Source organism: Hypanus sabinus, unplaced genomic scaffold (assembly GCF_030144855.1).
Source record: "Hypanus sabinus isolate sHypSab1 unplaced genomic scaffold, sHypSab1.hap1 scaffold_1992, whole genome shotgun sequence".
NCBI lineage: Eukaryota > Metazoa > Chordata > Chondrichthyes > Myliobatiformes > Dasyatidae > Hypanus > Hypanus sabinus.
Genome location: NW_026780092.1, coordinates 1 through 55379, shown reverse-complemented (window position 1 = coordinate 55379; position 55379 = coordinate 1). Strand labels below are relative to the sequence as shown.

Sequence of the window (55379 nt, the reverse complement as noted above, 5' to 3'; positions counted from 1 at the left end):
GGTGGGTGGTGGGTCAGAGAGAATGTGGGGTGGGTGGTTGGTTACAGAGAGATTCTGGGATAGTTGGAGGGTCAGAGATTGTGGGATGGGTGGTGGGTCAGAGAGATTGTGGGATGGGTGGTGGGTCAGAGAGAGATTGTGGGATGGGTGGTGGGTCAGAGAGAGATTGTGGGATGGGTGGTAGGTCAGAGAGATTGTGGGATGGGTGATGGGTCAGAGAGATTGTGGGATGGGTGGTGGGTTACAGAGAGATTGTGGGATGGGTGGTAGGTCAGAGAGATTGTGGGATGGGTGGTGGGTCAGAGAGATTGTGGGATGGGTGATGGGTCAGAGATTGTGGGGTGGGGGGTGGGTCAGAGAGAGATTGTGGGATGGGTGGTGGGTTACAGAGAGATTGTGGGATGGGTGGTGGGTCAGAGAGATTGTGGGATGGGTGGTGGGTTACAGAGAGATTGTGGGATGGGTGGTAGGTCAGAGAGATTGTGGGATGGGTGGTGGGTCACAGAGAGATTGTGGGATGGGTGGTGAGTCAGAGAGATTGTGGGGTGGGGGGTGGGTCAGAGAGAGATTGTGGGATGGGTGGTGGGTTACAGAGAGATTCTGGGATGGGTGGTGGGTCAGAGAGAGATTGTGGGATGGGTGGTGGGTCAGAGAGATTGTGGGGTGGGGGGTGGGTCAGAGAGAGATTGTGGGATGGGTGGTGGGTCAGAGAGATTGTGGGATGGGTGGTGGGTCAGAGAGAGATTGTGGGATGGGTGGTGGGTTACAGAGAGATTGTGGGATGGGTGGTGGGTCAGAGAGATTGTGGGATGGGTGGTGGGTCAGAGAGATTGTGGGGTGGGTGGTGGGTCAGAGAGAGATTGTGGGATGGGTGGTGGGTCAGAGAGATTGTGGGATGGGTGGTGGGTCAGAGAGAGATTGTGGGATGGGTGGTGGGTTACAGAGAGATTGTGGGATGGGTGGTGGGTCAGAGAGATTGTGGGATGGGTGGTGGGTCAGAGAGATTGCGCGATGGGTGGTGGGTCATAGAGAATGTGGGGTGGGTGGTTGGTTACAGAGAGATTCTGGGATGGGTGGAGGGTCAGAGAGATTGTGGGGTGGGGGGTGGGTCAGAGAGATTGTGGGGTGGATGGTGGGTCAGAGAGATTGTGGGATGGTTGGTGGGTCAGAGATTGTGGGATGGGTGGTGGGTCAGAGATATTGTGGGATGGGTAGTGGGTCAGAGAGAGATTGTGGGATGGATGGTGGGTCAGTGAGAATGTTGGGTGGGTGGTTGGTTACAGAGAGATTCTGGGATAGTTGGAGGGTCAGAGATTGTGGGATGTGTCGTGGGTCATAGAGATTGTGGGATGGGTCGTGGGTCATAGAGATTGTGGGATGGGTGGTGGGTCAGAGAGATTGTGGGATGGGTGGTGGGTTACAGAGAGATTGTGGGATGGGAGGTGGGTCAGAGAGATTGTGGGATGGGTGGTGGGTTACAGAGAGATTGTGGGATGGGTGGTAGGTCAGAGAGATTGTGGGGTGGGTGGTGGGTTACAGAGAGATTGTGGGATGGGTGGTGGGTCAGAGAGAATGTGGGGTGGGTGGTTGGTTACAGAGAGATTCTGGGATGGCTGGAGGGTCAGAGAGATTGTGGGATGGGTGGTGATTCAGAGAGAGATTGTGGGATGGGTGGTGGGTAAAAGAGAGATTGTGGGGTGGATGGTGGGTCAGAGAGATTATGGGATGGGTGGTGGGTCAGAGAGAATGTGGGGTGGCTGGTTGGTTACAGAGAGATTCTGGGGTGGCTGGAGGGTCAGATTGTGGGATGGGTGGAGGGTCAGAGATTGTGGGATGGGTGGAGGGTCAGAGAGATTGTGGGATGGGTGGTGGGTTACAGAGAGATTGTGGGATGGGTGGAGGGTCAGAGATTGTGGGATGGGTGGAGGGTCAGAGAGATTGTGGGATGGGTGGTGGGTTACAGAGAGATTGTGGGATGGGTGGTGGGTCAGAGATTGTGGGATGGGTGGTGGGTCAGAGAGATTGTGGGATGGGTAGTGGGTCAGAGAGAGATTGTGGGGTGGGTGGTGGGTCAGAGAGAATGTGGGGTGGGTGGTTGGTTACAGAGAGATTCTGGGATAGTTGGAGGGTCAGAGATTGTGGGATGGGTGGTGGGTCAGAGAGATTGTGGGATGGGTGGTGGGTCAGAGAGAGATTGTGGGATGGGTGGTGGGTCAGAGAGAGATTGTGGGATGGGTGGTAGGTCAGAGAGATTGTGGGATGGGTGATGGGTCAGAGAGATTGTGGGATGGGTGGTGGGTTACAGAGAGATTGTGGGATGGGTGGTAGGTCAGAGAGATTGTGGGATGGGTGATGGGTCAGAGATTGTGGGGTGGGGGGTGGGTCAGAGAGAGATTGTGGGAGGGGTGGTGGGTTACAGAGAGATTGTGGGATGGGTGGTGGGTCAGAGAGATTGTGGGATGGGTGGTGGGTTACAGAGAGATTGTGGGATGGGTGGTAGGTCAGAGAGATTGTGGGATGGGTGGTGGGTCACAGAGAGATTGTGGGATGGGTGGTGAGTCAGAGAGATTGTGGGGTGGGGGGTGGGTCAGAGAGAGATTGTGGGATGGGTGGTGGGTTACAGAGAGATTCTGGGATGGGTGGTGGGTCAGAGAGAGATTGTGGGATGGGTGGTGGGTCAGAGAGATTGTGGGCTGGGGGGTGGGTCAGAGAGAGATTGTGGGATGGGTGGTGGGTCAGAGAGATTGCGGGATGGGTGGTGGGTCAGAGAGAATGTGGGGTGGGTGGTTGGTTACAGAGAGATTCTGGGATGGGTGGAGGGTCAGAGAGATTGTGGGGTGGGGGGTGGGTCAGAGAGAGATTGTGGGATGGGTGGTGGGTTACAGAGAGATTGTGGGATGGGTGGTGGGTTACAGAGAGATTGTGGGGTGGGTGGTGGGTCAGAGCGAGATTGTGGGATGGGTGGTGGGTTACAGAGAGATTGTGGGATGGGTGGTGGGTTAAAGAGAGATTGTGGGATGGGTGGTGGGTCAGAGAGAGATTGTGGGATGGGTGGTAGGTAAGAGTGATTGTGGGCTGGGTGATGGGTCAGAGAGAGATTGTGGGATGGGTGGTAGGTCAGAGAGATTGTGGGATGGGTGATGGGTCAGAGAGATTGTGGGATGGGTGGTGGGTTACTGAGAGTTTGTGGAATGGGTGGTAGGTCAGAGAGATTGTGGGATGGGTGGTGGGTCAGAGAGATTGTGGGATGGGTGGAGGGTCAGATATTGTGGGATGGGTAGTGGGTCAGAGAGAGATTGTCGGATGGGTGGTGGGTCAGTGAGAATGTGGGGTGGGTGGTTGGTTACAGCGAGATTCTGGGATAGTTGGAGGGTCAGAGATTGTGGGATGGGTCGTGGGTCATAGAGATTGTGGGATGGGTGGTGGGTCAGAGAGATTGTAGGATGGGTGGTGGGTTACAGAGAGATTGTGGGATGGGTGGTGGGTTACAGAGAGATTGTGGGATGGGAGGTGGGTCAGAGAGATTGTGGGATGGGTGGTGGGTTACAGAGAGATTGTGGGATGGGTGGTGGGAAACAGAGAGATTGTGGGATGGGTGGTGGGTCAGAGAGAGATTGTGGGATGGGTGGTGGGTCAGAGAGAGATTGTGGGATGGGTGGTGGGTAAGAGAGATTGCGGGATGGGTGGTGAGTCAGAGAGATTCTGGGATAGTTGGAGGGTCAGAGATTGTGGGATGGGTCGTGGGTCATAGAGATTGTGGGATGGGTGATGGGTCAGAGAGATTGTGGGATGGGTGGTGGGTCAGAGAGGTTGTGGGATGGGTGGTGGGTCAGAGAGATTGTGGGATGGGTGGTGGGTCATAGAGATTGTGGGATGGGTGGTGGGTCAGAGAGAATGTGGGGTGGGTGGTTGGTTACAGAGAGATTCTGGGATGGGTGGAGGGTCAGAGAGATTGTTGGGTGGGGGGTGGGTCAGAGAGAGATTGTGGATGGGTGGTGGGTTACAGAGAGATTGTGGGGTGGGTGGTGGGTCAGAGAGAGATTGTGGGATGGGTGGTGGGTCAGAGCGAGATTGTGGGATGGGTGATGGGTCAGAGCGAGATTGTGGGATGGGTGATGGGTCAAAGAGATTGTGGGATGGGTGATGGGTCAGAGAGAGATTGTGGGATGGGTGGTGGGTTAGACAGATTGTGGGATGGGTGGTGGGTTACAGAGAGATTGTGGGATTGGTGGTGAGTCAGAGAGACATTGTGGGATGGGTGGTGGGTCAGAGAGATTGTGGGGTGGGTGGTGGGTCAGAGAGAGATTGTGGGATGGGTGGTGGGTCAGAGAGATTGTGGGATGGGTGGTGGGTCAGAGAGAGATTGTGGGATGGGTGGTGGGTTACAGAGAGATTGTGGGATGGGTGGTGGGTCAGAGAGATTGTGGGATGGGTGGTGGGTCAGAGAGATTGCGCGATGGGTGGTGGGTCATAGAGAATGTGGGGTGGGTGGTTGGTTACAGAGAGATTCTGGGATGGGTGGAGGGTCAGAGAGATTGTGGGGTCGGGGGTGGGTCAGAGAGATTGTGGGGTGGATGGTGGGTCAGAGAGATTGTGGGATGGTTGGTGGGTCAGAGATTGTGGGATGGGTGGTGGGTCAGAGATATTGTGGGATGGGTAGTGGGTCAGAGAGAGATTGTGGGATGGATGGTGGGTCAGTGAGAATGTTGGGTGGGTGGTTGGTTACAGAGAGATTCTGGGATAGTTGGAGGGTCAGAGATTGTGGGATGTGTCGTGGGTCATAGAGATTGTGGGATGGGTCGTGGGTCATAGAGATTGTGGGATGGGTGGTGGGTCAGAGAGATTGTGGGATGGGTGGTGGGTTACAGAGAGATTGTGGGATGGGAGGTGGGTCAGAGAGATTGTGGGATGGGTGGTGGGTTACAGAGAGATTGTGGGATGGGTGGTAGGTCAGAGAGATTGTGGGGTGGGTGGTGGGTTACAGAGAGATTGTGGGATGGGTGGTGGGTCAGAGAGAATGTGGGGTGGGTGGTTGGTTACAGAGAGATTCTGGGATGGCTGGAGGGTCAGAGAGATTGTGGGATGGGTGGTGATTCAGAGAGAGATTGTGGGATGGGTGGTGGGTAAAAGAGAGATTGTGGGGTGGATGGTGGGTCAGAGAGATTATGGGATGGGTGGTGGGTCAGAGAGAATGTGGGGTGGGTGGTTGGTTACAGAGAGATTCTGGGGTGGCTGGAGGGTCAGATTGTGGGATGGGTGGAGGGTCAGAGATTGTGGGATGGGTGGAGGGTCAGAGAGATTGTGGGATGGGTGGTGGGTTACAGAGAGATTGTGGGATGGGTGGAGGGTCAGAGATTGTGGGATGGGTGGAGGGTCAGAGAGATTGTGGGATGGGTGGTGGGTTACAGAGAGATTGTGGGATGGGTGGTGGGTCAGAGATTGTGGGATGGGTGGTGGGTCAGAGAGATTGTGGGATGGGTAGTGGGTCAGAGAGAGATTGTGGGGTGGGTGGTGGGTCAGAGAGAATGTGGGGTGGGTGGTTGGTTACAGAGAGATTCTGGGATAGTTGGAGGGTCAGAGATTGTGGGATGGGTGGTGGGTCAGAGAGATTGTGGGATGGGTGGTGGGTCAGAGAGAGATTGTGGGATGGGTGGTGGGTCAGAGAGAGATTGTGGGATGGGTGGTAGGTCAGAGAGATTGTGGGATGGGTGATGGGTCAGAGAGATTGTGGGATGGGTGGTGGGTTACAGAGAGATTGTGGGATGGGTGGTAGGTCAGAGAGATTGTGGGATGGGTGGTGGGTCAGAGAGATTGTGGGATGGGTGATGGGTCAGAGATTGTGGGGTGGGGGGTGGGTCAGAGAGAGATTGTGGGATGGGTGGTGGGTTACAGAGAGATTGTGGGATGGGTGGTGGGTCAGAGAGATTGTGGGATGGGTGGTGGGTTACAGAGAGATTGTGGGATGGGTGGTAGGTCAGAGAGATTGTGGGATGGGTGGTGGGTCACAGAGAGATTGTGGGATGGGTGGTGAGTCAGAGAGATTGTGGGGTGGGGGGTGGGTCAGAGAGAGATTGTGGGATGGGTGGTGGGTTACAGAGAGATTGTGGGATGGGTGGTGGGTCAGAGAGAGATTGTGGGATGGGTGGTGGGTCAGAGAGATTGTGGGGTGGGGGGTGGGTCAGAGAGAGATTGTGGGATGGGTGGTGGGTCAGAGAGATTGTGGGATGGGTGGTGGGTCAGAGAGAGATTGTGGGATGGGTGGTGGGTTACAGAGAGATTGTGGGATGGGTGGTGGGTCAGAGAGATTGTGGGATGGGTGGTGGGTCAGAGAGATTGTGGGGTGGGTGGTGGGTCAGAGAGAGATTGTGGGATGGGTGGTGGGTCAGAGAGATTGTGGGATGGGTGGTGGGTCAGAGAGAGATTGTGGGATGGGTGGTGGGTTACAGAGAGATTGTGGGATGGGTGGTGGGTCAGAGAGATTGTGGGATGGGTGGTGGGTCAGAGAGATTGCGCGATGGGTGGTGGGTCATAGAGAATGTGGGGTGGGTGGTTGGTTACAGAGAGATTCTGGGATGGGTGGAGGGTCAGAGAGATTGTGGGGTGGGGGGTGGGTCAGAGAGATTGTGGGGTGGATGGTGGGTCAGAGAGATTGTGGGATGGTTGGTGGGTCAGAGATTGTGGGATGGGTGGTGGGTCAGAGATATTGTGGGATGGGTAGTGGGTCAGAGAGAGATTGTGGGATGGATGGTGGGTCAGTGAGAATGTTGGGTGGGTGGTTGGTTACAGAGAGATTCTGGGATAGTTGGAGGGTCAGAGATTGTGGGATGTGTCGTGGGTCATAGAGATTGTGGGATGGGTCGTGGGTCATAGAGATTGTGGGATGGGTGGTGGGTCAGAGAGATTGTGGGATGGGTGGTGGGTTACAGAGAGATTGTGGGATGGGAGGTGGGTCAGAGAGATTGTGGGATGGGTGGTGGGTTACAGAGAGATTGTGGGATGGGTGGTAGGTCAGAGAGATTGTGGGGTGGGTGGTGGGTTACAGAGAGATTGTGGGATGGGTGGTGGGTCAGAGAGAATGTGGGGTGGGTGGTTGGTTACAGAGAGATTCTGGGATGGCTGGAGGGTCAGAGAGATTGTGGGATGGGTGGTGATTCAGAGAGAGATTGTGGGATGGGTGGTGGGTAAAAGAGAGATTGTGGGGTGGATGGTGGGTCAGAGAGATTATGGGATGGGTGGTGGGTCAGAGAGAATGTGGGGTGGGTGGTTGGTTACAGAGAGATTCTGGGGTGGCTGGAGGGTCAGATTGTGAGATGGGTGGAGGGTCAGAGATTGTGGGATGGGTGGAGGGTCAGAGAGATTGTGGGATGGGTGGTGGGTTACAGAGAGATTGTGGGATGGGTGGAGGGTCAGAGATTGTGGGATGGGTGGAGGGTCAGAGAGATTGTGGGATGGGTGGTGGGTTACAGAGAGATTGTGGGATGGGTGGTGGGTCAGAGATTGTGGGATGGGTGGTGGGTCAGAGAGATTGTGGGATGGGTAGTGGGTCAGAGAGAGATTGTGGGGTGGGTGGTGGGTCAGAGAGAATGTGGGGTGGGTGGTTGGTTACAGAGAGATTCTGGGATAGTTGGAGGGTCAGAGATTGTGGGATGGGTGGTGGGTCAGAGAGATTGTGGGATGGGTGGTGGGTCAGAGAGAGATTGTGGGATGGGTGGTGGGTCAGAGAGAGATTGTGGGATGGGTGGTAGGTCAGAGAGATTGTGGGATGGGTGATGGGTCAGAGAGATTGTGGGATGGGTGGTGGGTTACAGAGAGATTGTGGGATGGGTGGTAGGTCAGAGAGATTGTGGGATGGGTGGTGGGTCAGAGAGATTGTGGGATGGGTGATGGGTCAGAGATTGTGGGGTGGGGGGTGGGTCAGAGAGAGATTGTGGGATGGGTGGTGGGTTACAGAGAGATTGTGGGATGGGTGGTGGGTCAGAGAGATTGTGGGATGGGTGGTGGGTTACAGAGAGATTGTGGGATGGGTGGTAGGTCAGAGAGATTGTGGGATGGGTGGTGGGTCACAGAGAGATTGTGGGATGGGTGGTGAGTCAGAGAGATTGTGGGGTGGGGGGTGGGTCAGAGAGAGATTGTGGGATGGGTGGTGGGTTACAGAGAGATTCTGGGATGGGTGGTGGGTCAGAGAGAGATTGTGGGATGGGTGGTGGGTCAGAGAGATTGTGAGCTGGGGGGTGGGTCAGAGAGAGATTGTGGGATGGGTGGTGGGTCAGAGAGATTGCGGGATGGGTGGTGGGTCAGAGAGAATGTGGGGTGGGTGGTTGGTTACAGAGAGATTCTGGGATGGGTGGAGGGTCAGAGAGATTGTGGGGTGGGGGGTGGGTCAGAGAGAGATTGTGGGATGGGTGGTGGGTTACAGAGAGATTGTGGGATGGGTGGTGGGTTACAGAGAGATTGTGGGGTGGGTGGTGGGTCAGAGCGAGATTGTGGGATGGGTGGTGGGTTACAGAGAGATTGTGGGATGGGTGGTGGGTTAAAGAGAGATTGTGGGATGGGTGGTGGGTCAGAGAGAGATTGTGGGATGGGTGGTAGGTAAGAGTGATTGTGGGCTGGGTGATGGGTCAGAGAGAGATTGTGGGATGGGTGGTAGGTCAGAGAGATTGTGGGATGGGTGATGGGTCAGAGAGATTGTGGGATGGGTGGTGGGTTACTGAGAGTTTGTGGAATGGGTGGTAGGTCAGAGAGATTGTGGGATGGGTGGTGGGTCAGAGAGATTGTGGGATGGGTGGAGGGTCAGATATTGTGGGATGGGTAGTGGGTCAGAGAGAGATTGTCGGATGGGTGGTGGGTCAGTGAGAATGTGGGGTGGGTGGTTGGTTACAGCGAGATTCTGGGATAGTTGGAGGGTCAGAGATTGTGGGATGGGTCGTGGGTCATAGAGATTGTGGGATGGGTGGTGGGTCAGAGAGATTGTAGGATGGGTGGTGGGTTACAGAGAGATTGTGGGATGGGTGGTGGGTTACAGAGAGATTGTGGGATGGGAGGTGGGTCAGAGAGATTGTGGGATGGGTGGTGGGTTACAGAGAGATTGTGGGATGGGTGGTGGGAAACAGAGAGATTCGTGGGATGGGTGGTGGGTCAGAGAGAGATTGTGGGATGGGTGGTGGGTCAGAGAGAGATTGTGGGATGGGTGGTGGGTAAGAGAGATTGCGGGATGGGTGGTGAGTCAGAGAGATTCTGGGATAGTTGGAGGGTCAGAGATTGTGGGATGGGTCGTGGGTCATAGAGATTGTGGGATGGGTGATGGGTCAGAGAGATTGTGGGATGGGTGGTGGGTCAGAGAGGTTGTGGGATGGGTGGTGGGTCAGAGAGATTGTGGGATGGGTGGTGGGTCATAGAGATTGTGGGATGGGTGGTGGGTCAGAGAGAATGTGGGGTGGGTGGTTGGTTACAGAGAGATTCTGGGATGGGTGGAGGGTCAGAGAGATTGTTGGGTGGGGGGTGGGTCAGAGAGAGATTGTGGATGGGTGGTGGGTTACAGAGAGATTGTGGGGTGGGTGGTGGGTCAGAGAGAGATTGTGGGATGGGTGGTGGGTCAGAGCGAGATTGTGGGATGGGTGATGGGTCAGAGCGAGATTGTGGGATGGGTGATGGGTCAAAGAGATTGTGGGATGGGTGATGGGTCAGAGAGAGATTGTGGGATGGGTGGTGGGTTAGACAGATTGTGGGATGGGTGGTGGGTTACAGAGAGATTGTGGGATTGGTGGTGAGTCAGAGAGACATTGTGGGATGGGTGGTGGGTTAGAGAGATTGTGGGATGAGTGGTGGGTTACAGAGAGATTGTGGGATGGGTGGTGGGTCAGAGTGAGATTGTGGGATGGGTGGTGGGTTACAGAGAGATTGTGGGATTGGTGGTGAGTCAGAGAGAGATTGTGGGATGGGTGGTGGGTTAGAGAGATTGTGGGATGAGTGGTGGGTAAAAGAGAGATTGTGGGGTGGGTGGTGGGTCAGAGAGATTATGGGATGGGTGGTGGATAAAAGAGAGATTGTGGGGTGGGTGGTGGGTCAGAGAGATTGTGGGATGGGTGGTGGGTCAGAGACATTGTGGGATGGGTGGTAGGTCAGAGAGATTGTGAGGTGGGTGGTGGGTCAGAGAGAATGTGGGGTGGGTGGTTGGTTACAGAGAGATTGTGGGATGGGTGGTGGGTCAGAGAGATTGTGGGATGGGTGGTGGGTTACAGAGAGATTGTGGGATGGGTGGTGGGTCAGAGATTGTGGGATGGGTGGTGGGTCAGAGAGATTGTGGGATGGGTAGTGGGTCAGAGAGAGATTGTGGGGTGGGTGGTGGGTCAGAGAGAATGTGGGGTGGGTGGTTGGTTACAGAGAGATTCTGGGATAGTTGGAGGGTCAGAGATTGTGGGATGGGTGGTGGGTCAGAGAGATTGTGGGATGGGTGCTGGGTCAGAGAGAGATTGTGGGATGGGTGGTGGGTCAGAGAGAGATTGTGGGATGGGTGGTAGGTCAGAGAGATTGTGGGATGGGTGATGGGTCAGAGAGATTGTGGGATGGGTGGTGGGTTACAGAGAGATTGTGGGATGGGTGGTAGGTCAGAGAGATTGTGGGACGGGTGATGGGTCAGAGATTGTGGGGTGGGGGGTGGGTCAGAGAGAGATTGTGGGATGGGTGGTGGGTTACAGAGAGATTGTGGGATGGGTGGTGGTCAGAGAGATTCTGGGATGGGTGGTGGGTTACAGAGAGATTGTGGGATGGGTGGTAGGTCAGAGAGATTGTGGGATGGGTGGTGGGTCACAGAGAGAGTGTGGGATGGGTGGTGAGTCAGAGAGATTGTGGGGTGGGGGGTGGGTCAGAGAGAGATTGTGGGATGGGTGGTGGGTTACAGAGAGATTGTGGGATGGGTGGTGGGTCAGAGAGAGATTGTGGGATGGGTGGTGGGTCAGAGAGATTGTGGGGTGGGGGGTGGGTCAGAGAGAATGTGGGGTGGGTGGTTGGTTACAGACAGATTCTGGATAGTTGGAGGGTCAGAGATTGTGGGATGGGTGGTGGGTCAGAGAGAGATTGTGGGATGGGTGGTAGGTAAGAGTGATTGTGGGCTGGGTGATGGGTCAGAGAGAGATTGTGGGATGGGAGGTGGGTCAGAGAGATTCTGGGATAGTTGGAGGGTCAGAGATTGTGGGATGGGTCATGGGTCATAGAGATTGTGGGATGGGTGGTGGGTTACAGGGAGATTGTGGGATGGGTGGTGGGAAACAGAGAGATTGTGGGGATGGGTGGTGGGTCAGAGAGAGATTGTGGGATGGGTGGTGGGTCAGAGAGAGATTGTGGGATGGGTGGTGGGTAAGAGAGATTGCGGGATGGGTGGTGAGTCAGAGAGATTCTGGGATAGTTGGAGGGTCAGAGATTGTGGGATGGGTCATGGGTCATAGAGATTGTGGGATGGGGTGGTGGTCAGAGAGAATGTGGGGTGGGGTGGTTGGTTACAGAGAGATTCTGGGATGGGTGGAGGGTCAGAGAGATTGTGGGGTGGGGGGTGGGTCAGAGAGAGATTGTGGGATGGGTGGTGGGTTACAGAGAGATTGTGGGGTGGGTGGTGGGTCAGAGAGAGATTGTGGGATGGGTGATGGGTCAGAGCGAGATTGTGGGATGGGTGATGGGTCATAGAGATTGTGGGATGGGTGATGGGTCAGAGAGAGATTGTGGGATGGGTGGTGGGTTAGAGAGATTGTGGGATGGGTGGTGGGTTACAGAGAGATTGTGGGATTGGTGGTGAGTCAGAGAGAGATTGTGGGATGGGTGGTGGGTTAGAGAGATTGTGGGATGAGTGGTGGGTTACAGAGAGATTGTGGGATGGGTGGTGGGTCAGAGCGAGATTGTGGGATGGGTGGTGGGTTACAGAGAGATTGTGGGATGGGTGGTGGGTCAGTGAGAATGTGGGGTGGGTGGTTGGTTACAGCGAGATTCTGGGATAGTTGGAGGGTCAGAGATTGTGGGATGGGTCGTGGGTCATAGAGATTGTGGGATGGGTGGTGGGTCAGAGAGATTGTAGGATGGGTGGTGGGTTACAGAGAGCATTGTGGGATGGGTGGTGGGTTACAGAGAGATTGTGGGATGGGAGGTGGGTCAGAGAGATTGTGGGATGGGTGGTGGGTTACAGAGAGATTGTGGGATGGGTGGTGGGAAACAGAGAGATTGTGGGATGGGTGGTGGGTCAGAGAGAGATTGTGGGATGGTAGTGGGTCAGAGAGAGATTGTGGGATGGGTGGTGGGTAAGAGAGATTGCGGGATGGGTGGTGAGTCAGAGAGATTCTGGGATAGTTGGAGGGTCAGAGATTGTGGGATGGGTCGTGGGTCATAGAGATTGTGGGATGGGTGATGGGTCAGAGAGATTGTGGGATGGGTGGTGGGTCAGAGAGGTTGTGGGATGGGTGGTGGGTCAGAGAGATTGTGGGATGGGTGGTGGGTCATAGAGATTGTGGGATGGGTGGTGGGTCAGAGAGAATGTGGGGTGGGTGGTTGGTTACAGAGAGATTCTGGGATGGGTGGAGGGTCAGAGAGATTGTGGGGTGGGGGGTGGGTCAGAGAGAGATTGTGGATGGGTGGTGGGTTACAGAGAGATTGTGGGGTGGGTGGTGGGTCAGAGAGAGATTGTGGGATGGGTGGTGGGTCAGAGCGAGATTGTGGGATGGGTGATGGGTCAGAGCGAGATTGTGGGATGGGTGATGGGTCAAAGAGATTGTGGGATGGGTGATGGGGTCAGAGAGAGATTGTGGGATGGGTGGTGGGGTTAGACAGATTGTGGGATGGGTGGTGGGTTACAGAGAGATTGTGGGATTGGTGGTGAGTCAGAGAGACATTGTGGGATGGGTGGTGGGTTAGAGAGATTGTGGGATGAGTGGTGGGTTACAGAGAGATTGTGGGATGGGTGGTGGGTCAGAGTGAGATTGTGGGATGGGTGGTGGGTTACAGAGAGATTGTGGGATTGGTGGTGAGTCAGAGAGAGATTGTGGGATGGGTGGTGGGTTAGAGAGATTGTGGGATGAGTGGTGGGTAAAAGAGAGATTGTGGGGTGGGTGGTGGGTCAGAGAGATTATGGGATGGGGTGGTGGGTAAAAGAGAGATTGTGGGGTGGGTGGTGGGTCAGAGAGATTGTGGGATGGGTGGTGGGTCAGAGACATTGTGGGATGGGTAGTGGGTCAGAGAGAGATTGTGGGGTGGGTGGTGGGTCAGAGAGAATGTGGGGTGGGTGGTTGGTTACAGAGAGATTCTGGGATAGTTGGAGGGTCAGAGATTGTGGGATGGGTGGTGGGTCAGAGAGATTGTGGGATGGGTGCTGGGTCAGAGAGAGATTGTGGGATGGGTGGTGGGTCAGAGAGAGATTGTGGGATGGGTGGTAGGTCAGAGAGATTGTGGGATGGGTGATGGGTCAGGAGAGATTGTGGGATGGGTGGTGGGTTACAGAGAGATTGTGGATGGGTGGTAGGTCAGAGAGATTGTGGGACGGGTGGTGGGTCAGAGAGATTGTGGGATGGGTGATGGGTCAGAGATTGTGGGGTGGGGGGTGGGTCAGAGAGAGATTGTGGGATGGGTGGTGGGTTACAGAGAGATTGTGGGATGGGTGGTGGTCAGAGAGATTGTGGGATGGGTGGTTGGGTTACAGAGAGATTGTGGGATGGGTGGTAGGTCAGAGAGATTGTGGATGGGTGGTGGGTCACAGAGAGAGTGTGGGATGGGTGGTGAGTCAGAGAGATTGTGGGGTGGGGGGGTGGGTCAGAGAGAGATTGTGGGATGGGTGGTGGGTTACAGAGAGATTGTGGGATGGGTGGTGGGTCAGAGAGAGATTGTGGGATGGGTGGTGGGTCAGAGAGATTGTGGGGTGGGGGGTGGGTCAGAGAGAATGTGGGGTGGGTGGTTGGTTACAGACAGATTCTGGGATAGTTGGAGGGTCAGAGATTGTGGGATGGGTGGTGGGTCAGAGAGAGATTGTGGGATGGGTGGTAGGTAAGAGTGATTGTGGGCTGGGTGATGGGTCAGAGAGAGATTGTGGGATGGGAGGTGGGTCAGAGAGATTCTGGGATAGTTGGAGGGTCAGAGATTGTGGGATGGGTCATGGGTCATAGAGATTGTGGGATGGGTGGTGGGTTACAGGGAGATTGTGGGATGGGTGGTGGGAAACAGAGAGATTGTGGGATGGGTGGTGGGTCAGAGAGAAATTGTGGGATGGGTGGTGGGTCAGAGAGAGATTGTGGGATGGGTGGTGGGTAAGAGAGATTGCGGGATGGGTGGTGAGTCAGAGAGATTCTGGGATAGTTGGAGGGTCAGAGATTGTGGGATGGGTCATGGGTCATAGAGATTGTGGGATGGGTGGTGGGTCAGAGAGAATGTGGGGTGGGTGGTTGGTTACAGAGAGATTCTGGGATGGGTGGAGGGTCAGAGAGATTGTGGGGTGGGGGGTGGGTCAGAGAGAGATTGTGGGATGGGTGGTGGGTTACAGAGAGATTGTGGGGTGGGTGGTGGGTCAGAGAGAGATTGTGGGATGGGTGATGGGTCAGAGCGAGATTGTGGGATGGGTGATGGGTCATAGAGATTGTGGGATGGGTGATGGGTCAGAGAGAGATTGTGGGATGGGTGGTGGGTTAGAGAGATTGTGGGATGGGGGTGGTGGGTTACAGAGAGATTGTGGGATTGGTGGTGAGTCAGAGAGAGATTGTGGGATGGGTGGTGGGTTAGAGAGATTGTGGGATGAGTGGTGGGTTACAGAGAGATTGTGGGATGGGTGGTGGGTCAGAGCGAGATTGTGGGATGGGTGGTGGGTTACAGAGAGATTGTGGGATTGGTGGTGAGTCAGAGAGAGATTGTGGGATGGGTGGTGGGTTAGAGAGATTGTGCGATGAGTGGTGGGTAAAAGAGAGATTGTGGGGTGGGTGGTGGGTCAGAGAGATTATGGGATGGGTGGTGGGTAAAAGAGAGATTGTGGGGTGGGTGGTGGGTCAGAGAGATTGTGGGATGGGTGGTGGGTCAGAGACATTGTGGGATGGGTGGTAGGTCAGAGAGATTGTGAGGTGGGTGGTGGGTCAGAGAGAATGTGGGGTGGGTGGTTGGTTACAGAGAGATTGTGGGATGGGTGGTGGGTCAGAGATTGTGGGATGGGTGGTGGGTCAGAGAGATTGTGGGATGGGTGGTGGGTTACAGAGAGATTGTGGGATGGGTGGTAGGTCAGAGAGATTGTGGGGTGGGTGGTGGGTTACAGAGAGATTGTGGGATGGGTGGTGGGTCAGAGAGAATGTGGGGTGGGTGGTTGGTTACAGAGAGATTCTGGGATGGCTGGAGGGTCAGAGAGATTGTGGGATGGGTGGTGAGTCAGAGAGAGATTGTGGGATGGGTGGTGGGTAAAAGAGAGATTGTGGGATGGGTGGTGGGTCAGAGCGTGGGATGGGTGGTGGGTTACAGAGAGATTGTGGGATTGGTGGTGAGTCAGAGAGAGATTGTGGGATGGGTGGTGGGTTAGAGAGATTGTGCGATGAGTGGTGGGTAAAAGAGAGATTGTGGGGTGGGTGGTGGGTCAGAGAGATTATGGGATGGGTGGTGGGTAAAAGAGAGATTGTGGGGTGGGTGGTGGGTCAGAGAGATTGTGGGATGGGTGGTGGGTCAGAGACATTGTGGGATGGGTGGTAGGTCAGAGAGATTGTGAGGTGGGTGGTGGGTCAGAGAGAATGTGGGGTGGGTGGTTGGTTACAGAGAGATTGTGGGATGGGTGGTGGGTCAGAGATTGTGGGATGGGTGGTGGGTCAGAGAGATTGTGGGATGGGTGGTGGGTTACAGAGAGATTGTGGGATGGGTGGTAGGTCAGAGAGATTGTGGGGTGGGTGGTGGGTTACAGAGAGATTGTGGGATGGGTGGTGGCTCAGAGAGAATGTGGGGTGGGTGGTTGGTTACAGAGAGATTCTGGGATGGCTGGAGGGTCAGAGAGATTGTGGGATGGGTGGTGAGTCAGAGAGAGATTGTGGGATGGGTGGTGGGTAAAAGAGAGATTGTGGGATGGGTGGTGGGTCAGAGACATTGTGGGATGGGTGGTAGGTCAGAGAGATTGTGAGGTGGGTGGTGGGTCAGAGAGAATGTGGGGTGGGTGGTTGGTTACAGAGAGATTGTGGGATGGGTGGTGGGTCAGAGATTGTGGGATGGGTGGTGGGTCAGAGATATTGTGGGATGGGTAGTGGGTCAGAGAGAGATTGTGGGATGGATGGTGGGTCAGTGAGAATGTGGGGTGGGTGGTTGGTTGCAGAGAGATTCTGGGATAGTTGGAGGGTCAGAGATTGTGGGATGGGTCGTGGGTCATAGAGATTGTGGGATGGGTCGTGGGTCATAGAGATTGTGGGATGGGTGGTGGGTCAGAGAGATTGTGGGATGGGTGGTGGGTTACAGAGAGATTGTGGGATGGGTGGTGGGTTACAGAGAGATTGTGGATGGGAGGTGGGTCAGAGAGATTGTGGGATGGGTGGTGGGTTACAGAGAGATTGTGGGATGGGTGGTAGGTCAGAGAGATTGTGGGGTGGTTGGTGGGTTACAGAGAGATTGTGGGATGGGTGGTGGGTCAGAGAGAATGTGGGGTGGGTGGTTGGTTACAGAGAGATTCTGGGATGGCTGGAGGGTCAGAGAGATTGTGGGATGGGTGGTGAGTCAGAGAGTGATTGTGGGATGGGTGGTGGGTAAAAGAGAGATTGTGGGGTGGATGGTGGGTCAGAGAGATTATGGGATGGGTGGTGGGTCAGAGAGAATGTGGGGTGAGTGGTTGGTTACAGAGAGATTCTGGGATGGCTGGAGGGTCAGATTGTGGGATGGGTGGAGGGTCAGAGATTGTGGGATGGGTGGAGGGTTAGAGATTGTGGGATGGGTGGAGGGTCAGAGAGATTGTGGGATGGGTGGTGGGTTACAGAGAGATTGTGGGATGGGTGGTGGGTCAGAAAGAATGTGGGGTGGGTGGTTGGTTACAGAGAGATTCTGGGATGGCTGGAGGGTCAGAGAGATTGTGGGATGGGTGGTGAGTCAGAGAGAGATTGTGGGATGGGTGGTGGGTAAAAGAGAGATTGTGGGGTGGATGGTGGGTCAGAGAGATTATGGGATGGGTGGTGGGTCAGAGAGAATGTGGGGTGGGTGGTTGGTTACAGAGAGATTCTGGGATGGCTGGAGGGTCAGATTGTGGGATGGGTGGTGGGTCAGAGAGATTGTGGGATGGGTGGTGGGTCAGAGAGAGATTGTGGGATGGGTGGTGGGTCAGAGAGAGATTCTGGGATGGGTGGTGGGTTACAGAGAGATTGTGGGATGGGTGGTGGGTCAGAGAGAGATTGTGGGATGGGTGGTGGGACAGAGAGATTGTGGGGTGGGTGGTGGGTCAGAGAGAGATTGTGGGATGGGTCGTGGGTCATAGAGATTGTGGGATGGGTCGTGGGTCATAGAGATTGTGGGATGTGTGGTGGGTCAGAGAGATTTTGGGATGGGTCGTGGGTCATAGAGATTGTGGGATGGGTGGTGGGTCAGAGAGAGATTGTGGGATGTGTGGTGGGTCAGAGAGATTGCAGGATGGGTGGTGGGTCAGAGAGATTGTGGAGTGGTTGGTTGGTTACAGAGAGATTCTGGGATGGGTGGTGGGTCACAGAGAGATTGTGGGATGGCTGGTGGGTCAGAGAGATTGTGGGGTGGGTGGTGGGTCAGAGAGAGATTGTGGGATGGGTGGTGGGTCAGTTAGATTGTGGGGTGGGTGGTGGGTCAGAGAGGTTGTGGGGTGGGTGGTCAGTCAGAGAGATTGCCGGATGGGTGATGGGGATTCTCAAACCCAGATCTCAAACATTTTGTGATCTTTACTATTCCCTGTGGAGTTGTGCAGACCCCAAGGAAGCTTAGCAGCTTCCATCCCACACAGTGCAGTTCCTGTAGAAAGTTGTTAGAATAGGGCCGAGAGGATGGACTATTGGACATATTATTAGGAGGGAGAGCTGTTGTGGAGTGACCTGGTCGTGGGAGGTGCCTGGTGTGGAAAGTGCCCGGCTTTGGCTCGAGAGATTCTGGCAGTTTTGGCAGTTGGATAGTGCAATCAAGAATTGAATAGCAGTTGATTGGCAATCAAGATCAAAAACAAAGAGTAGCGATTAACGGGTCCCTTTTGGAATGGCAGGCTGTGACCAGTGGGTACCGCAAGGTTCAGTGCTGGGACTGCAGCTGTTTACAATATAAATTAATGATTTAGATGAAGGATTAAAAGCAACATTAGCAAATTTGCTGAAAAAGCTGGGTGGCAGTGTGAAATGTCAGGAGGATGTTATGAGAATGCAGGGTGACTTGGACAGGTTGGGTGAGTGGAAAAATGTATGGCAGATGCAGTTTAATGTGGATAAATGTGAGGTTATCCACTGGTGGCAAGAACAGGAAGGCAGATTACTATCTAAATGGAGTCAAGTTAGGAAAAGGGGAAGTACAACGAGATCTAGGTGTTCTTGTACATCAGTCAATGAAAGCAAGCATGCAGGTACAGCAGGCAGTGAAGAAAGCTAATGGCATACTGGCTTTTGTAACAAGGGGAATTGAGTATAGGAGTAAAGAGGTCCTTCTGCAGCTGTACAGGGCCCTGGTGAGACCCCACCTGGAGTATTGTGTGCAGTTTTGGTCTCCAAATTTGAGGAAGGACATTCTTGCTATTGAGGGAGTGCAGCGTAGGTTCACAAGGTTAATTCCCGGAATGGCAGGACTGTCATATGTTGAAAGATTGGAGCGACTGGGCTTGTCTACACTGAAATTTAGAAGGATGAGAGGGAATCTGATTGAAACATATAAGATTATTAAGGGATTGGACACGCTGGAGGCAGGAAGCATGTTCCCGCTGATGGGTGAGTCCAGAACTAGAGGCCACAGTTTAAAAATAAGGGGTAGGCCATGTAGAACAGAGATGCGGAAAAACTTTTTCACCCAGAGAGTGGTGGATATGTGGAATGCTCTGCCCCAGAAGGCAGTGGAGGCCAAGTCTCTGGATGCATTGAAGAGAGAGTTAGATAGAGCTCTTATAGGTAGCGGGGTCAAGGGATATGGGGAGAGGGCAGGAACGGGGTACTGATTGTGTATGATCAGCCATGATCACAGTGAATGGTGGTGCTGGCTAGAAGGGCCGAATGGCCTACCCCTGCACCTACTGTCTATTGTCTTACCTGGGAAAGTGGAGATGCTCCGTGCCTCCCTCCCACATTCCAGGTTTGTAAGGGTGACTCAGTCTTGGGGAGAAGAGATCCTGGAAATACAGAGTAACACATACACAAAAGAAATATAGAAACATAGAAAACCTACAGCACAATACAGGCCCTTCGGCCCACAAAGCTGTGCCAAACATGTCCCTACCTTAGAAATTACTAGGCTTACCTGTAGCCCTCTATTTTTCTAAGCTCCATGTACCTATCCAAAAGTCTCTTAAAAGACCCTATCATATCCACCTCCACCACCGTTGCCCGCAGCCCATTCCACACACTCACCACTCTCTGAGTAAAAAACCTTACCCCTGACATCTCCTCTGTACCTACTCCCCAGCACCTTAAACCTGTGCCCTCTTGTGGCAACCATTTCAGCCCTGGGAAAAAGCCTCTGACTATCCACATGATCAATGCCTCTCATCATCTTGTACACCTCCATCAGGTCACCCCTCATCCTCCGTCACTCCAAGGAGAAAAGGCCGAGTTCACTCAACCTATTCTCATGAGGCATGCTCCCCAATCCAGGCAACATCCTTGTAAATCTCCTCTGCACCCTTTCTATGGTTTCCACATCCTTCCTGTAGTGAGGTGACCAGAACTGAGCACAGTGCTCCAAGTGGGGTCTGACCAGGGTCCTATATAGCTGCAACATCACCACTTGGCTCCTAAATCCAATTCCATGATTGAGGAAGGCCAATACACCGTACGCCTTCTTAGCCACAGAGTTACCATTAATACTATATTCTGCCATCAGATTTGACCTACCAAAATGAACCACTTCACACTTATCTGGGTTGAACTCCACATCTGCCACTTCTCAGCCCAGTTTTGCATCCTATCAATGAACCGCTGTAACCTCTGACAGCCCTCCACACTATCCACAACACTCCCAACCTTTGTGTCATCAGCAAACTTACTAACCCATCCCTCCACTTCCTCATCCAGGTCATTTATAAAAATCACAAAGAGTAGGGGGTCCCAGAACAGTTCCCCTGAGGCACACTACTGATCACTAAACTCCCGTTCTTCGATATCCCTGTTACTATTGGGCGGCCTATAAAAAACACTCAGTAAAGTTATTGACCCCCTTCCTGTTCCTACCCTCCACCCACAGAGACTCCGTTGACAATCCCTCCATGGTGTCCACCTTTTCTGCAGCCGTGACACTATCCCTGATCAGCAGTGCCGCGCCCCCACCTCCTTTGTCTCCCCCCGCCCCCGTCCTTTCTGAAACATCTAAAGCCCAGCACTTGAAGTAACCATTCCTGTCCCTGAGCCATCCAAGCCTCTGTAATGGCCACCACATCATATCTCCAAGTACTGATCCACGCTCTAAGCTCATCTGCTTTGTTCACAACACTCCTTGTGTTAAAATAGACACACCTCAGACCTTCGGCCTGAGCTCGTCCCTTCTCTATCACCTGCCTATCCTCCCTCTCTCACTGTCTACAAGCTTTCACTATTTGTGAGCCAACCTCCTCTTCCCCAGTCTCTTCAGTTCTGTTCCCACTCCCCAACAATTCTAGTTTAAACTCTCCCCAGTAGCCTTAGCAAACCTCCCCGCCAGGATATTGGTCCCCCTGGGATTCAAGTACAACCCGTCCTTTATGTACGGGTTACACCTGCCCCAAAAGAGGTCCCAATGATCCAGAAATCTGAATCCCTGCCCCCTGCTCCAATCCCTCAGCCAGGCATTTATCCTCCACCTCAGTCTATTCCTATACTCACTGTCGCGTGGTACAGGCAGTAATCCTGAGATTACTACCTTTGCAGTCCTGCTTCTCAACTTCCTTCCTAATTCCCTGTTGTTTTTTTTCAGGACCTCTTCCCTTTTCCCCCCCCTATGTCATTGGTACCAATATGTACCACGACCTCTGGCTGTTCTCCCCCACACTGCAGGGTATCGTGGTAATCTGAAACATCCTGGACCCTGGCACCTGGGAGGCAAACTACCATCTGAGTTTCTTTCCTGCGTCCACAGAATCGCCTGTCTGACCCCCTGACTATAGAGTCCCCTATCACTACTGCCTTCCTCTTCCTTTCCCTACCCTTCTGAGCACAGGGCCGGACTCTGTGCCAGAGGCACGGCCACTGCCACTTCCCCTCAAACAGGAGTACTTATTGTCCAGGGGTACAGCCACTGGGGTACTCTCTAGTACCTGACTCTTCCCCTTCCTGACTGTGACCCACCTATCTGCCTCCCGTGGTCCCGGAGTGACCACCTGCCTGTAACTCCTCTCTATCACCTCCTCACTCTCCCTGACCAGGCGAAGGTCATCGAGCTGCAGCTCCAGTTCCCTAACTCGGTCCCTCAGGAGCTGCAGCTCGGCGCACCTGGTGCAGATGTGGCCGTCCTATGCTGGAGAAAATCAGCAGGCCAGGCAGCATTTATGTTGAGGAGTAAAGAGTTGGGCCAAGACTGGAAAGGAAGGGGGCAGAGGCCAGAAGAAGGTGTGGAGGGGTAGGAGTAAATAGTGACAAGCTATTGTTGGTGTTGGAGGTGAGGACTCGTCCTCGGACTGTAACAAGTGAAGCCAATCATTATCTTTGTGAATGAATAAACAGTCGGCGTTTCAGGCTGACTCCTGAGGCCTGAAACATCGACTGTTTATTCCTCTCCATAGACGCTGCCTGCCCTGCATTGTGTGTGTTTCCAGCATCTGCTCAATCTCTCATGACTATGATCTTTACTTTTTCTGCTGTGAGGGGCCGCGTGGGGAAGTCCTTTGGGTGATGGACGATAATCGTGGCAGGACCGACAGGGAGACTCCAGTGAGGAACTGATTCCAAAAGTTTTGATGCCACTGTCCTCTGGGCTTTCGGCTCGGGCTGTGGGGGATGGGTCAAATAGCTGCAGAACTGGTTTATCAGCTTTGCGTTCACAAGGCGTGTCTTGAGTCCTAGAACACTACAGCTCAGAAACAAGTCCTTCAGCACATCTAGACTGTCACCTGCCTATTGACCACATCGCCTCCCACCCACATATCTACCTGGACTTCTGAATGCTGAAATTGGCCCCACATTCACCAGTTCGTTCCACAATCACATCGCCTGAATGAAGATCTCCCTCAGGTTCACCTAAAGCAGTTCACCTTTCACCCCTAACCCATGACCTCTAGTTCTAGTCTCACCCAGCCTCAGTGGAAAAAGCCTGCTTGTATTTCTCCTATCGACACCCCTGATAATGTTGTCTATCAAGTCTTCCCTCACCCTCCGATGCTCCAGGGAATAAAGTCCTGACCTACTCAACCTTCCCCTGTAACTCAAGACCTGGCCAGATCCTAGTAAATATTCTCCACACTCCTTCAGTCTTTCCTCTAAGTAGCTGGCCAGAACTGCACGCAATGCTCCAATTACACAGCAACTACTGTGGCTGAGGGAAGGCTGCTGAGGAACTAGGGTGGTGGAATCTCCCTTGCCTCGGTCTCCACCCTGCACCACTGATCTGGCACTGCTTATACGAGTGTGTCGCTCCCACGGGACAGGGTGCCGCAGAGAGAGGGTCATATGGTGGGCGGTGACACAGAGACAAGGCTGATACTGACAGACGGTCACACTGGGGAGGGGTGGTACAGAGGGAGGGTCACACTGTGGGAGGAGTGGTACAGAGGGAGGGTCACACTGTGGGAGGGGTGGTACAGAGGGTGAGTCACACTGTGGGAGGGGTGGTGCAGAGGGTGTCACACTGTCGGAGGGGTGGTACTGAGGGAGGGTCACACTGTGGGAGGGGTGGTACAGAGGGTGAGTCACACTGTGGGAGGGGGGGGTACAGCACACTGTGGGAGGGGTGGTACAGAGGGTGAGTCACACTGTGGGAGGGGTGGTACAGAGGGTGTCACACTGTGGGAGGGGGGGTACAGAGGGTGAGTCACACTGGGGAGGGGTGGTACAGAGGGTGTCACACTGTGGGAGGGGTGGTACAGAGGGTGAGTCACACTGTGGGGGGGGTACAGAGGGAGGGTCACACTGTGGGAGGGGTGGTACTGAGGGAGGGTCACACTGTGGGAGGGGGGTACTGAGGGATGGTCACACTGTGGGAGGGGGGTACAGAGGGAGGGTCACACTGTTGGAGGGGGGGTACAGAGGGTGAGTCACACTGTGGGAGGGGTGGTACAGAGGGAGGGTCACACTGTGGGAGGGGTGGTACAGAGGGTGAGTCACACTGTGGGAGGGGTGGTACTGAGGGTGAGTCACACTGTGGGAGGGGGGGTACAGAGGGAGGGTCACACTGTGGGAGGGGTGGTACATAGGGTGAGACACACTGTGGGAGGGGTGGTACAGAGGGTGAGTCACACTGTGGGAGGGGGGTACAGAGGGAGGGTCACACTGTGGGAGGGGGGGTACAGAGGGTGAGTCACACTGTGGGAGGGGTGGTACAGAGGGAGGGTCACACTGTGGGAGGGGTGGTACTGAGGGAGGGTCACACTGTGGGAGGGGGGGTACAGAGGGTGAGTCACACTGTGGGAGGGGTGGTACAGAGGGTGAGTCACACTGTGGGAGGGGTGGTACTGAGGGAGGGTCACACTGTGGGAGGGGGGGTACAGAGGGTGAGTCACACTGTGGGAGGGGTGGTACAGAGGGTGAGTCACACTGTGGGAGGGGGGGTACAGAGGGAGGGTCACACTGGGGGAGGGGGGGTACAGAGGGTGAGTCACACTGTGGGAGGGGTGGTACAGAGGGAGGGTCACACTGTGGGAGGGGTGGTACCGAGGGAGGGTCACACTGTGGGAGGTGTGGTACTGAGGGAGGGTCACACTGTGGGAGGGGTGGTACTGAGGGAGGGTCACACTGTGGGAGAGGTGGTACGGAGGGAGGGTCACACTGTGGGAGGGGTGGTACTGAGGGTGAGTCACACTGTGGGAGGGGTGGTACTGAGGGAGGGTCACACTGTGGGAGGGGGGGTACAGAGGGTGAGTCACACTGTGGGAGGTGTGGTACAGAGGGTGAGTCACACTGTGGGAGGGGGGGTACAGAGGGAGGGTCACACTGTGGGAGGGGGGGTACAGAGGGTGAGTCACACTGTGGGAGGGGTGGTACAGAGGGAGGGTCACACTGTGGGAGGGGTGGTACCGAGGGAGGGTCACACTGTGGGAGAGGTGGTACGGAGGGAGGGTCACACTGCGGGAGGGGTGGTACTGAGGGAGGGTCACACTGGGGAGGGGTGGTACAGAGGGTGAGTCACACTGTGGGAGGGGTGGTACAGAGGGTGAGTCACACTGTGGGAGGGGTGGTACTGAGGGTGAGTCACACTGGGGAGGGGTGGTACTGAGGAAGGGTCACGCTGTGGGAGGGGTGGTACTGAGGGAGGGTCACACTGTGGGAGGGGTGGTACTGAGGGAGGGTCACACTGTGGGAGGGGTGGTACTGAGGGTGAGTCACACTGTGGGAGGGGTGGTACTGAGGAAGGGTCACACTGGGGAGGGGTGGTACAGAGGGTGAGTCACACTGTGGGGGGGGTACAGAGAGAGGGTCACACTGTGGGAGGGGTGGTACTGAGGGAGGGTCACACTGGGGAGGGGTGGTACAGAGGGTGAGTCACACTGTGGGGGGGGGTACAGAGAGAGGGTCACACTGTGGGAGGGGTGGTACTGAGGGAGGGTCACACTGTGGGAGGGGTGGTACCGAGGGTGAGTCACATTGTGGGAGGGGTGGTACAGAGGGTGTTACACTGTGGGAGGGGTGGTACAGAGGGTGAGTCACACTGTGGGAGGGGGGTACAGAGGGAGGGTCACACTGTGGGAGGGGTGGTACAGAGGGTGAGTCACACTGTGGGAGGGGTGGTACCGAGGGAGGGTCACACTGTGGGAGGGGTGGTACCGAGGGAGGGTCACACTGTGGGAGGGGTGGTACAGAGGGTGAGTCACCCTGTGGGAGGGGTGGTACAGAGGGTGAGTCACACTGTGGGAGGGGTGGTACAGAGGGAGGGTCACACTGTGGGAGGGGTGGTACAGAGGGTGAGTCACACTGTGGGAGGGGTGGTACTGAGGGAGGGTCACACTGTGGGAGGGGTGGTACAGAGGGTGAGTCACACTGTGGGAGGGGTGGTACCGAGGGAGGGTCACACTGTGGGAGGGGTGGTACAGAGGGTGAGTCTCACTGTGGGAGGGGTGGTACAGAGGGAGGGTCACACTGTGGGAGGGGTTGTACTGAGGGAGAGTCACACTGTGGGAGGGGTGGTACTGAGGGAGGGTCACACTGTGGGAGGGGTGGTACAGAGAGAGGGTCACACTGTGGGAGGGGTGGTACTGAGGGATGGTCACACTGTGGGAGGGGTGGTACAGAGGGTGAGTCACACTGTGGGAGGGGTGGTACTGAGGGAGGGTCACTGTGGGAGGGGTGGTACAGAGGGTGAGTCTCACTGTGGGAGGGGTGGTACAGAGGGAGGGTCACACTGTGGGAGGGGTGGTACTGAGGGAGAGTCACACTGTGGGAGGGGTGGTACTGAGGGAGGGTCACACTGTGGGAGGGGTGGTACTGAGGGAGAGTCACACTGTGGGAGGGGTGGTACTGAGGGTGAGTCACGCTGTGGGAGGTGTGGTACAGAGGGAGGGTCACACTGTGGGAGGTGTGGTACAGAGGGAGGGTCACACTGTGGGAGGGGTGGTACAGAGGGTGGGTCACACTGTGGGAGGGGTGGTACAGAGGGTGAGTCACACTGTGGGAGGGGTGGTACTGAGGGATGGTCACACTGTGGGAGGGGTGGTACAGAGAGAGGGTCACACTGTGGGAGGGGTGGTACTGAGGGATGGTCACACTGTGGGAGGGGTGGTACTGAGGGATGGTCACACTGTGGGAGGGGTGGTACAGAGAGAGGGACACACTATGGGAGGGGTGGTACAGAGGGAGGGTCACACTGTGGGAGGGGCGGTACTGAGAGAGGGTCTCACTGTAGGAGGGGTGGTACAGAGGGAGGGTCACACTGTGGGAGGGGTGTTACTGAGGGAGAGTCACACTGTGGGAGGGGTGGTACTGAGGGCGGGTCAGACTGTGGGAGGGGTGGTACAGAGGGTGAGTCACATTGTGGGAGGGGTGGTACAGAGGGTGTTACACTGTGGGAGGGGTGGTACAGAGGGTGAGTCACACTGTGGGAGGGGTGGTACTGAGGGAGGGTCACACTGTGGGAGGGGTGGTACAGACGGTGAGTCACACTGTGGGAGGGGTGGTACTGAGGGAGGGTCACACTGTGGGAGGGGTGGTACAGAGGGTGAGTCACACTGTGGGAGGGGTGGTACTGAGGGAGGGTCACACTGTGGGAGGGGTGGTACAGAGGGTGTTACACTGTGGGAGGGGTGGTACAGAGGGTGAGTCACACTGTGGGAGGGGTGGTACTGAGGGAGGGTCACATTGTGGGAGGGGTGGTACCGAGGGAGGGTCACACTGTGGGAGGGGTGGTACAGAGGGTGAGTCACACTGTGGGAGGGGTGGTACCGAGGGAGGGTCACACTGTGGGAGGGGTGGTACCGAGGGAGGGTCACACTGTGGGAGGGGTGGTACAGAGGGTGAGTCACACTGTGGGGGGGGTGGTACCGAGGGAGGGTCACACTGTGGGAGGGGTGGTACCGAGCGAGGGTCACACTGTGGGAGGGGTGGTACAGAGGGAGGGTCACACTGTGGGAGGGGTGGTACAGAGGGTGGGTCACACTGGGGAGGGGTGGTACAGAGGGTGAGTCACACTGTGGGAGGGGTGGTACTGAGAAAGGGTCACACTGTGGGAGAGGTGGTACAGAGGGTGAGTCACACTGTGGGAGTGGTGGTACTGAGGGAGGGTCACAATGTGGGGAGGGATTGTCACACTGTACTCTGCTGTGAACTTTCTCCACCTGTGAAGTTTCTCCTGTCAGATCTCTCCCTGACAGCTCACTCTGCCTCTCAGTTCTCACCTTCTGTCAGCTGTCCCTGCCTGTGAGCTCTCTCTCTGCCTGGAAACCTTCTCCTCTCGGAGCTCTCTGCCTGACAGCTCTCCACCTGTCAGCTCTCTCTGCCTGTCTCACCTGTCACCACTCTGTGCCTGTCAGCTCTCTCTGCCTGTCTCACCTGTCACCACTCTGTGCCTGTCAGCTCTCTCTGTCTGTCTCACCTGTCACCACTCTGTGCCTGTCAGCTCTCTCTGCCTGTCTCACCTGTCACCACTCTGTGCCTGTCAGCTCTCTCTGCCTGTCTCACCTGTCACCACTCTGTGCCTGTCAGCTCTCTCTGCCTGTCTCACCTGTCACCACTCTGTGCCTGTCAGCTCTCTCTGTCTGTCTCACCTGTCACCACTCTGTGCCTGTCAGCTCTCTCTGCCTGTCTCACCTGTCACCACTCTGTGCCTGTCAGCTCTCTCTGCCTGTCTCACCTGTCACCACTCTGTGCCTGTCAGCTCTGTCTCTCACCTGTCACCACTCTGTGCCTGTCAGCTCTCTCTGTCTGTCTCACCTGTCACCACTCTGTGCCTGGCAGCTCTCTCTGCCTGTGTCACCTGTCACCACTCTGTGCCTGTCAGCACTCTCTGTCTGTCTCACCTGTCACCACTCTGTGCCTGTCAGCTCTCTCTGCCTGTCTCACCTGTCACCACTCTGTGCCTGTCAGCTCTCTCTGCCTGTCTCACCTGTCACCACTCTGTGCCTGTCAGCTCTCTCTGCCTGTCTCACCTGTCACCACTCTGTGCCTGTCAGCTCTCTCTGTCTGTCTCACCTGTCACCACTCTGTGCCTGTCAGCTCTCTCTGCCTGTCTCACCTGTCACCACTCTGTGCCTGTCAGCTCTCTCTGTCTCTCACCTGTCACCACTCTGTGCCTGTCAGCTCTCTCTGTCTGTCTCACCTGTCACCACTCTGTGCCTGTCAGCTCTCTCTGTCTGCCTCACCTGTCACCACTCTGTGCCTGGCAGCTCTCTCTGCCTGTCTCACCTGTCACCACTCTGTGCCTGGCAGCTCTCTCTGCCTGTGTCACCTGTCACCACTCTGTGCCTGTCAGCTCTGTCTGTCTGTCTCACCTGTCACCACTCTGTGCCTGTCAGCTCTCTCTGCCTGTCTCACCTGTCACCACTCTGTGCCTGTCAGCTCTCTCTGCCTGTCTCACCTGTCACCACTCTGTGCCTGTCAGCTCTCTCTGCCTGTCTCACCTGTCACCACTCTGTGCCTGTCAGCTCTCTCTGCCTGTCTCACCTGTCACCACTCTGTGCCTGTCAGCTCTCTCTGCCTGTCTCACCTGTCACCACTCTGTGCCTGTCAGCTCTCTCTGCCTGTCTCACCTGTCACCACTCTGTGCCTGTCAGCTCTCTCTGCCTGTCTCACCTGTCACCACTCTGTGCCTGTCAGCTCTCTCTGCCTGTCTCACCTGTCACCACTCTGTGCCTGTCAGCTCTCTCTGTCTGTCTCACCTGTCACCACTCTGTGCCTGTCAGCTCTCTCTGTCTGCCTCACCTGTCACCACTCTGTGCCTGGCAGCTCTCTCTGCCTGTCTCACCTGTCACCACTCTGTGCCTGGCAGCTCTCTCTGCCTGTCTCACCTGTCACCACTCTGTGCCTGTCAGCTCTCTCTGTCTCTCACCTGTCACCACTCTGTGCCTGTCAGCTCTCTCTGCCTTTCTCACCTGTCACCACTCTGTGCCTGTCAGCTCTCTGTGCCTGTCTCACCTGTCACCACTCTGTGCCTGTCAGCTCTCTCTGTCTGTCTCACCTGTCACCACTCTGTGCCTGTCAGCTCTCTCTGCCTGTCTCACCTGTCACCACTCTGTGCCTGTCAGCTCTCTCTGCCTGTCTCACCTGTCACCACTCTGTGCCTGTCAGCTCTGTCTCTCACCTGTCACCACTCTGTGCCTGTCAGCTCTCTCTGTCTGTCTCACCTGTCACCACTCTGTGCCTGGCAGCTCTCTCTGCCTGTGTCACCTGTCACCACTCTGTGCCTGTCAGCACTCTCTGTCTGTCTCACCTGTCACCACTCTGTGCCTGTCAGCTCTCTCTGCCTGTCTCACCTGTCACCACTCTGTGCCTGTCAGCTCTCTCTGCCTGTCTCACCTGTCACCACTCTGTGCCTGTCAGCTCTCTCTGCCTGTCTCACCTGTCACCACTCTGTGCCTGTCAGCTCTCTCTGTCTGTCTCACCTGTCACCACTCTGTGCCTGTCAGCTCTCTCTGCCTGTCTCACCTGTCACCACTCTGTGCCTGTCAGCTCTCTCTGTCTCTCACCTGTCACCACTCTGTGCCTGTCAGCTCTCTCTGTCTGTCTCACCTGTCACCACTCTGTGCCTGTCAGCTCTCTCTGTCTGCCTCACCTGTCACCACTCTGTGCCTGGCAGCTCTCTCTGCCTGTCTCACCTGTCACCACTCTGTGCCTGGCAGCTCTCTCTGCCTGTGTCACCTGTCACCACTCTGTGCCTGTCAGCTCTGTCTGTCTGTCTCACCTGTCACCACTCTGTGCCTGTCAGCTCTCTCTGCCTGTCTCACCTGTCACCACTCTGTGCCTGTCAGCTCTCTCTGCCTGTCTCACCTGTCACCACTCTGTGCCTGTCAGCTCTCTCTGCCTGTCTCACCTGTCACCACTCTGTGCCTGTCAGCTCTCTCTGCCTGTCTCACCTGTCACCACTCTGTGCCTGTCAGCTCTCTCTGCCTGTCTCACCTGTCACCACTCTGTGCCTGTCAGCTCTCTCTGCCTGTCTCACCTGTCACCACTCTGTGCCTGTCAGCTCTCTCTGCCTGTCTCACCTGTCACCACTCTGTGCCTGTCAGCTCTCTCTGCCTGTCTCACCTGTCACCACTCTGTGCCTGTCAGCTCTCTCTGTCTGTCTCACCTGTCACCACTCTGTGCCTGTCAGCTCTCTCTGTCTGCCTCACCTGTCACCACTCTGTGCCTGGCAGCTCTCTCTGCCTGTCTCACCTGTCACCACTCTGTGCCTGGCAGCTCTCTCTGCCTGTGTCACCTGTCACCACTCTGTGCCTGTCAGCTCTGTCTGTCTGTCTCACCTGTCACCACTCTGTGCCTGTCAGCTCTCTCTGCCTGTCTCACCTGTCACCACTCTGTGCCTGTCAGCTCTCTCTGCCTGTCTCACCTGTCACCACTCTGTGCCTGTCAGCTCTCTCTGCCTGTCTCACCTGTCACCACTCTGTGCCTGTCAGCTCTCTCTGCCTGTCTCACCTGTCACCACTCTGTGCCTGTCAGCTCTCTCTGCCTGTCTCACCTGTCACCACTCTGTGCCTGTCAGCTCTCTCTGCCTGTCTCACCTGTCACCACTCTGTGCCTGTCAGCTCTCTCTGCCTGTCTCACCTGTCACCACTCTGTGCCTGTCAGCTCTCTCTGCCTGTCTCACCTGTCACCACTCTGTGCCTGTCAGCTCTCTCTGCCTGTCAACTTTCTCCTCTGTGAGCTCTCTCCTTTTATGAACTCTTTCCTTCTGTCAGCTTTCTGCCTTTGAACTTTCTGCTTCTGTGAGCTCCCTATGCTTGTGAGTTGTCAGCATTTACTGTAACACGTCCCTTCCAGGAACAGCAAATCTGTAAAGAGGAATTTGGCACTTCAGTTTCGTTCTTACTGAACACAGCCTTGCTCTGAAGTCAAATGAACTCTCAGGGACGGGAGAGTGCTGAGAATCAGAATCCGGTTTATTATCACCCACACGTGTCGTGAACTTAGTTACCTTAGCAGCTGCAGTTCAATGCAATGCCTGATATAGAAGGCAGCAGAAATATAAAAAAAATTGTTACTGTTATTCAGGGAGTGTCTGCAGAAGATTGTCACCCAGGAGCCTCGCCCCAGCAGGTGCAGGGCAGCAGGGAGGCAGGAACAGAGGGGGCAAATGAGGGAATAAGAAATCTCAAGGAGATTGGACCGAGACAGCATCAGTCAGTGTTGGTTTGAACACAGTACAGAGATGTTAGGAGGAATCAGGGTATTAAATCCTGTCAGCCACAAATTGTGCCATTGCCGTCCTACCCATCTACCCTCTGCCCTGTCCACCTCCGTGCAAGTGTTGTACTAGACTGTTCCCCGTACAACTCACCCCGCTCCACCCGCCGACAGGACATCACCTCACTCACTCACCATAAATCTTTCGGCCTTGGCTCATTTGAAAATTACTTCCTTCTGACTTCTTGATTGCGTCACATTAAAATTTCAAGAATTTATTATCAAAGTATGAAAAGTATGAAAACACACCACCCTGAGATGCAGTTTCCTGCAGGTCTTCAGAAATCCAATTGTATTTATGAAGAATTTTACATTAACAGACTGACAAGAAATTAATGTGCAGAAGATTACCAATTATGCAAATAAGTTCAAAGTTCAAAGTATATAATCGAACTCTACACGGTTTGGTTTGCTTTGCATGATTTACTTCGACCCCACGAACAGCGCCAACTGGAGTCAATTCGGAAAGTCCAGGATAGGTATATGACAAAGAAAAAGAAATATTCCAAGGGCAGGATGACCCAACATGGGAAGTGAAATACAGCTTCAAAGCAAACGAGAGGGCAGGTAATTGAGCAAAAATTTCTGCAAGGTTAGAGGACTGGGAAGTTTATAAAAATCAACAGAAGCCATACGGAGAGAAAAGATGAAATAAGAAGGTAAACTAGCCAATAATATCAAAGAGGATACCAAAAGTTTATTTGAGATACATAAAGTGTAAAAGAGGGACGAGACTGTGTAAGACAAGCCAGAAAGGCAGGAAGCACAAGTGATTGTTGTTACCATCACTAGTGAGAAGTTGGGGAAACAGGAAGATCTGAAGGTAGATAAGTCACCTGGACCAGATGCTGTACAGCCCCGGGATTCTGAAAGAAGTGGCTGAAGAGATTCTGGAAGATTAGTAATGATCCTTCAAGAATCATCGGATTCTGGCATGGTTCTGGAGGACTGGAAAATTGCAAATGTCACTCCACTCTCTCGCTCTCTCTCTCTCTCTTCCTCAATCTCTCTCTCCACCCCCTCACTCCCCATCTCCTCTCTCTCTCTCCCTTTTCCTCCTCTCTCTCACTCTCTCCCCCCTCACCACTCCCCACAACTCTCAAACCCTCCAGAGGGAGGTTTGGAAGATGTCTCTCTCCCCTGATATTTAGGACGATGGAAAACCCACTCGCTCTCTGGTTTCCACTTTGCACTCTACTTCCTGGTCGGTCCACTTCCGGGTCGCATTTTGGGCACCTTTCAATCGGGCTGAGCCGAAACGCCGTCCTTAAACTCGTTTCCTTCCTCGGCAATTTCCCATTTGTTTTTACTGGGGGGGGGTGATGTTGTTCCTGTCTGTACTGTTTGTTTTCAGTGAGGGGGGGTGATGTTGTTCCTGTCTGTACCGTTTGTTTTCAGTGGGGGGGGATGATGTTGTTCCTGTCCGTACCGTTTGTTTTCAGTGGGGGGGGTGATGTTGTTCCTGTCTGTACCGTTTGTTTTCAGTGAGGGGGGGTGATGTTGTTCCTGTCTGTACCGTTTGTTTTCAGTGAGGGGGGGTGATGTTGTTCCTGTCTGTACCGTTTGTTTTCAGTGAGGGGGGGTGATGTTGTTCCTGTCTGTATCGTTTGTTTTCAGTGAGGGGGGGTGATGTTGTTCCTGTCTGTACCGTTTGTTTTCAGTGGGGGGGGGGTGATGTTGTTCCTGTCTGTACCGTTTGTTTTCAGTGAGGGGGGGTGATGTTGTTCCTGTCCGTACCGTTTGTTTTCAGTGAGGGGGGGTGATGTTGTTCCTGTCCGTACCGTTTGTTTTCAGTGAGGGGGGGTGATGTTGTTCCTGTCTGTACCGTTTGTTTTCAGTGGGGGGGGTGATGTTGTTCCTGTCTGTACCGTTTATTTTCAGTGAGGGGGGGTGATGTTGTTCCTGTCTGTACCGTTTGTTTTCAGTGGGGGGGGTGATGTTGTTCCTGTCTGTACCGTTTGTTTCCAGTGGGGGGGGTGATGTTGTTCCTGTCTGTACCGTTTGTTTTCAGTGGGGGGGGGGTGATGTTGTTCCTGTCCGTACCGTTTGTTTTCAGTGAGGGGGGGTGATGTTGTTCCTGTCTGTACCGTTTGTTTTCAGTGGGGGGGGGGGTGATGTTGTTCCTGTCTGTACCGTTTGTTTTCAGTGGGGGGGGGTGATGTTGTTCCTGTCTGTACCGTTTGTTTTCAGTGAGGGGGGGGGGGGTGATGTTGTTCCTGTCTGTACCGTTTGTTTTCAGTGGGGGGGTGATGTTGTTCCTGTCTGTACAGTTTGTTTTCAGTGAGGGGGGGGGTGATGCTGTTCCTGTCCGTACCGTTTGTTTTCAGTGAGGGGGGGTGATGTTGTTCCTGTCTGTACCGTTTGTTTTCAGTGAGGGGGGGTGATGTTGTTCCTGTCTGTACCGTTTGTTTTCAGTGAGGGGGGGTGATGTTGTTCCTGTCTGTATCGTTTGTTTTCAGTGAGGGGGGGGTGATGTTGTTCCTGTCTGTACCGTTTGTTTTCAGTGAGGGGGGGGTGATGTTGTTCCTGTCTGTACCGTTTGTTTTCAGTGAGGGGGGGGGTGATGTTGTTCCTGTCTGTACAGTTTGTTTTCAGTGAGGGGGGGGGTGATGCTGTTCCTGTCTGTACCGTTTGTTTTCAGTGAGGGGGGTTGATGTTGTTCCTGTCTGTACCGTTTGTTTTCAGTGAGGGGGGGGTGATGTTGTTCCTGTCTGTACCGTTTGTTTTCAGTGAGGGGGGGGTGATGTTGTTCCTGTCCGTACCGTTTGTTTTCAGTGAGGGGGGGTGATGTTGTTCCTGTCTGTACCGTTTGTTTTCAGTGAGGGGGGTTGATGTTGTTCCTGTCTGTACCGTTTGTTTTCAGTGGGGGGGGGGTGATGTTGTTCCTGTCTGTACCGTTTGTTTTCAGTGAGGGGGGGGGTGATGTTGTTCCTGTCTGTACCGTTTGTTTTCAGTGGGGGGGGGGTGATGTTGTTCCTGTCTGTACCGTTTGTTTTCAGTGAGGGGGGGTGATGTTGTTCCTGTCTGTACCGTTTGTTTTCAGTGAGGGGGGGGTGATGTTGTTCCTGTCTGTACCGTTTGTTTTCAGTGAGGGGGGGTGATGTTGTTCCTGTCTGTACCGTTTGTTTTCAGTGAGGGGGGGTGATGTTGTTCCTGTCCGTACCGTTTGTTTTCAGTGGGGGGGGGGTGATGTTGTTCCTGTCCGTACCGTTTGTTTTCAGTGGGGGGGGTGATGTTGTTCCTGTCTGTACCGTTTGTTTTCAGTGAGGGGGGTTGATGTTGTTCCTGTCTGTACCGTTTGTTTTCAGTGAGGGGGGGGGTGATGTTGTTCCTGTCTGTACCGTTTGTTTTCAGTGAGGGGGGGTGATGTTGTTCCTGTCTGTACCGTTTGTTTTCAGTGAGGGGGGGTGATGTTGTTCCTGTCTGTACCGTTTGTTTTCAGTGAGGGGGGGTGATGTTGTTCCTGTCTGTACCGTTTGTTTTCAGTGGGGGGGGTGATGTTGTTCCTGTCTGTACCGTTTGTTTTCAGTGAGGGGGGGTGATGTTGTTCCTGTCTGTACCGTTTGTTTTCAGTGAGGGGGGGTGATGTTGTTCCTGTCCGTACCGTTTGTTTTCAGTGGGGGGGGTGATGTTGTTCCTGTCTGTACCGTTTGTTTTCAGTGAGGGGGGGTGATGTTGTTCCTGTCTGTACCGTTTGTTTTCAGTGAGGGGGGGTGATGTTGTTCCTGTCTGTACCGTTTGTGTTCAGTGAGGGGGGGTGATGTGGGATTGTGGGATGGGTGGGGTCACAGAGAGATTGTGGGATGGGTGGTGGGTCAGAGAGAGATTGTGGGATGGGTGGTGGGTTACAGAGAGATTGTGGGATGGGTGGTGGGTCAGAGAGATTGTGGGATGGTTGGTAGGTCAGAGAGATTGTGTGATGGGTGGTGGGTCAGAGAGAATGTGGGGTGGGTGGTTGGTTTCAGAGAGATTCTGGGATGGCTGGAGGGTCAGAGAGTGTGGGATGGGTGGTGGGTAAAAGAGAGATTGTGGGGTGGGTGGTGGGTCAGAGAGATTATGGGATGGGTGGTGGGTAAAAGAGAGATTGTGGGGTGGGTGGTGGGTCAGAGAGATTGTGGGATGGGTGGTGGGTCAGAGAGATTGTGGGATGGGTGGTAGGTCAGAGAGATTGTGAGGTGGGTGGTGGGTCAGAGAGAATGTGGGGTGGGTGGTGGGTTACAGAGAGATTCTGGGATGGGTGGAGGGTCAGAGATTGTGGGATGGGTGGAGAGTCAGAGATTGTGGGATGGGTGGAGGGTCAGAGAGATTGTGGGATGGGTGGTGGGTTACAGAGAGATTGTGGGATGGGTGGTGGGTCAGAGATTGTGGGATGGGTGGTGGGTCAGAGAGATTGTGGGATGGGTAGTCGGTCAGAGAGAGATTGTGGGGTGGGTGGTGGGTCAGAGAGAATGTGGGGTGGGTGTTTGGTTACAGAGAGATTCTGGGATAGTTGGAGGGTCAGAGATTGTGGGATGGGTCGTGGGTCAGAGAGATTGTGGGATGGGTGGTGGGTCAGAGAGATTGTGGGATGGGTGGTGGGTCAGAGAGATTGTGGGGTGGGTGGTGGGTCAGAGAGAGATTGTGGGATGGGTCGTGGGTCATACAGATTGTGGGATGGGTGGTGGGTCAGAGAGATTGTGGGATGGGTGGTGGGTCAGAGAGATTGTGGGGTGGGTGGTGGGTCAGAGAGATTGTGGGATGGGTCGTGGGTCATAGAGATTGTGGGATGGGTGGTGGGTCAGAGAGTGATTGTGGGATGGGTGGTGGGTCAGAGAGATTGCAGGATGTGTGGTGGGTCAGAGAGATTGTGGAGTGGTTGGTTGGTTACAGAGAGATTCTGGGATGGGTGGTGGGTCACAGAGAGATTGTGGGATGGCTGGTGGGTCAGAGAGATTGTGGGATGGGAGGTGGGTAAGAGAGATTGTGGGGTGGGTGGTGGGTCAGAGAGAGATTGTGGGATAGGTGGTGGGTCAGAGAGATTGTGGGATGGGTGGTGGGTCAGAGAGATTGTGGGATGGGTGGTACGTCAGAGAGGTTGTGGGATGGGTGGTCAGTCAGAGAGATTGCTGGATGGGTGGTGGGTCAGTTAGATTGTGGGGTGGGTGGTGGGTTACAGAGAGATTCTGGGATGGGTGGAGGGTCAGAGATTGTGGGATGGGTGGAGAGTCAGAGATTGTGGGATGGGTGGAGGGTCAGAGTGATTGTGGGATGGGTGGTGGGTTACAGAGAGATTGTGGGATGGGTGGTGGGTCAGAGATTGTGGGATGGGTGGTGGGTCAGAGAGATTGTGGGATGGGTAGTCGGTCAGAGAGAGATTGTGGGATGGGTAGTGGGTCAGAGAGAGATTGTGGGGTGGGTGGTGGGTCAGAGAGAATGTGGGGTGGGTGTTTGGTTACAGAGAGATTCTGGGATAGTTGGAGGGTCAGAGATTGTGGGATGGGTCGTGGGTCAGAGAGATTGTGGGATGGGTGGTGGGTCAGAGAGATTGTGGGATGGGTGGTGGGTCAGAGAGATTGTGGGGTGGGTGGTGGGTCAGAGAGAGATTGTGGGATGGGTCGTGGGTCATACAGATTGTGGGATGGGTGGTGGGTCAGAGAGATTGTGGGATGGGTGGTGGGTCAGAGAGATTGTGGGGTGGGTGGTGGGTCAGAGAGATTGTGGGATGGGTCGTGGGTCATAGAGATTGTGGGATGGGTGGTGGGTCAGAGAGAGATTGTGGGATGGGTGGTGGGTCAGAGAGATTGCAGGATGTGTGGTGGGTCAGAGAGATTGTGGAGTGGTTGGTTGGTTACAGAGAGATTCTGGGATGGGTGGTGGGTCACAGAGAGATTGTGGGATGGCTGGTGGGTCAGAGAGATTGTGGGATGGGAGGTGGGTAAGAGAGATTGTGGGGTGGGTGGTGGGTCAGAGAGAGATTGTGGGATAGGTGGTGGGTCAGAGAGATTGTGGGATGGGTGGTGGGTCAGAGAGATTGTGGGATGGGTGGTGCGTCAGAGAGGTTGTGGGATGGGTGGTCAGTCAGAGAGATTGCAGGATGGGTGGTGGGTCAGTTAGATTGTGGGGTGGGTGGTGGGTCAGAGAGATTGTGGGATGGGTGGTGGGTCAGTTAGATTGTGGGGTGGGTGGTGGGTCAGAGAGGTTGTGGGGTGGGTGGTCAGTCAGAGAGATTGCCGGATGGGTGATGGGGATTCTCAAACCCAGATCTCAAACATTTTGTGATCTTTACTATTCCCTGTGGAGTTGTGCAGACCCCAAGGAAGCTTAGCAGCTTCCATCCCACACAGTGCAGTTCCTGTAGAAAGTTGTTAGAATAGGGCCGAGAGGATGGAGTATTGGACATATTATTAGGAGGGAGAGCTGTTGTGGAGTGACCTGGTCGTGGGAGGTGCCTGGTGTGGAAAGTGCCCGGCTTTGGCTCGAGAGATTCTGGCAGTTTTGGCAGTTGGATAGTGCAATCAAGAATTGAATAGCAGTTGATTGGCAATCAAGATCAAAAACAAAGAGTAGCGATTAACGGGTCCCTTTCGGAATGGCAGGCTGTGACCAGTGGGTACCGCAAGGTTCAGTGCTGGGGCTGCAGCTGTTTACAATATAAATTAATGATTTAGATGAAGGATTAAAAGCAACATTAGCAAATTTGCTGAAAAAGCTGGGTGGCAGTGTGAAATGTCAGGAGGATGTTATGAGAATGCAGGGTGACTTGGACAGGTTGGGTGAGTGGGCAAATGTATGGCAGATGCAGTTTAATATGGATAAATGTGAGGTTATCAACTTTGGTGGTAAGAACAGGAAGGCAGATTACTATCTAAATGGAGTCAAGTTAGGAAAAGGGGAAGCACAACGAGATCTAGGTGTTCTTGTACATCAGTCAATGAAAGCAAGCATGCAGGTACAGCAGGCAGTGAAGAAAGCTAATGACATGCTGGCCTTTATAACAAGAGGAATTGAGTATAGGAGTAAAGAGGTCCTTCTGCAGCTGGACAGGGCCCTGGTGAGACCCCACCTGGAGTATTGTGTGCAGTTTTGGTCTCCAAATTTGAGGAAGGACATTCTTGCTATTGAGGGAATGCAGCGTAGGTTCACAAGGTTAATTCCCGGAATGGCGGGACTGTCATATGTTGAAAGATTGGAGCGACTGGGCTTGTCTACACTGAAATTTAGAAGGATGAGAGGGAATCTGATTGAAACATATATTATTAAGGGATTGGACACGCTGGAGGCAGGAAGCATGTTCCCACTGATGGGTGAGTCCAGAACTAGAGGCCACAGTTTAAAAATAAGGGGTAGGCCATGTAGAACAGAGATGCGGAAAAACTTTTTCACCCAGAGAGTGGTGGATATGTGGAATGCTCTGCCCCAGAAGGCAGTGGAGGCCCAGTCTCTGGATGCATTCAAGAGAGAGTTAGATAGAGCTCTTATAGGTAGCGGGGTCAAGGGATATGGGGAGAGGGCAGGAACGGGGTACTGATTGTGTATGATCAGCCATGATCACAGTGAATGGTGGTGCTGGCTAGAAGGGCCGAATGGCCTACCCCTGCACCTACTGTCTATTGTCTTACCTGGGAAAGTGGAGATGCTCCGTGCCTCCCTCCCACATTCCAGGTTTGTAAGGGTGACTCAGTCTTGGGGAGAAGAGATCCTGAAAATACAGAGTAACACATACACAAAAGAAATATAGAAACATAGAAAACCTACAGCACAATACAGGCCCTTCGGCCCACAAAGCTGTGCCGAACATGTCCCTACCTTAGAAATTACTAGGCTTACCTGTAGCCCTCTATTTTTCTAAGCTCCATGTACCTATCCAAAAGTCTCTTAAAAGACCCTATCATATCCACCTCCACCACCGTTGCCCGCAGCCCATTCCACACACTCACCACTCTCTGAGTAAAAAACCTTACCCCTGACATCTCCTCTGTACCTACTCCCCAGCACCTTAAACCTGTGCCCTCTTGTGGCAACCATTTCAGCCCTGGGAAAAAGCCTCTGACTATCCACATGATCAATGCCTCTCATCATCTTGTACACCTCCATCAGGTCACCCCTCATCCTCCGTCACTCCAAGGAGAAAAGGCCGAGTTCACTCAACCTATTCTCATGAGGCATGCTCCCCAATCCAGGCAACATCCTTGTAAATCTCCTCTGCACCCTTTCTATGGTTTCCACATCCTTCCTGTAGTGAGGTGACCAGAACTGAGCACAGTGCTCCAAGTGGGGTCTGACCAGGGTCCTATATAGCTGCAACATCACCACTTGGCTCCTAAATCCAATTCCATGATTGAGGAAGGCCAATACACCGTACGCCTTCTTAGCCACAGAGTTACCATTAATACTATATTCTGCCATCAGATTTGACCTACCAAAATGAACCACTTCACACTTATCTGGGTTGAACTCCACATCTGCCACTTCTCAGCCCAGTTTTGCATCCTATCAATGAACCGCTGTAACCTCTGACAGCCCTCCACACTATCCACAACACTCCCAACCTTTGTGTCATCAGCAAACTTACTAACCCATCCCTCCACTTCCTCATCCAGGTCATTTATAAAAATCACAAAGAGTAGGGGGTCCCAGAACAGTTCCCCTGAGGCACACTACTGATCACTAAACTCCCGTTCTTCGATATCCCTGTTACTATTGGGCGGCCTATAAAAAACACTCAGTAAAGTTATTGACCCCCTTCCTGTTCCTACCCTCCACCCACAGAGACTCCGTTGACAATCCCTCCATGGTGTCCACCTTTTCTGCAGCCGTGACACTATCCCTGATCAGCAGTGCCGCGCCCCCACCTCCTTTGTCTCCCCCCGCCCCCGTCCTTTCTGAAACATCTAAAGCCCAGCACTTGAAGTAACCATTCCTGTCCCTGAGCCATCCAAGCCTCTGTAATGGCCACCACATCATATCTCCAAGTACTGATCCACGCTCTAAGCTCATCTGCTTTGTTCACAACACTCCTTGTGTTAAAATAGACACACCTCAGACCTTCGGCCTGAGCTCGTCCCTTCTCTATCACCTGCCTATCCTCCCTCTCTCACTGTCTACAAGCTTTCACTATTTGTGAGCCAACCTCCTCTTCCCCAGTCTCTTCAGTTCTGTTCCCACTCCCCAACAATTCTAGTTTAAACTCTCCCCAGTAGCCTTAGCAAACCTCCCCGCCAGGATATTGGTCCCCCTGGGATTCAAGTACAACCCGTCCTTTATGTACGGGTTACACCTGCCCCAAAAGAGGTCCCAATGATCCAGAAATCTGAATCCCTGCCCCCTGCTCCAATCCCTCAGCCAGGCATTTATCCTCCACCTCAGTCTATTCCTATACTCACTGTCGCGTGGTACAGGCAGTAATCCTGAGATTACTACCTTTGCAGTCCTGCTTCTCAACTTCCTTCCTAATTCCCTGTTGTTTTTTTTCAGGACCTCTTCCCTTTCCCCCCCCCTATGTCATTGGTACCAATATGTACCACGACCTCTGGCTGTTCTCCCCCACACTGCAGGGTATCGTGGTAATCTGAAACATCCTGGACCCTGGCACCTGGGAGGCAAACTACCATCTGAGTTTCTTTCCTGCGTCCACAGAATCGCCTGTCTGACCCCCTGACTATAGAATCCCCTATCACTACTGCCTTCCTCTTCCTTTCCCTACCCTTCTGAGCACAGGGCCGGACTCTGTGCCAGAGGCACGGCCATTGCCACTTCCCCTCAAACAGGAGTACTTATTGTCCAGGGGTACAGCCACAGGGGTACTCTCTAGTACCTGACTCTTCCCCTTCCCCCCTTCTGACTGTGACCCACCTATCTGCCTCCCGTGGCCCCGGAGTGACCACCTGCCTGTAACTCCTCTCTATCACCTCCTCACTCTCCCTGACCAGGCGAAGGTCATCGAGCTGCAGCTCCAGTTCCCTAACCTGGTCCCTCAGGAGCTGCAGCTCGGCGCACCTGGCACAGATGTGGCCGTCCTATGCTGGAGAAAATCAGCAGGCCAGGCAGCATTTATGTTGAGGAGTAAAGAGTTGGGCCAAGACTGGAAAGGAAGGGGGCAGAGGCCAGAAGAAGGTGTGGAGGGGTAGGAGTAAATAGTGACAAGCTATTGTTGGTGTTGGAGGTGAGGACTCGTCCTCGGACTGTAACAAGTGAAGCCAATCATTATCTTTGTGAATGAATAAACAGTCGGCGTTTCAGGCTGACTCCTGAGGCCTGAAACATCGACTGTTTATTCCTCTCCATAGACGCTGCCTGCCCTGCATTGTGTGTGTTTCCAGCATCTGCTCAATCTCTCATGACTATGATCTTTACTTTTTCTGCTGTGAGGGGCCGCGTGGGGAAGTCCTTTGGGTGATGGACGATAATCGTGGCAGGACCGACAGGGAGACTCCAGTGAGGAACTGATTCCAAAAGTTTTGATGCCACTGTCCTCTGGGCTTTCGGCTCGGGCTGTGGGGGATGGGTCAAATAGCTGCAGAACTGGTTTATCAGCTTTGCGTTCACAAGGCGTGTCTTGAGTCCTAGAACACTACAGCTCAGAAACAAGTCCTTCAGCACATCTAGACTGTCACCTGCCTATTGACCACATCGCCTCCCACCCACATATCTACCTGGACTTCTGAATGCTGAAATTGGCCCCACATTCACCAGTTCGTTCCACAATCACATCGCCTGAATGAAGATCTCCCTCAGGTTCACCTAAAGCAGTTCACCTTTCACCCCTAACCCATGACCTCTAGTTCTAGTCTCACCCAGCCTCAGTGGAAAAAGCCTGCTTGTATTTCTCCTATCGACACCCCTGATAATGTTGTCTATCAAGTCTTCCCTCACCCTCCGATGCTCCAGGGAATAAAGTCCTGACCTACTCAACCTTCCCCTGTAACTCAAGACCTGGCCAGATCCTAGTAAATATTCTCCACACTCCTTCAGTCTTTCCTCTAGGTAGCTGGCCAGAACTGCACGCAATGCTCCAATTACACAGCAACTACTGTGGCTGAGGGAAGGCTGCTGAGGAACTAGGGTGGTGGAATCTCCCTTGCCTCGGTCTCCACCCTGCACCACTGATCTGGCACTGCTTATACGAGTGTGTCGCTCCCACGGGACAGGGTGCCGCAGAGAGAGGGTCATATGGTGGGCGGTGACACAGAACAAGGCTGATACTGACAGACGGTCACACTGGGGAGGGGTGGTACAGAGGGAGGGTCACACTGTGGGAGGAGTGGTACAGAGGGAGGGTCACACTGTGGGAGGGGTGGTACAGAGGGTGAGTCACACTGTGGGAGGGGGGGGTACAGAGGGAGGGTCACACTGTGGGAGGGGTGGTACTGAGGGAGGGTCACACTGTGGGAGGGGTGGTACAGAGGGTGAGTCACACTGTGGGAGGGGTGGTACAGAGGGTGTCACACTGTGGGAGGGGGGGTACAGAGGGTGAGTCACACTGGGGAGGGGTGGTACAGAGGGTGTCACACTGTGGGAGGGGTGGTACAGAGGGTGAGTCACACTGTGGGGGGGGTACAGAGGGAGGGTCACACTGTGGGAGGGGTGGTACTGAGGGAGGGTCACACTGTGGGAGGGGGGTACTGAGGGAGGGTCACACTGTGGGAGGGGGGTACAGAGGGAGGGTCACACTGTTGGAGGGGGGGTACAGAGGGTGAGTCACACTGTGGGAGGGGTGGTACAGAGGGTGAGTCACACTGTGGGAGGGGTGGTACTGAGGGTGAGTCACACTGTGGGAGGGGGGGTACAGAGGGAGGGTCACACTGTGGGAGGGGTGGTACATAGGGTGAGACACACTGTGGGAGGGGTGGTACAGAGGGTGAGTCACACTGTGGGAGGGGGGGTACAGAGGGAGGGTCACACTGTGGGAGGGGGGTACAGAGGGTGAGTCACACTGTGGGAGGGGTGGTACAGAGGGAGGGTCACACTGTGGGAGGGGTGGTACTGAGGGAGGGTCACACTGTGGGAGGGGGGGAACAGAGGGTGAGTCACACTGTGGGAGGGGTGGTAAAGAGGGTGAGTCACACTGTGGGAGGGGTGGTACTGAGGGAGGGTCACACTGTGGGAGGGGGGGTACAGAGGGTGAGTCACACTGTGGGAGGGGTGGTACAGAGGGTGAGTCACACTGTGGGAGGGGGGGTACAGAGGGAGGGTCACACTGGGGGAGGGGGGGTACAGAGGGTGAGTCACACTGTGGGAGGGGTGGTACAGAGGGAGGGTCACACTGTGGGAGGGGTGGTACCGAGGGAGGGTCACACTGTGGGAGGTGTGGTACCGAGGGAGGGTCACACTGTGGGAGGGGTGGTACCGAGGGAGGGTCACACTGTGGGAGGTGTGGTACTGAGGGAAGGTCACACTGGGAGGGGTGGTACAGAGGGAGGGTCACACTGTGGGAGGGGTGGTACTGAGGGAGGGTCACACTGTGGGAGAGGTGGTACGGAGGGAGGGTCACACTGTGGGAGGGGTGGTACTGAGGGTGAGTCACACTGTGGGAGGGGTGGTACTGAGGGAGGGTCACACTGTGGGAGGGGGGTACAGAGGGTGAGTCACACTGTGGGAGGTGTGGTACAGAGGGTGAGTCACACTGTGGGAGGGGGGGTACAGAGGGAGGGTCACACTGTGGGAGGGGGGGTACAGAGGGTGAGTCACACTGTGGGAGGGGTGGTACAGAGGGAGGGTCACACTGTGGGAGGGGTGGTACCGAGGGAGGGTCACACTGTGGGAGGTGTGGTACCGAGGGAGGGTCACACTGTGGGAGAGGTGGTACGGAGGGAGGGTCACACTGCGGGAGGGGTGGTACTGAGGGAGGGTCACACTGTGGAGGGGTGGTACTGAGGGAGGGTCACACTGTGGGAGGGGTGGTACTGAGGGAGGGTCACACTGGGGAGGGGTGGTACGGAGGACTGGTCACACTGTGGGAGGGGTGGTACAGAGGGAGGGTCACACTGTGGGAGGGGGGTACTGAGGGAGGGTCACACTGTGGGAGGGGGGTACAGAGGGAGGGTCACACTGTTGGAGGGGGGGTACAGAGGGTGAGTCACACTGTGGGAGGGGTGGTACAGAGGGTGAGTCACACTGTGGGAGGGGTGGTACTGAGGGTGAGTCACACTGTGGGAGGGGGGGTACAGAGGGAGGGTCACACTGTGGGAGGGGTGGTACATAGGGTGAGACACACTGTGGGAGGGGTGGTACAGAGGGTGAGTCACACTGTGGGAGGGGGGGTACAGAGGGAGGGTCACACTGTGGGAGGGGGGTACAGAGGGTGAGTCACACTGTGGGAGGGGTGGTACAGAGGGAGGGTCACACTGTGGGAGGGGTGGTACTGAGGGAGGGTCACACTGTGGGAGGGGGGGAACAGAGGGTGAGTCACACTGTGGGAGGGGTGGTAAAGAGGGTGAGTCACACTGTGGGAGGGGTGGTACTGAGGGAGGGTCACACTGTGGGAGGGGGGGTACAGAGGGTGAGTCACACTGTGGGAGGGGTGGTACAGAGGGTGAGTCACACTGTGGGAGGGGGGGTACAGAGGGAGGGTCACACTGGGGGAGGGGGGGTACAGAGGGTGAGTCACAATGTGGGAGGGGTGGTACAGAGGGAGGGTCACACTGTGGGAGGGGTGGTACCGAGGGAGGGTCACACTGTGGGAGGTGTGGTACTGAGGGAGGGTCACACTGTGGGAGGGGTGGTACTGAGGGAGGGTCACACTGTGGGAGAGGTGGTACGGAGGGAGGGTCACACTGTGGGAGGGGTGGTACTGAGGGTGAGTCACACTGTGGGAGGGGTGGTACTGAGGGAGGGTCACACTGTGGGAGGGGGGTACAGAGGGTGAGTCACACTGTGGGAGGTGTGGTACAGAGGGTGAGTCACACTGTGGGAGGGGGGGTACAGAGGGAGGGTCACACTGTGGGAGGGGGGGTACAGAGGGTGAGTCACACTGTGGGAGGGGTGGTACAGAGGGAGGGTCACACTGTGGGAGGGGTGGTACCGAGGGAGGGTCACACTGTGGGAGGTGTGGTACTGAGGGAGGGTCACACTGTGGGAGAGGTGGTACGGAGGGAGGGTCACACTGCGGGAGGGGTGGTACTGAGGGAGGGTCACACTGGGGAGGGGTGGTACTGAGGGAGGGTCACACTGTGGGAGGGGTGGTACTGAGGGAGGGTCACACTGGGGAGGGGTGGTACGGAGGAATGGTCACACTGTGGGAGGGGTGGTACAGAGGGAGGGTCACACTGTGGGAGGGGTGGTACTGAGGGAGGGTCACACTGTGGGAGGGGTGGTACTGAGGGAGGGTCACACTGTGGGAGGGGTGGTACAGAGGGTGAGTCACACTGTGGGAGGGGTGGTACTGAGGGTGAGTCACACTGGGGAGGGGTGGTACTGAGGAAGGGTCACGCTGTGGGAGGGGTGGTACTGAGGGAGGGTCACGCTGTGGGAGGGGTGGTACTGAGGGAGGGTCACACTATGGGAGGGGTGGTACTGAGGGAGGGTCACACTGTGGGAGGGGTGGTACTGAGGGGGAGTCACGCTGTGGGAGGGGTGGTACTGAGGGAGGGTCACACTGTGGGAGGGGTGGTACTGAGGGGGAGTCACACTGTGGGAGGGGTGGTACAGAGGGTGAGTCACACTGTGGGGGGGGTACAGAGAGAGGGTCACACTGTGGGAGGGGTGGTACTGAGGGAGGGTCACACTGGGGAGGGGTGGTACAGAGGGTGAGTCACACTGTGGGGGGGGTACAGAGAGAGGGTCACACTGTGGGAGGGGTGGTACTGAGGGAGGGTCACACTGTGGGAGGGGTGGTACCGAGGGTGAGTCACATTGTGGGAGGGGTGGTACAGAGGGTGTTACACTGTGGGAGGGGTGGTACAGAGGGTGAGTCACACTGTGGGAGGGGGGTACAGAGGGAGGGTCACACTGTGGGAGGGGTGGTACAGAGGGTGAGTCACACTGTGGGAGGGGTGGTACCAAGGGAGGGTCACACTGTGGGAGGGGTGGTACCGAGGGAGGGTCACACTGTGGGAGGGGTGGTACAGAGGGTGAGTCACCCTGTGGGAGGGGTGGTACAGAGAGAGGGACACACTATGGGAGGGGTGGTACAGAGGGAGGGTCACACTGTGGGAGGGGCGGTACTGAGAGAGGGTCTCACTGTAGGAGGGGTGGTACAGAGGGAGGGTCACACTGTGGGAGGTGTGTTACTGAGGGAGAGTCACACTGTGGGAGGGGTGGTACTGAGGGAGGGTCAGACTGTGGGAGGGGTGGTACAGAGGGTGAGTCACATTGTGGGAGGGGTGGTACAGAGGGTGTTACACTGTGGGAGGGGTGGTACAGAGGGTGAGTCACACTGTGGGAGGGGTGGTACTGAGGGAGGGTCACACTGTGGGAGGGGTGGTACAGAGGGTGAGTCACACTGTGGGAGGGGTGGTACTGAGGGAGGGTCACACTGTGGGAGGGGTGGTACAGAGGGTGAGTCACACTGTGGGAGGGGTGGTACTGAGGGAGGGTCACATTGTGGGAGGGGTGGTACCGAGGGAGGGTCACACTGTGGGAGGGGTGGTAGAGAGGGTGAGTCACACTGTGGGAGGGGTGGTACCGAGGGAGGGTCACACTGTGGGAGGGGTGGTACCGAGGGAGGGTCACACTGTGGGAGGGGTGGTACCGAGCGAGGGTCACACTGTGGGAGGGGTGGTACAGAGGGAGGGTCACACTGTGGGAGGGGTGGTACAGAGGGTGGGTCACACTGGGGAGGGGTGGTACAGAGGGTGAGTCACACTGTGGGAGGGGTGGTACTGAGAAAGGGTCACACTGTGGGAGGGGTGGTACAGAGGGTGAGTCACACTGTGGGAGTGGTGGTACTGAGGGAGGGTCACAATGTGGGGAGGGATTGTCACACTGTACTCTGCTGTGAACTTTCTCCACCTGTGAAGTTTCTCCTGTCAGATCTCTCCCTGACAGCTCACTCTGCCTCTCAGTTCTCACCTTCTGTCAGCTGTCCCTGCCTGTGAGCTCTCTCTCTGCCTGGAAACCTTCTCCTCTCGGAGCTCTCTGCCTGACAGCTCTCCACCTGTCAGCTCTCTCTGCCTGTCTCACCGGTCACCACTCTGCCTGTCAGCTCTCTCTGCCTGTCTCACCTGTCACCACTCTGTGCCTGTCAGCTCTCTCTGCCTGTCTCACCTGTCACCACTCTGTGCCTGTCAGCTCTCTCTGCCTGTCTCACCTGTCACCACTCTGTGCCTGTCAGCTCTCTCTGCCTGTCTCACCTGTCACCACTCTGTGCCTGTCAGCTCTCTCTGTCTCTCACCTGTCACCACTCTGTGCCTGTCAGCTCTCTCTGTCTGTCTCACCTGTCACCACTCTGTGCCTGTCAGCTCTCTCTGCCTGTCTCAGCGGTCACCACTCTGTGCCTGTCAGCTCTCTCTGCCTGTCTCACCTGTCACCACTCTGTGCCTGTCAGCTCTCTCTGCCTGTCTCACCTGTCACCACTCTGTGCCTGTCAGCTCTCTCTGTCTGTCTCACCTGTCACCACTCTGTGCCTGTCAGCTCTCTCTGCCTGTCTCACCTGTCACCACTCTGTGCCTGTCAGCTCTCTCTGTCTCTCACCTGTCACCACTCTGTGCCTGTCAGCTCTCTCTGTCTGTCTCACCTGTCACCACTCTGTGCCTGTCAGCTCTCTCTGTCTGCCTCACCTGTCACCACTCTGTGCCTGGCAGCTCTCTCTGCCTGTCTCACCTGTCACCACTCTGTGCCTGGCAGCTCTCTCTGCCTGTGTCACCTGTCACCACTCTGTGCCTGTCAGCTCTCTCTGTCTGTCTCACCTGTCACCACTCTGTGCCTGTCAGCTCTCTCTGCCTGTCTCACCTGTCACCACTCTGTGCCTGTCAGCTCTCTCTGCCTGTCTCACCTGTCACCACTCTGTGCCTGTCAGCTCTCTCTGCCTGTCTCACCTGTCACCACTCTGTGCCTGTCAGCTCTCTCTGCCTGTCTCACCTGTCACCACTCTGTGCCTGTCAGCTCTCTCTGTCTCTCACCTGTCACCACTCTGTGCCTGTCAGCTCTCTCTGTCTGTCTCACCTGTCACCACTCTGTGCCTGTCAGCTCTCTCTGCCTGTCTCACCTGTCACCACTCTGTGCCTGTCAGCTCTCTCTGCCTGTCTCACCTGTCACCACTCTGTGCCTGTCAGCTCTCTCTGCCTGTCTCACCTGTCACCACTCTGTGCCTGTCAGCTCTCTCTGTCTGTCTCACCTGTCACCACTCTGTGCCTGTCAGCTCTCTCTGCCTGTCTCACCTGTCACCACTCTGTGCCTGTCAGCTCTCTCTGCCTGTCTCACCTGTCACCACTCTGTGCCTGTCAGCTCTCTCTGCCTGTCTCACCTGTCACCACTCTGTGCCTGTCAGCTCTCTCTGCCTGTCTCACCTGTCACCACTCTGTGCCTGTCAGCTCTCTCTGTCTCTCACCTGTCACCACTCTGTGCCTGTCAGCTCTCTCTGCCTTTCTCACCTGTCACCACTCTGTGCCTGTCAGCTCTCTGTGCCTGTCTCACCTGTCACCACTCTGTGCCTGTCAGCTCTCTCTGCCTGTCTCACCTGTCACCACTCTGTGCCTGTCAGCTCTCTCTGCCTGTCTCACCTGTCACCACTCTGTGCCTGTCAGCTCTCTCTGCCTGTCTCACCTGTCACCACTCTGTGCCTGTCAGCTCTCTCTGCCTGTCAACTTTCTCCTCTGTGAGCTCTCTCCATTTATGAACTCTTTCCTTCTGTCAGCTTTCTGCCTTTGAACTTTCTGCTTCTGTGAGCTCCCTATGCTTGTGAGTTGTCAGCATTTACTGTAACACGTCCCTTCCAGGAACAGCAAATCTGTAAAGAGGAATTTGGCACTTCAGTTTCGTTCTTACTGAACACAGCCTTGCTCTGAAGTCAAATGAACTCTCAGGGACGGGAGAGTGCTGAGAATCAGAATCCGGTTTATTATCACCCACACGTGTCGTGAACTTAGTTACCTTAGCAGCTGCAGTTCAATGCAATGCCTGATATAGAAGGCAGCAGAAATATAAAAAAAATTGTTACTGTTATTCAGGGAGTGTCTGCAGAAGATTGTCACCCAGGAGCCTCGCCCCAGCAGGTGCAGGGCAGCAGGGAGGCAGGAACAGAGGGGGCAAATGAGGGAATAAGAAATCTCAAGGAGATTGGACCGAGACAGCATCAGTCAGTGTTGGTTTGAACACAGTACAGAGATGTTAGGAGGAATCAGGGTATTAAATCCTGTCAGCCACAAATTGTGCCATTGCCGTCCTACCCATCTACCCTCTGCCCTGTCCACCTCCGTGCAAGTGTTGTACTAGACTGTTCCCCGTACAACTCACCCCGCTCCACCCGCCGACAGGACATCACCTCACTCACTCACCATAAATCTTTCGGCCTTGGCTCATTTGAAAATTACTTCCTTCTGACTTCTTGATTGCGTCACATTAAAATTTCAAGAATTTATTATCAAAGTATGAAAAGTATGAAAACACACCACCCTGAGATGCAGTTTCCTGCAGGTCTTCAGAAATCCAATTGTATTTATGAAGAATTTTACATTAACAGACTGACAAGAAATTAATGTGCAGAAGTTTACCAATTATGCAAATAAGTTCAAAGTTCAAAGTATATAATCGAACTCTACACGGTTTGGTTTGCTTTGCATGATTTACTTCGACCCCACGAACAGCGCCAACTGGAGTCAATTCGGAAAGTCCAGGATAGGTATATGACAAAGAAAAAGAAATATTCCAAGGGCAGGATGACCCAACATGGGAAGTGAAATACAGCTTCGAAGCAAACGAGAGGGCAGGTAATTGAGCAAAAATTTCTGCAAGGTTAGAGGACTGGGAAGTTTATAAAAATCAACAGAAGCCATACGGAGAGAAAAGATGAAATAAGAAGGTAAACTAGCCAATAATATCAAAGAGGATACCAAAAGTTTATTTGAGATACATAAAGTGTAAAAGAGGGACGAGACTGTGTAAGACAAGCCAGAAAGGCAGGAAGCACAAGTGATTGTTGTTACCATCACTAGTGAGAAGTTGGGGAAACAGGAAGATCTGAAGGTAGATAAGTCACCTGGACCAGATGCTGTACAGCCCCGGGATTCTGAAAGAAGTGGCTGAAGAGATTCTGGAAGATTAGTAATGATCCTTCAAGAATCATCGGATTCTGGCATGGTTCTGGAGGACTGGAAAATTGCAAATGTCACTCCACTCTCTTGCTCTCTCTCTCTCTCTCTCTTCCTCAATCTCTCTCTCCACCCCCTCACTCCCCATCTCCTCTCTCTCTCTCCCTTTTCCTCCTCTCTCTCGCTCTCTCCCCCCTCACCACTCCCCACAACTCTCAACCCCTCCAGAGGGAGGTTTGGAAGATGTCTCTCTCCCCTGATATTTCGGACGATGGAAAAACCCACTCGCTCTCTGGTTTCCACTTTGCACTCTACTTCCTGGTCGGTCCACTTCCGGGTCGCATTTTGGGCACCTTTCAATCGGGCTGAGCCGAAACGCCGTCCTTAAACTCGTTTCCTTCCTCGGCAATTTCCCATTTGTTTTTACTGGGGGGGGGGTGATGTTGTTCCTGTCTGTACCGTTTGTTGTCAGTGAGGGGGGGGGGGTGATGTTGTTCCTGTCTGTACCGTTTGTTTTCAGTGGGGGGGGATGATGTTGTTCCTGTCCGTACCGTTTGTTTTCAGTGGGGGGGGTGATGTTGTTCCTGTCTGTACCGTTTGTTTTCAGTGAGGGGGGGTGATGTTGTTCCTGTCTGTACCGTTTGTGTTCAGTGGGGGGGGTGATGTTGTTCCTGTCTGTACCGTTTGTTTTCAGTGAGGGGGGGGTGATGTTGTTCCTGTCTGTACCGTTTGTTTTCAGTGGGGGGGTGATGTTGTTCCTGTCTGTACAGTTTGTTTTCAGTGAGGGGGGGGGGTGATGTTGTTCCTGTCTGTACCGTTTGTTTTCAGTGAGGGGGGGGTGATGTTGTTCCTGTCTGTACCGTTTGTTTTCAGTGAGGGGGGGGTGATGTTGTTCCTGTCTGTACCGTTTGTTTTCAGTGGGGGGGGGGTGATGTTGTTCCTGTCTGTACCGTTTGTTTTCAGTGAGGGGGGGGTGATGTTGTTCCTGTCTGTACCGTTTGTTTTCAGTGGGGGGGGGTGATGTTGTTCCTGTCTGTACCGTTTGTTTTCAGTGAGGGGGGGGTGATGTTGTTCCTGTCTGTACCGTTTGTTTTCAGTGAGGGGGGGGTGATGTTGTTCCTGTCCGTACCGTTTGTTTTCAGTGGGGGGGGGGTGATGTTGTTCCTGTCCGTACCGTTTGTTTTCAGTGGGGGGGGGGGTGATGTTGTTCCTGTCCGTACCGTTTGTTTTCAGTGAGGGGGGGGTGATGTTGTTCCTGTCTGTACATTTGTTTTCAGTGGGGGGGGGTGATGTTGTTCCTGTCTGTACCGTTTGTTTTCAGTGGGGGGGGTGATGTTGTTCCTGTCTGTACCGTTTGTTTTCAGTGAGGGGGGGGTGATGTTGTTCCTGTCTGTACCGTTTGTTTTCAGTGAGGGGGGGGTGATGTTGTTCCTGTCTGTACCGTTTGTTTTCAGTGGGGGGGGTGATGTTGTTCCTGTCTGTACCGTTTGTTTTCAGTGGGGGGGGGTGATGTTGTTCCTGTCCGTACCGTTTGTTTTCAGTGAGGGGGGGGTGATGTTGTTCCTGTCTGTACCGTTTGTTTTCAGTGGGGGGGGTGATGTTGTTCCTGTCCGTACCGTTTGTTTTCAGTGAGGGGGGGTGATGTTGTTCCTGTCTGTACCGTTTGTTTTCAGTGAGGGGGGGTGATGTTGTTCCTGTCTGTACCGTTTGTTTTCAGTGAGGGGGGGTGATGTTGTTCCTGTCTGTACCGTTTGTTTTCAGTGAGGGGGGGTGATGTTGTTCCTGTCTGTACCGTTTGTTTTCAGTGGGGGGGAGGTGATGTTGTTCCTGTCCGTACCGTTTGTTTTCAGTGGGGGGGGGTGATGTTGTTCCTGTCTGTACCGTTTGTTTTCAGTGAGGGGGGGTGATGTTGTTCCTGTCTGTACTGTTTGTTTTCAGTGAGGGGGGGGTGATGTTGTTCCTGTCTGTACCGTTTGTTTTCAGTGAGGGGGGGTGATGTTGTTCCTGTCTGTACCGTTTGTTTTCAGTGGGGGGGAGGTGATGTTGTTCCTGTCCGTACCGTTTGTTTTCAGTGAGGGGGGGTGATGTTGTTCCTGTCTGTACCGTTTGTTTTCAGTGAGGGGGGGTGATGTTGTTCCTGTCTGTACCGTTTGTTTTCAGTGAGGGGGGGTGATGTTGTTCCTGTCTGTACCGTTTGTTTTCAGTGAGGGGGGGTGATGTTGTTCCTGTCCGTACCGTTTGTTTTCAGTGAGGGGGGGTGATGTTGTTCCTGTCTGTACCGTTTGTTTTCAGTGAGGGGGGGGGGTGATGTTGTTCCTGTCTGTACCGTTTGTTTTCAGTGAGGGGGGGGTGATGTTGTTCCTGTCTGTACCGTTTGTTTTCAGTGGGGGGGGGGGTGATGTTGTTCCTGTCTGTACCGTTTGTTTTCAGTGGGGGGGGGGGTGATGTTGTTCCTGTCTGTACCGTTTGTTTTCAGTGAGGGGGGGTGATGTTGTTCCTGTCCGTACCGTTTGTTTTCAGTGAGGGGGGGTGATGTTGTTCCTGTCTGTACCGTTTGTTTTCAGTGAGGGGGGGGGTGATGTTGTTCCTGTCCGTACCGTTTGTTTTCAGTGAGGGGGGGGTGATGTTGTTCCTGTCCGTACCGTTTGTTTTCAGTGGGGGGGGGTGATGTTGTTCCTGTCTGTACCGTTTGTTTTCAGTGGGGGGGGGGTGATGTTGTTCCTGTCTGTACCGTTTGTTTTCAGTGAGGGGGGGGGGTGATGTTGTTCCTGTCCGTACCGTTTGTTTTCAGTGAGGGGGGGGTGATGTTGTTCCTGTCTGTACCGTTTGTTTTCAGTGAGGGGGGGTGATGTTGTTCCTGTCTGTACCGTTTGTTTTCAGTGAGGGGGGGGGGTGATGTTGTTCCTGTCCGTACCGTTTGTTTTCAGTGAGGGGGGGTGATGTTGTTCCTGTCTGTACCGTTTGTTTTCAGTGAGGGGGGGGTGATGTTGTTCCTGTCTGTACCGTTTGTTTTCAGTGAGGGGGGGTGATGTTGTTCCTGTCTGTACCGTTTGTTTCAGTGAGGGGGGGTGATGTTGTTCCTGTCTGTACCGTTTGTTTTCAGTGAGGGGGGGTGATGTTGTTCCTGTCTGTACCGTTTGTTTTCAGTGAGGGGGGGTGAAGTTGTTCCTGTCTGTACCGTTTGTTTTCAGTGAGGGGGGGTGATGTTGTTCCTGTCTGTACCGTTTGTTTTCAGTGAGGGGGGGTGAAGTTGTTCCTGTCTGTACCGTTTGTTTTCAGTGGGGGGGGGGTGATGTTGTTCCTGTCTGTACCGTTTGTTTTCAGTGAGGGGGGGTGATGTTGTTCCTGTCTGTACCGTTTGTTTTCAGTGGGGGGGTGATGTTGTTCCTGTCTGTACCGTTTGTTTTCAGTGAGGGGGGGTGATGTTGTTCCTGTCTGTACCGTTTGTTTTCAGTGAGGGGGGGTGATGTTGTTCCTGTCTGTACCGTTTGTTTTCAGTGAGGGGGGGTGATGTTGTTCCTGTCTGTACCGTTTGTTTTCAGTGAGGGGGGGGGTGATGTTGTTCCTGTCTGTACCGTTTGTTTTCAGTGGGGGGGGTGATGTTGTTCCTGTCTGTACCGTTTGTTTTCAGTGGGGGGGGGTGATGTTGTTCCTGTCTGTACCGTTTGTTTTCAGTGGGGGGGGGTGATGTTGTTCCTGTCCGTACCGTTTGTTTTCAGTGAGGGGGGGTGATGTTGTTCCTGTCCGTACCGTTTGTTTTCAGTGAGGGGGGGGGGTGATGTTGTTCCTGTCTGTACCGTTTTGTTTTCAGTGAGGGGGGGTGATGTTGTTCCTGTCTGTACCGTTTGTTTTCAGTGAGGGGGGGTGATGTTGTTCCTGTCTGTACCGTTTGTTTTCAGTGAGGGGGGGGGTGATGTTGTTCCTGTCTGTACCGTTTGTTTTCAGTGAGGGGGGGTGATGTTGTTCCTGTCTGTACCGTTTGTTTTCAGTGAGGGGGGGGGTGATGTTGTTCCTGTCCGTACCGTTTGTTTTCAGTGAGGGGGGGTGATGTTGTTCCTGTCTGTACCGTTTGTTTTCAGTGAGGGGGGGTGATGTTGTTCCTGTCCGTACCGTTTGTTTTCAGTGAGGGGGGGGTGATGTTGTTCCTGTCCGTACCGTTTGTTTTCAGTGGGGGGGGGTGATGTTGTTCCTGTCTGTACCGTTTGTTTTCAGTGGGGGGGTGATGTTGTTCCTGTCTGTACCGTTTGTTTTCAGTGGGGGGGTGATGTTGTTCCTGTCTGTACCGTTTGTTTTCAGTGAGGGGGGGTGATGTTGTTCCTGTCTGTACCGTTTGTTTTCAGTGAGGGGGGGGTGATGTTGTTCCTGTCCTGTACCGTTTGTTTTCAGTGAGGGGGGGTGATGTTGTTCCTGTCTGTACCGTTTGTTTTCAGTGAGGGGGGGTGATGTTGTTCCTGTCTGTACCGTTTGTTTTCAGTGAGGGGGGGTGATGTTGTTCCTGTCCGTACCGTTTGTTTTCAGTGAGGGGGGGTGATGTTGTTCCTGTCTGTACCGTTTGTTTTCAGTGAGGGGGGGTGATGTTGTTCCTGTCTGTACCGTTTGTTTTCAGTGAGGGGGGGTGATGTTGTTCCTGTCTGTACCGTTTGTTTTCAGTGAGGGGGGGTGATGTTGTTCCTGTCCTGTACCGTTTGTTTTCAGTGAGGGGGGGTGATGTTGTTCCTGTCTGTACCGTTTGTTTTCAGTGAGGGGGGGGGTGATGTTGTTCCTGTCTGTACCGTTTGTTTTCAGTGAGGGGGGGGTGATGTTGTTCCTGTCTGTACCGTTTGTTTTCAGTGAGGGGGGGGTGATGTTGTTCCTGTCTGTACCGTTTGTTTTCAGTGAGGGGGGGTGATGTTGTTCCTGTCTGTACCGTTTGTTTTCAGTGAGGGGGGGGTGATGTTGTTCCTGTCTGTACCGTTTGTTTTCAGTGAGGGGGGGGTGATGTTGTTCCTGTCTGTACCGTTTGTTTTCAGTGAGGGGGGGGTGATGTTGTTCCTGTCCGTACCGTTTGTTTTCAGTGAGGGGGGGTGATGTTGTTCCTGTCTGTACTGTTTGTTTT

The 55379-nt window shown here is 54.5% G+C and overlaps 1 long non-coding RNA gene across 1 annotated transcript; it reads right to left on the bottom strand.

Moving 5' to 3' along the window:
- Window positions 1-13881: 13881 nt before the first annotated feature.
- On the bottom strand, window positions 13882-49667 carry LOC132387573 (uncharacterized). Its single transcript, XR_009509935.1, has 3 exons — window positions 49532-49667; window positions 38720-38799; window positions 13882-19285 (listed from the first exon to the last, which is right to left on the bottom strand). It is a non-coding gene; the product is annotated as an uncharacterized LOC132387573 (long non-coding RNA).
- Between the last annotated feature and the right edge of the window lie 5712 nt (window positions 49668-55379).